We start from the raw sequence: 71,581 nt of genomic DNA on the forward strand, positions 1-71,581 counted from the left end.
TGTGGGCGCTGATTTTGTCAATTGCTTGCCGTTACTAGTCTTATCTTGATTTGGCACCATCGTGGGATGAAGCGGTTTGTACCAACTTTACATGTACTCTTACGTGAGACTGGTTCCACCGACAGACATGCACTAGGTGCATAAGGTGGCTACCGGGTGTGTGTCTCTCCCACTTTAGTCGGATCGGATTCGATGAAGAGGGTCCTTATGAAGGGTAAATAGCATTGGCATATCAACGTTGTGGCTGTCACGTAGGTAAGAAACGTTCTTGCTAGAAACCCAAATCAGCCACGTAAAACTTGCAACAACAATTAGAGGACGTCTAACTTGTTTTTGCAGGGTATGCTAGGTGATGTGATATGTCCAAAAGGATGTGATGTTGCATATGTGATGTATGAGATTGATCATGTTCTTGTAATAGGATTCATGACTTGCATGTCAATGAGTATGACAACTGGCAGGAGCCATAAGAGTTGTCTTAATTTATTGTATGAGATGCAACGCCACGTTGATTACTTTACTTTATCGCTAATGGTTAGCTATAGTAGTAGAAGTAGTAGTTGGCGTGACGACTCCACAGAGACACAATTATGGAGATCATGATGATGGAGATCATGGTGTCATGCCGGTGATGATGATGATCATGGTGCCCGGAAGATGGAGATCCAAGGAGCAAGATGATAATGGCCATATCATGTCACTATATGATTGCATGTGATGTTTATCATGTTATACATCTTATTACTTAGAACGACGGTAGCAAAGATAAGATGACCCCTCATTAAAATTTCGAGATATGTATCCCCCTAAGTGTGCACTGTTGCGAAGGATCATTGTCTCGAAGCACCACGTGATGATCGGGTGTGATAGATTCGAACGTTCGCATACAATGGGTGTAAGCCAGTTTACACACGCAAAACACTTAGGTTGACTCGACGAGCCTAGCATGTACATACATGGCCTCGAATACGAGAGACCGAAAGGTCGAACATGAGTCGTATGGTTGATACGATCAGCATGGAGATGCTCACCAATGATGACTAGTCCGTCTCACGTGATGATCGGACACGGGCTAGTCGACGTGGATCATGTTTCACTTGGATGACTAGAGGGATGTCGATTTGAGTGGGAGTTCATTGAATAATTTGATTAGATGAACTTAATTGTCATGAACATAGTCAAAAGGTCTTTGCAAATTATGCTTGCGCTATAGCTCTACGGTTTTTGACATGTTCCTAGAGAAAAACTTAATTGAAAGATAGAAGTAGCAATTATGCAGACTGGGTCCGTTAACTGAGGATTGTCCTCATTGCTAAGAAGAAGGCTTATGTCCTTAATGCACCGCTCGGTGTGCTGAACCCCAAGCGTGGTGTGTAGATGTTGCGAACATCTGACATACACGTCTTTGATAGCTACATGATAGTTCAATGCATATTGTTTAAACGGCTTAGAATTGAGGCGCTAAAGACTTTTCGAACATCGAGGGACATACGAGATGTTCCAAGAGATGGAATTGGGATTTCATACCCGTGTCCTTTCTCAGAGGTGTGAGACCTCCGACAAGATTCTTTGTCTACAAAGTAAAGGAGAAAAGCTCAATCGTTGAGCTTGTGCTCAGATTGTCTGAGTACTACAATCACTTGAATCAAGTGGGAGTTGATCTTCTAGATGAGACAGTGATAGTTCTCCAAAGTCACTGACACCAAGCTACTAGAGCTTCCTGATGAACTATAACTTATCAAGGATGGATATGATGATCCTTGAGCTATTCGCGATGTTTGACACCGCGAGTAGAAATCGGAAAGGAGCATCAATTGTTGATGGTTTGTAAAACCGCTAGTTTCAAGAAGGGAAAGGGCATGAAGGGATACTTCATTGAACGGCAAACCAGTTGCTGCTCTAGTGAAGAGACCCAAGGTTGAACCCAAACCCGAGACTAAGTGCTTCTGTAATGAGGGGAACAACCACTGAAGAGGAACTACCCTAGATACTTGGTATATAAGAAGGATGGCAAAGTCAACACAAGAATATTGGATATACATGATATTGGGTGTACTTTACTAGTACTCCTAGTAGCACCAGGGTATTAGATACCGGTTCAATTGCTAAGTGTCAGTAACTCGAAATGAAAGCTATGGAATAAACGGAGACTCGCTAAAGGAGAGGTTACGATGTGTGTTGGAAATGTTTCCAAGGTTGATATGATCAAACATCGCACGCTCCCTCTACCATCGAAAATTAGTGTTAAACCTAAATATTTGTTATTTGGTGTTTGCGTTGAGCATAGACATGATTCGATTATGTTAATGGCAATACGATTATTCATCTAAAGAGAATAATGGTTATTTTGTTTACTTGAATAATACCTTCAATGGTCGTGCACCTAGAATGAATGGTTTATTGAATCTCGATCGTAGTGATACACATGTTCATAATATTGTTGCCAAACGATACAAAGTAGTAATGATAGTACCACTTACTTGTGGCACTACTGCTTGAGTCATATTGGTATAAAATGCATGAAGAAGCTCCATGCTGATGGATCTTTGTACTCACTCATTTTTTGAAACGTTTGAGACATGCAAACCATGTCTGTTGGTATAAAGCATGAAGAAACTCCATGCGAATGGATCGTTTGGACTCACTTGATTTTTGAATCAATTGAGACATGCAAATCATACCACATGGGCAAGATGACTGAAGACCTCGTTCTCCTGTGAGATGGAACACAAAGGTAACTTGTTGGAAGTAATACATTTTGATGTGTGCGGTCCAACGAGTACCGAGGCACGCAGTGGATATCATTATGTTCTTACTTCACAAATGATTTGAGTAGATACTAGTGTATTTACTTGATGAAACCTAAGTCTGAATTATTGAAACGTTCAAGTAATTTAAGAGTGAAGTTGAAGATCATCATGACAAGAGGATAATATGTCTACGATGTGATCGTGGAGGTAAACATATATATCTGAGTTATGAGTTTGGTAAACATTTAAGACAATGTGAAAATTGTTTCACAACTCATGCCACCTGGAACGCCATAGTCTCAGGGTGTACCTGTATGTCATAGTCGTGCCATATTAGATATGTTGCATACTATGATGTCTCTTATCAAATTACCACTATCATTTACGGGTCAGGCATTAGAGACAACTGCATTCACTTTAAATATGGCACCACGTAATTCCGTTGAGATGACACCGTATGAACTATGGTTTAGAGAAACCTAAGTTGTCATTTCTTAAAAATTTGGGTCTACGATGCTTATGTGAAAAAGTTTCAGGTTGATAAGCTCGAACCCAAAGCGGATAAATGCATCTTCATAGGACACCCAAAATAGTTGGGTATAGCTCCTATCTCAGATCCGGAAACAAAAGTGTTTGTTTCTAGAAACGGGTCCTTTCTCGAGGAAAAGTTTCTCTCGAAAGAATTGAGTGGGAGTATGGTGGAGACTTGATGAGGTTATTGAACCATCACTTCAACCAGTGTATGTAGCAGGGCGCAGGAAGTTGTTCCTCTAGCGCCTACATCAATTGAAGTGGAAGCTAATGACAGTGATCATGAAACTTTGGATCAAGTCACTACAAACCTCGTAGGCCGACAAGGTCACGTGCTTCTGCTACAGAGTGGTACGGCAACCCTGTCTTAGAGGTCATGTTGTTGGACAACAATGAACCTACGAGCAATGGAGAAGCGATGGTGGGCCCGGATTCCGACAAATGGCTGGAGGCCATGAAATCTGAGAGAAGGATCCATGTATAAAAACAAAGTGTAGACTTTGGAAGAACTACTTGATGGTCGTAAGACTATTAACTATGGATGGGTCTTTAAAAGGAAGACAGACGGTGATGGTGAAAAGTCACCATTAAGAAAGCATGACTTGTCACAAAGATGTTTTCGACAAAGTTCAAAGAGTTCACTACGATGAGACTTTCTCACTCGTAGCGATGCTGAAAGTCTGTTGGAATTATGCTAGCAGTTGCTGCATCATTTATGAAATCTTGCAGATAGGATGTCAAAATATTGTTTCCTCAACGGTTTCCTCGATGAAAGGTTGTATGTGATACAACTAGAAGATTTTGTCGATCCTAAAGGGTGCTAACAAGTATGGAAAGCTCCAGCGATCCTTCTATGGACTGGAGCAAGCATCTCGGAGTTGGAATATATACCTTTATGAGATGATCAAAGTTTTTGGTTTTATACAAAGTTTATGAGAAACTTGTATTTCCAAAGAAGTGACTGTGAGCACTATAGAATTTCTGATGAATATATGTGGTTGACATATTGTTGATCGGAAATAATGTAGAAATTCTGGAAAGCATAAAGGGTTGTTTTAAAGGAGTTTTTCAAAGGAAAACCTGGATGAGATACTTGAACATTGAGCATCAAGATCTATGGAGATATATCAAAGTGCTTAATAGAACTTTCAACAAAATGCATGCCTTGACAAGTTTTTGAAAGTGTTCAAAATAGGTCGGCAAAAGGAGTTCTTGGCTGTGTTATAAGGTGTAAATTTTTGAGTAAGGCTCAAAAGCCCGATCATGGCAGAAGAAAGAGAAATGACGAATGTCGTCCCCTATGCATCAGTCGTAGGCTCTATAAGTATGCTACGTTGTGTATCACGCCTAAAGTGTGCCTTGCCATGAGTTAGTCAAGGGGTACAAGAGTAATCCAGGAATGGATCACTGGACAACGGTCAAAGATATCCTTAGTAACTAGTGGACTAAGGAATTTTTCACGATTATGGAGGTGATTAAAGAGTTCGTCTTAAAGGGGTTACGTTGATGCAAGCTTTGTCACTAATCCGGATGACTATGAGTAATAAACCGGATTCGTATAGTGGAGCAGTCATTTGGAATAGTTCCAAATGGTGCATGGTAGGGTTGGAAATATGCCCTAGAGGCAATAATAAATTAGTTATTATTATATTTCTTTGTTCATGATAATCGTTTATTATCCATGCTATAATTCTATTGATTGGAAACGCAGTGCATGTGTGGATACATAGACAAAACACTGTCCCTAGTAAGCCTCTAGTTGACTAGCTCGTTGATCAAAGATGGTATAGGTTTCCTGACCATAGGAAAGTGTTGTCACTTGATAACGGGATCACATCATTAGGAGAATCAAGTGATGGACTAGACCCAAACTAATAGACGTAGCATGTTGATCGTGTCATTTTGTTGCTACTGTTTTCTGCATGTCAAGTATTTGTTCCTATGACCATGAGAGCATATAACTCACTGACACCGGAGGAATGATTTGTGTGTATCAAATGTCGCAACGTAACTGGGTGACTATAAAGATGCTCTACAGGTATCTCTGAAGGTGTTCGTTGAGTTAGTATGGATCGAGACTGGGATTTGTCACTCCGTGTGACGAAGAGGTATCTCGGGGCCCACTCGGTAATACAACATCACACACAAGCCTTGCAAGCAATGTGACTTAGTGTAAGTTGCGGGATCTTATATTACGGAACAAGTAAAGAGACTTGCCGGTAAATGAGATTGAAATAGGTATGCGGATACTGACGATCGAATCTCGGGCAAGTAACATACTGAAGGACAAAGCGAATGACATACGGGATTATATGAATCCTTGGCACTGAGGTTCAAACGATAAGATCTTCGTAGAATATGTAGGATCCAATATGGGCATCCAGGTCCCGCTATTGGATATTGACCAAGGAATCACTCGGGTCATGTCTACATAGTTCTCGAACCCGCAGGGTCTGCACACTTAAAGTTCGACGTTGTTTTATGCATATTTGAGTTATATGGTTGGTTACCGAATGTTGTTCGGAGTCCCGGATGAGATCACAGACGTCACGAGGGTTTCCGGAATGGTCCGGAAACGAAGATTGATATATAGGATGACCTCATTTGATTACCGGAAGGTTTTCGGAGTTACCGGGAATGTACCGGGAATGACGAATGGGTTCCGGGTGTTCACCGGGGGGGGCAGCCCACCCCGGGGAAGCCCATAGGCCTTGGGGTGGCGCACCAGCCCTTGGTGGGCTGGTGGGACAGCCCAAGAAGGCCCTATGCGCCATAGATAGAAAATCAAAGAGAAAAGAAAAAAAAAGAGGTGGGAAAGGAGAGAAGGACTCCACCTTCCAATCCTAGTTGGACTAGGATTGGAGGAGGACTCCTCCTCCCTTGGTGGCGCAGCCCTTGGGACCCCTTGAGCCTCAAGGCAAGCCTCCCCTCCCCTCCTCCTATATATATGGAGCTATTAGGGCTGATTTGAGACAACTTTTGCCACGGCAGCCCGACCACATACCTCCACGGTTTTTCCTCTAGATCGCGTTTCTGCGGAGCTCGGGCGGAGCCCTGCTGAGATTAGATCACCACCAACCTCCGGAGCACCGTCACGCTGCTGGAGAACTCATCTACCTCTCCGTCTCTCTTGCTGGATCAAGAAGGCCGAGATCATCGTCGAGTTGTACGTGTGCTGAACGCGGAGGTGCCGTCCGCTCGGCACTAGATCGGAGCGGATCGTGGGACGGATCGCGGGACGGTTCGTGGGACGGTTCGTGGGACGGTTCGCGGGGCGGATTGAGGGACGTGAGGATGTTCCACTACATCAACCGCGTTCACTAACGCTTCTGCTGTGCGATCTACAAGGGTGCGTAGATCAGAAATCCCCTCTCGTAGATGGACATCACCGTGATAGGTCTTCGTGCGCGTAGGAAATTTTTTGTTTCCCATGCGACGTTCCCCAACAGTGGCATCATGAGCTAGGTTCATGCGTAGATGTAATCTCGAGTAGAACACAAAAGTTTTTGTGGGCGGTGATGTGCGTTTTGCTGCCCTCCTTAGTCTTTTCTTGATTCCGCGATATTGTTGGATCGAAGCGGCTCGGACCGACATTACTCGTACGCTTACGAGAGACTGGTTTCATCGCTACGAGTAACTCTGTTGCTCAAAGATGACCGACGAGTGTCGGTTTCTCCAACTTTAGTTGAATCGGATTTGACCGAGGAGGTCCTTGGATGAGGTTAAATAGCAATTCATATATCTCTGTTGTTGTGTTTGCGTAAGTAAGATGCGATCCTACTAGATACCCATGGTCACCACGTAAAACATGCAACAACAATTAGAGGACGTCTAACTTGTTTTTGCAGGGTATGCTTGTGATGTGATATGGCCAACGATGTGATGTGATATATTGGATGTATGAGATGATCATGTTGTAATAGTTAATATCGACTTGCACGTCGATGGTACGGCAACCAGCACGAGCCATAGGGTTGTCTTTAAACTAACGTTTGTGCTTGCAGATGCGTTTACTATATTGCTAGGACGTAGCTTTAGTAGTAATAGCATGAGTAGCACGACAACCCCCGATGGCGACACGTTGATGGAGATCATGATGATGGATATCATGGTGTGACGCCGGTGACAAGAAGATCGTGCCGGTGCTTTGGTGATGGAAATCAAGAAGCACATGATGATGGCCATATCATGTCACTTATGAATTGTATGTGATGTTAATCCTTTATGCACCTTATCTTGCATAGAACGACGGTAGCATTATGAGGTGATCTCTCACTAAAATTTCAAGACGAAATTGTGTTCTCCCCGACTGTGCACCATTGCGACAGTTCTTCGTTTCGAGACACCACGTGATGATCGGGTGTGATAGACTCAACGTTCACATACAACGGGTGCAAAACAGTTGCACACGCGGAACACTCGGGTTAATCTTGACGAGCCTAGCATGTGCAGACATGGCCTCGGAACACATGAGACCGAAAGGTCGAGCATGAATCGTATAGTTGATATGATTAGCGTAGAGATGCTTACCACTGAAACTATTCTCGACTCACGTGATGATCGGACTTGAGATAGTGGATTTGGATCATGTACCACTCAAATGACTAGAGAGATGTACTTTTTGAGTGGGAGTTCTTAAGTAATATTTTTAATTGAACTAATTGTCATGAACATTGTCTAATGGTCTTTGCGAATTACGATGTAGCTTGCGCTATAGCTCTACTATTTTTATATGTTCCTAGAGAAAATTTAGTTGAAGTTGATAGTAGCAAACTTTGCAGAGTATTGTCCTCGTTGCTGCACAGAAGGCTTATGTCCTTAATGCACCACTCGGTGTGCTGCACCTCGAGCATCGTCTGTGGATGCTGTGAACATCCGACATACACGTTTCTGATGACTACACGATAGTTCAGTGCAAAATACTTAATGGCTTAGAAGCAAGGCGTCGAAGACGTTTTGAAACGTCACGGAACATAAGTGATGTTCTAAAGATATGAAATTTTGATTTCATGCTTGTGCCCTTGTTAAGAGTTACGAGACCTCTGACAAGATTCTTTGTCCACAAAGTAAAGGAGAAAAGCTCAATCATTGAGCGTGTGCTCAGATTGTCTGAGTACGATAATCGCTTGAATCAAGTGGGAGTTAATCTTCCATATGAGATAGTGATGGTTCTCCAAAGTCACTGCCACCAAGCTGTGAGAGCTTCGTGATGAACTATAACATATCAAGGATAGATACAACGATCCTTGAGCGATTCGCGATGTTTGACACTTCGAAAGTAGAAATCAAGAAGGAGCATCAATAGTTGATGGTTAGTAAAACCACTAAGTTTCAAGAAAGGCAAGGGCTAGAAGGGATACTTCATGAAATGGCAAAACAATTGCTGCACTAATGAAGAGACCCAAGATTAAACCCAAACCCGAGACTAAGTGCTTCTATAATGAGGGTAACAGTCACTGAGGCGGAGCAACTCTAGATACTTGGTAGATAAGAAGGCTGGCAAAAGTCGAAAGAAGTATATTTGATATACATGATGTTGATGTGTACTTTACTAGTACTCCTAGTAGCATGAGGGTATTGGATACCGGTTCGGTTGCTAAGTGATTAGTAACACGAAATGATAGCTACGGCATAAATGGAGACTAGCTAAAGGCGAGGTGACGATACGTGTTGGAAGTGTTTCCAAGGTTGATATGATCAAAACGTCGCACGCTCCCTCTACCATCGGGATTGGTGTTAAACCGAAATAATTGTTATTTGGTGCTTGCGTTAAGCATGAACATGATTGGATCGTGTTTATTGCAATACGATTATTCATTTAAAAGAATAATGGTTACTCTATTTGCTTGAATAATCACCTTCAATGGTTTATTGAATCTCGATCGTAGTGTTACACATGTTCATGATATTGGTGCCAAAAGATACGAGGTAATGATGATAGTACCACTTACTTGTGGCACTGCCGCTTGAGTCATGTTGGTATAAATTGCATGAAGAGGCTCCATGATGATGGATCTTTATACTCACCTGATTTTGAATCACTAGTGACATGCAAATCATACCACATGAGCAAGGCCTTGTTTTCATTGAGATGAAACAAGATAGTAACTTGTTGGAAGTGATACATTTTGATGTATGCAGTCCAATGGGTGCTAAGGCACGCAGTGGATATCATTATGTTCTTACTTCAATGACGATTTGAGTGGATACAAGAGTATTTACTTAATGAATCACAAGTCTGAAATATTGAAAAGTTCAATTATGTTTCGGAGTGAAGTTCGTCGTAACAAGAGGATAAACTGTCTACGATATGATCATAGAAATGAATATCTGAGTTACGAGTTTTGGTACGCAGTTAAGACAATGTGGAAATTGTTTCGCAGTTCATGCCACCTAGAACATCATAGTGTGATGATGTGTCTGAATGTCATAGCCACGCACTATTTGGTATGGTGCATGCTATGATGTCTCTTATCGAATTACCACTATCGTTTATGGGTTATGCATTAGAGACAACCGCATTCACTTTAAATAGGGCACCGCGTATTTCCGTTGAGATGACACAGTATAGACTGAGGTTTAGAGAAATCTAAACTGTCGTTTCTTGAAAGTTTGGGGCTTCGACACTTATGTGAAAAAATTTCACTCTGATAAGCTCGAACCCAAAGCGGATAAATGCATCTTCATAGGATATCCAAAACAGTTGGGTACATCTCCCATCTCAGATCCGAAAGCAAAAGTGTTTGTTTCTAGAAACGGATCCTTTCTCGAGGAAAGGTTTCTCTCGAAAGAATTGAGTGGGAGGGTGGTAGAACTTGATAAGGTTATTGAACCATCACTTCAACCAGTGTGTAGCAGGGCGCAGGAAGTTGTTCCTGTGGCGCCTACACCAATTGAAGTGAAAGCTTATGATGGTGATCATCGAGCATCGAATCAAGTTACTACAAATCTCGTAGGTTGACAAGGTCGCGTACTACTGCAGAGTGGTACGGTAACCCTGTCTTGGAGGTCATGTTGTTGAGCAACAATGAACCTACGAGTTATGGAGAAAGCAATGGTGGGCCAGGATTCCGACAAATGGCTGGAGGCCATGAAATCCGAGAGAGGATCCATGTATGAAAACAAAGTGTAGACTTTGGAAGAACTACTTGATGGTCATAGGACTATTGAGTAAAGATGGATCTTTAAAAGGAAGACATACAATGATGGTGATAAGTCACTATTAAGAAAAGCTCGACTTGTCGCAAAGATGTTTCCGACAAGATCAAACAGTTGACTATGATGAGACTTTCTCACTCGTAGCGATGCTGAAAGTCTGTTAGAATTATGTTAGTAGTTGCTGCATTATTTATGAAATATTGCACATAGGATGTCAAAACATTGTTTCCTCGACGGTTTCCTTGAGCAAACATTGTATGTGATACAACCAGGAGGTTTTGTCGATCCTAAAGATACTAGCAAGTATGCAAGCTCCAGCGATCCTTAAATGGACTGGTGCAAGCATCTCGGAGTTGGATATACACTTTGATGAGATGATCAAAGATTTTGGGTTTGTACAAGGCTTATGAGAAACTTGTATTTCCAAAGAAGTGAGTGGGAGCACTATAGAATTTCTGATAAGTATATGTGGTTGACATATTGTGGATCAGAAGTAATGTAGAATTTCTGTAAAGCATACAAGGTTGTTTGAAAGGAGTTTTCAAAGGAGTACCTGGATTGCGCTACTTGAACGTTGAGCATCAAAGATCTATGGAGATAGATCGAAAGCGCTTAATAGAAGTTTCAACAAGATGCATGCCTTGACAAGTTTTTGAAGGAGTTCAAAATAGATCAGCAAAGAAGGAGTTCTTGGTTGCGTTGTAAGGTGTGAATTTGAGTAAGACTCAAAACCCGACCCTGGCAGAATAAAGAGAATAGACGAAGGTCGTCTTCTATGCCTTGGCCGTAGAATCTGAAGTATGCCATGCTGGGTACCGCACCTGATGTGTGCCTTGACTCAAAGTCTGTTGAGAGGTACAGAGAGTGATCCATGATTGAATCACTAGCAGCGGTCAAAATTTATCCTTAGTAACTGATGGACTAAGGAAATTTTTCTCGATTATGGAGGTGGTTAAAGAGTTTGTCGTAAAGGGTTATGTCGATGCAAGCTTTGACACTAATCCGAATAACTATGAGTAGTGAAACGGATTCGTATAGTAGAGTAGATATTTGGAGTATTTCCGAATAGCACATAGTAGTAGCATCTATAAGATGACATAAAGATTTGTAAAGAACACACGTATCTGAAAGTTTCAGAACCGTTGACTAAAACCTCTCTCCCGAGCAAGACGTGATCAGACCCCATAACTATATGGGTGTTGGATTCGTTGGAATCACATGGTGATGTGAACTAGCTTATTGACTCTAGTGAAAGTGGGAGACTGTTGGAAATATGCCCTAGAGGCAATAATAAATTAGTTATTATTATATTTCTTTGTTCATGATAATCGTTTATTATCCATGCTATAATTGCATTGATTGGAAACACAGTGCATGTGTGGATACATAGACAAAACACTGTCCCTAGTAAGCCTCTAGTTGACTAGCTCGTTGATCAAAGATGGTCAAGGTTTCCTCACCATAGGCAAGTGTTGTCACTTGATAACGGGATCACATCATTAGGAGAATCATGTGATGGACTAGACCCAAACTAATAGACGTAGCATGTTGATCGTGTCATTTTGTTGCTACTGTTTTCTGCATGTCAAGTATTTGTTCCTATGACCATGAGAGCATATAACTCACTGACACCGGAGGAATGCTTTGTGTGTATCAAATGTCGCAACGTAACTGGGTGACTATAAAGATGCTCTACAGGTATCTCCGAAGGTGTTCGTTGAGTTAGTATGGATCGAGACTGGGATTTGTCACTCCGTGTGACGGAGAGGTATCTCGGGGCCCACTCGGTAATACAACATCACACACAAGCCTTGCAAGCAATGTGACTTAGTGTAATTTGCGGGATCTTGTATTATGGAACGAGTAAAGAGATTTACCGGTAAACGAGATTGAAATAGGTATGCGGATACTGACGATCGAATCTCGGGCAAGTAACATACCGAAGGACAAAGGGAATGACATACGGGATTATATGAATCCTTGGCACTAAGGTTCAAACGATAAGATCTTCGTAGAATATGTAGGATCCAATATGGGCATCCAGGTCCTGCTATTGGATATTGACCAAGGAGTCACTCGGGTCATGTCTACATAGTTCTCGAACCCGCAGGGTCTGCACACTTAAGGTTCGACGTTGTTTTATGCATATTTGAGTTATATGGTTGGTTACCGAATGTTGTTCGGAGTCCCGGATGAGATCACGGATGTCACAAGGGTTTCCGGAATGGTCCGGAAACGAAGATTGATATATAGGATGACCTCATTTGATTACCGGAAGGTTTTCGGAGTTACCGGGAATGTACCGGGAATGACGAATGGGTTCCGGGTGTTCACCGGGGGGGGCAGCCCACCCCGGGGAAGCCCATAGGCCTTGGGGGTGGCGCACCAGCCCTTGGTGGGCTGGTGGGACAGCCCAAGAAGGCCCTATGCGCCATAGATAGAAAATCAAAGAAAAAAGAAAAAAAAGAGGTGGGAAAGGAGAGAAGGACTCCACCTTCCATTCCTGGTTGGACTAGGATTGGAGGAGGACTCCTCCTCCCTTGGTGGCGCAGCCCTTGGGGCTCCTTGAGCCTCAAGGCAAGCCTCCCCTCCCCTCGTCCTATATATATATGGAGCTATTAGGGCTGATTTGAGACAACTTTTGCCACGGCAGCCCGACCACATACCTCCACGGTTTTTCCTCTAGATCGCGTTTCTGCGGAGCTCGGGCGGAGCCCTGCTGAGATTAGATCACCACCAACCTCCGGAGCGCCGTCACGCTGTCGAAGAACTCATTTACCTCTCCGTCTCTCTTGCTGGATCAAGAAGGCCGAGATCATCGTCGAGCTATACGTGTGCTGAACGCGGAGGTGCCGTCCGTTCGGCACTAGATCGGAGCGGATCGTGGGACGGATCGCGGGACGGTTCATGGGACGGTTCGCGAGGCGGATCGAGGGACGTGAGGACGTTATACTACATCAACCGCGTTCACTAACGCTTCTGCTGTGCGATCTACAAGGGTACGTAGATTGGAAATCCCCTCTCGTAGATGGACATCACCATGATAGGTCTTCGTGCGCGTAGGAAAATTTATGTTTACCATGCGACGTTCCCCAACAGGTAGCAGTATCTATATGAAGACATAGAGATTTGTAAAGCAAACACGGATTTGAAAGGATCAGACCCGTTGACTAATAAACCTCTCTCAAAACTTATGGGTGTTGGATTCATTGCAATCACATAGTGATGTGAACTAGATTATTGACTCTAGTGCAAGTGGGAGACTGTTGTAAATATGCCCTAGAGGCAATAATAAATTGGTTATTATTATATTTCCTAGTTCATGATAATTTTCAATTATTCATGCTATAATTGTACTAACCAGAAACCGTAATACATGTGTGAATATATAGATCACAATGTGTCCCTAGTAAGCCTCTAGTTGGCTAGCTCGTTGATCAATAGATGATCATGGTTTCTTGATCATGGACATTGGATGTCATTGATAACGGGATCACATCATTGGGGAATGATGTGATGAACAAGACCCAATCCTAAGCACAACACTAGATCGTGTTGTTCGTCTGCTAAAGCTTTTCTAATGTCAAGTATCATTTCCTTAGACCGTGAGATTGTGAAACTCCCGGATACCATAGGAGTGCTTTGGGTGTACCAAATGTCACAATGTAATTGGGTGATTATAAAGGTGCACTACGGGTATCTACGAAAGTGTCTGTTGAGTTGTACGAATTGAGACCGGGATTTGTCACTCCATGTGACGGAGAGGTATCTCTGGGCCCACTCGATAATCCATCATCATATTGGGCTCAGTGTGACTAAGGGGTTAGCCACATGATGATGTGTTGCGTAATGAGTAAAGAGACTTGCCGGTAACGAGATTGAACAAGGTATAGGGATATCGACGATTGAATCTCGGGCAAGTATCATGCCGATAGACAAAGGGAATTGCATACGGGATTGGTTGAATCCTTGACATCGTGGTTCATCCGATGAGATCATCGTGGAACATGTGGGAACCAACATGGATATCCACACCCCGTTGTTGGTTATTGGTCGGAGAGTGTCTCGGTCATGTCTGCATGCTTCCCGAACCTGTAGGGTCTACACACTTAAGGTTCGATGACGCTAGGGTTATAGGGAAATAGTGTACGTCGTTACCGAAGGTTGTTCGAAGTCCTGGATGAGATCTCAGACGTCACGGGGAGTTTCGGAATTGTCCGGAGGTAAAGAATTATATATAGGAAGTGAGGATTTGGTCACCAAAATTGTTTCGGGCGACACCGGTAATGTACCGGGACCACCGGAAGGGTTCCGGGGGTACACCGGGAGGGGCCACCAGCCCCAAAGTGCTCCATGGGCCTAAAGGTGATGGGAACCAGCCCATATGTGGGCTGGTGCGCCACCACAAGAAGCCCAAGGCGCAGCCAAGGTGGAGAGGGGCAAAACCCTAGGCGTGGGGAGGCCAACTTGGGCCTCAAGGCCCACCCGAGGGCACTCCACCCTTGGCCGCCGCCCTCCTTGGCCTCTAGGGCTGCGGCACCCTTTGGAGTGGGAAACCCTTAAGTGTGGGCACCTCCTCCCTCTCCTCCTATATATAGTGGTGGCTTTTGGGCAGATTTACGCACAATAATCTCTCCATGACGCAGCCATATTTCTCCTCCTCCTCGTCCTCCATAGTGCTTGGCGAAGCTCTTTCAGAGTACCACGTTGATCCACCGTCACCACGTCGTCGTGCTGCCAGAGCTCTCCCTTAACCTCTCCCTCCTCCTTGCTGGACCAAGGCGTGGGAGACGTCACCGGGATTTACGTGTGTTGAACGTGGAGGTGCCGTGATTCGGCACATAGATCGGAATCACACCGCGGTCTGAATCGCTGCGAGTACGACTCTATCAACCGCGTTCTAGCAACGCTTCCACTTAGTGATCTTGAAATGTATGAAGATGCTCTACCCCATCACTCGTTGCTGGTTCCTCCATAGATAGATCCTTGTTTGGCGTAGGATTATTTTTGAAATTACTACGTTTCCCAACAGTTGGAGTGCCCCAACCGCGGCCGACCCCCCTACAGTCTCTGCCACGAACGTGGCCCCTCTTCTCCGGCGCTTCCCCGGTGGAGCTGGCATCCCAAAGGGGTGCAACCCTTTGCCCCGCGACCGTCGATGGTCGGTGGGGGACGATTCCGGCTCTGACTCCGGCTCGGCTTTGACAGGGGACAGCGGGGTCATCGGTGGCAGGACGCAGTCACCTACCGCGGAGAGGGCCATGGCACGCGCCATGGCTGCCTCGTACGCTGCCTCCTCTTGCTTCGTTGCCGCTGCCCTGTGTCGCTCGTCCTCCTTGCGCTCCCGGTAGACCACCGTAAGGGATGCCTGGTAGGCGGCCTCCGCTGCCTGGTCCTCCTCACGGACGATGAGCGAGGGCGGTGGCAAGGTGCGGTCGACTTCGCGAATGCCGCGTCGCCTCGCCTCCTCGTGCTCGAAGGCGAACCATCGAGCCCAGTTGGGCGAGTCGGTTGCATAGGCGAGGTCACGGCGCTGCTCCGACGTCAGGAGCGCCCGCCAGCGCTGCATCTCCTTTGCGTGCGCCCTAGCCGACCACGGCGCCGCCGGCACTGGGATCCTCTCTGGATCCAGGTGCCAGTCATGCGGGAGGGTGGCGTAGGGGTATGGGAGAGGCACACAATGCTGCCAGTGCCACACCACCTGGTGCACTGGCACGTTGACGCGCTGCCTCGGCCGACGAGCTGGCGCCGGCGGAGGCGGGAGAAACTCCGAGGAAAAAGGAATGGCGGGGGACTTGCCCTTGGCCTTGTTGTTGCTGGCGCCGGAGAAGAGCCCCATCTGACACGGCTGGGGTGGCTAGGGTTTGTCGGCGACGGGGGAGCGAGTGTGGTTAGATGGGGATGGGGCTGGCTGGAAGCGGATGAGGAAGGCCCCGCCGCACAGTCGGCTTAAAAAAGGACGACCGCCGTCGCTGACGCGTGGGCCCGAGGTCATAAATTAAGCTGACCAGGTAGGCTGTGGGCAGTTGGATGACCGCCAGATGGGGACGAGACGGACACCGAGAAGGCACGCGTGGCGTCCGTTCCGCGTTCACACCAGCGCACTTGGGGCGCAAATTTGGGCCGCAAATGCGTCGGCGTGGATGCGAAGCGGACTCGATTTGGGTTTGGGTCGGCGCGTTGGGCCTCCTCTTTTGTTCGCGCCGACCCAAACGGACGGCGTCGGACGAAATGTGTCGCCCGTTGGAGTTGCTCTTAAAGCCTCAGTTAGTATATCAAGTGTAGTAAAATATACTGTATGGGACTAAGAGAGTATATTTTTATGTATATAGGGATAATAACAGCGGAAACTCTTCCCTTTCATTGGTTGATCCACGCGATCTATCCGCCACCCGCTCGTCCGTTGATCTTGCCTCGATCTGACGGACGAGATCATGCCCGCGCCTAGCGACCTAGTTGCGACAGTTTTCTCAAACTGGAGCATTGTTTCAGGTAAACGGTCCTCAAGCTGAGGCTCCTCACATCCGTCCTGCTCTCCTCCGCCCGTTCCCGACGAGCCACCGTTGCCACGAGCCGTGAAGGATATCGGCCGCCGTCGGCCGGTGCCCCGCGCCACCACGCGCCGTCGAATCCGCTCTGTTCCCTCCCTCTTCCGCCCGTTCCCGCGAGTCCCCGACGCCACGATCCGTGAAGGAGCTCCGTCGCCGCCTGATCCGCTCTGTCCCGCTCTCCTTCGCCCGTTCTCGGCGAGTCCCCGGCGCCACGAGCCATGAAGGAGCTCAACCGCCGCCGGATCTGCTCTGTTCCCGCTCTCCTTCGCCCGTTCCCGGCGAGTCCCTGGCGCCACGAGCCGTGAAGGAGCTCAGCCGCGCCGGATCTGCTCCGTCCCACTCTCCTCCGCCCGTTCTCGGCGAGTCCCCGGCGCCACGAGCCGTGAAGGAGCTCAGCCGCCGCCGGATCTACTCCGTCCCGCTCTCCTCCGCCCGTTCCCCGCGAGTCCCCGACGCCACGAGCCCTGAAGGAGCTCAACCGCCGCCGGATCTGCTCCGTCCGTGCGTTGTATCCTACCTCGAGGAGAATCCGCAACTGAGTTTCTGCAACATGACTTTTGTTGCAAAAATTTCTTCCACAGCAGTATCTATGTTGCGGAAAGGCGAAGAAAAAAATTCTGCAACAAAACGGTTGTTTCTACAACTCGACCGTTGTTTCATGAATTAATAGGTCCAAAGTTTTTATGCAACAAAGCGATTGTTTCTACAACTCGACCATCGTTTCAGAAGTTATTGGGTGTGTGTGTGTGTAGGGGGAGGGGGCGACCAAGCCGTGTAGATCGGACGGCTGCGCGTACATCGGACGGTTGTCGAGGTGACGGATGTTTAATAAATATTCACCGGTGGACGCATAGCAGCTCCCTAATAATAACAGTGGTGTTCTTGAGTTAAGGTAAAGTGTTATGCGCGAGAGAATCGGAGGAGTGTAATTTTCTCCCCGTCACGCCTTCTTCTGGCTGGCTCCTTCCTCGCCTTCTCCCTGCGCCGCAACTTACAGTCGCATCACCTTCTCTGTTTCTCCCCAGCCGCCAGCCACCGTAGACGCGTAGTGCGTTTAAATCTGAGATTGGTTTTAAAAAGACTGGTTAAAATGGTTTGGTTTTTACACTGGGCCTTGACTGGTTTATGTTTAATTAGGTTGAGGCTTTTTAAGTTTGGTTTGGTTTGGGTTTACAGAGAAAGCAATTTGGATATGACTGGTTATGGGCCTAAATCGTTTTATATATTTTGGGCTTGAAGCTGTGGGTAGAACCGGATTATTGCATTGGTTTGGCCTCAACTGCGAGCAAGCCCGCACGGCCGCACCACCTTCTCCTCCCTCCCGAGTCCCGACTCTGCCACCGCACGCACCACGCCCCTCCCCGCCGGCCGCCGCACGCAGGCCTCCTCCCCGTCGTCCGCCGCAGATCCGGCACCGTCCTGCTCCTCCTCGCCGCCATACTCGCGGCGGCCGCCGTCGCCTCCTCCATCGGCGACAAGTGCACCGCCTGCAAGGTCGTCGCGGTGAGCTCCTCCCCTGATCTCCTCTTCCTTCCGTTCTTCTCCATCTCCAGTTTTTCTCGCTCTCCGGAAAGCGATTTTCCCGCCTGGATCTTCATGGATTCCGTGTAGTTTGTGGGGGGGGGGGTTGCTAATCTTGCACAATAATCTATCACGATTTATCTGCACCATCCAGCTGCATCGTTTTGCAGTGTGTACATGTTGAACACACTATTATCAAAGGTTGTTGTCTGATGAGACCCATTCTAACTGGCTTTCCAAGTTCATCTATTATCAAAGATTTGTAGTTTTTTGTGGTGTCCGACAGAATCTGAATATGTAACGTAAACCAAAGTTATCATTAAATATTAGACAAATCGTTCTTGGTAGCCTATCTCTTCGGTTCAGGAAATTGACAAGCACCCAGTTTCATTTTGGCTGAACATATATCTTCACGAAAACAATATTGGGAAACATACATTAAGTTTCGGTTCAGGAAATGTCTGGTATCTTAACTTATCAGATACGTTTCAGCTGTCAACCATTAATTTTTGCAGTATCTAGTGAAAGGATTGTACATAAAGATGTCAGTGCAGTTTTGTACATATCTTTGTTGGTAAAAACAATTTGTACTTCCATATCTATTTTATATTATTTTTCTAACTAAGAACCTCCATGTTGGAACGTTAGTGGATGGAACTATATTATAAGACTTGCATTCATACATCATGGTCCATGTCAGTGCAGTTTTTTTAGTTGCTTATAGGTGGGAGGTCAACAACAACCATTTCTCTATCAAGTACCCCCTTTGCCATCCTGATATGCACATGGAGCATGGTGCTCTTGACTTGCCAAATTTTCTATTATGAATGATTTGATCTGCTGTTTCTTTGTGTAATATACTCTGCTGGTTTAAATCTGATTATATATGTTTAAATGGTTTGGTTTTTTCCAATGCAGTGTGCTCTAAGAATTTGAGGAATGTCTACCTCAGAGTGTTCTGAGACCGCCGATTCCATGGATGAGGATATGAGTCAAGTACCACATGGTAGAAGGTCCAAAGTATGGGACCACTATGAACAAGAACTGGTTGTCGTAGAAGGAGACCCAAGGCCGTGTGCAAATACTGTCGAGGGCAATTTCACACCAAGTTTGGAACTAGCAGTTTGAGAACCCATATTGCAAAGGCTTGCCGATCAATTGAGGATGCTTGCAGGAAGAGGTTTCTATTGACCATGAAAAAAGCCATCCGAAGGCCTGTTCGTGTTTGATGAAAAAGTTAGTCGTGAACTAATGGTCAAGTTTTGCATCCATGCTGAGATCCCCTTTCTTAAGTTTGAAGATCCACACCTTCAGCCATGGATTGACTCATTGCAGCCAGCATTTCAAATAAGGGTCGTCACACGATTCGTGATGATGCACTGAAGATGTATAAGGGAATGAAGAAAGATATCGAAGTTGAGCTCCAAAATTTGGACTCCCGCATTTGCTTAACATCTGACATGCGGACATCATCACAGAATTTGGGCTACATGTCCATCATCGCCCATTATATCGATGCAGAATTCAACTACAAGAAGAAGATCATAAGTTTCACAAACGTGAAGTATCCCCACACAGGCTATGCAATAGAAGACGTTGGTTGCTTAACAGAATGGGGCATAAGGGGCAAGCTATTCACTTTGACACTAGATAACGCGAGTAATAACGCTAATGCATGTAATGAGTTAATAAAATATCACAAGCATGAGCTGCTCCTTGAAGGTCAACATTTGCATGTCAAGTGTTGTGCACACATTCTTAATATCTTGGTTGAGGATGGAATGAAAATAATCCATGGAGCCATTGACAAGATACGTGAGCTGCTGAAATATATTGACTCTTCTTCTTCAAGGCTTCAAGAAAGTCACAAATAGCTTCTCCCCTCAGCCATTCTTCCTCAATTGGAGATTCTATCATCTTTCGATTGGCGTAACTAGTTATGTATTGGGTTCAAACTGGTTTGGGTCAGGAAAATATTGGGTTTAGTTTTGATTGGGCTAAAAATGATATTAATTAGTTATAGTTCAGGTTTGGTTTTGATACATAGGTGTATGAGTATGGTTTAGTTATGGTTTTATTATGAACCCGTTCTCAGATTTAAGTGCGCTGCCTACGTAGCTGCGCGCATGCATACGGCGGCAGGGGCGGAGCTCTGTAGGGGCAAACCTGGGCCATGGCCCGCCCAGGAATTTAAGAAGAAAAAAATTACTACTACTAAGCCCAGCCCACCGAACACTAAGCCCAGCCAGCAGCCTCCCCTCGGCCTCGTCGCCGCACGCTGCTGTACAGCGGCGGCGCTCCCGGCTTCCCCCATCTTGTAGGCGCCGCCGACGCCGACCGCCGTCTCGCGCCGCCCACCGTCCCTCGTATCGTGCCGCAACCGCCGCGGCGACGCCCGCCGGTATCTCGCCTCGCCCTGAGCTGCTCTCTCCCGCCGCTCGTCATCCGCCGCCGCCGGGATCCAGTGCGTCGTCCGTGCTGCCTGCGTGACCTACTGCCAATCTTCAAGGCTACAGGCAAGCTCTCGGTTTTCTGATTTTGTTCGTCATTTTTGGGTTCTGCGTATATAAATTACTTAACCGAGCAAACACGGAGCTGTACTAACCAAATCTTCGGTTTCTACCTACCGAACGCCCAGGCCTCTCGCCGCTCCACGCCGGACTCGCCACCGGAGGAGGACCAAGATAAACAACCAAAACCGAATCCGAATAAAGCCGCCAAGTCAATGCAGGCCGCGATCACCGCCACCGTCTCCGCGAACCCGCATCTGAAGCCTCTGGTCTCCTTGCTGCGGCCGTCGCCTGCGCACCGGGTCCGAACCCACCTTCCTCGCCACCGCCCCAACACGAGGGCGAGCGCCATGGCCACCTCCACGCCGCAGGAGCTTACCATCACGCGCCCCGACGACTGGCACCTCCACCTCCGCGACGGCGACGTGCTGGCCGCGGTGCTCCCCCACAGGTTTTGCTCCTTCTGATAATGCACTCTTACTGTTCGATGAAATGCCTCAGAGAGCTTAACAGGCAGGGTGTCCGTGTATTGTTGTGTGCTCTGTGGCAGCGCGAGGCATTTTGAGAGAGCCATCGTGATGCCCAACCTGAAGCCACCGGTTACAACAACGGCACGTGCGATCGCGTACAGAGATGAGATCCTGAAGGCGCTGCCTCCGGGGAGCAGCTTTGTGCCGCTCATGACGCTATACCTTACGGACAGCACTAGCCCGGAAGAAATTAAGATCGCAAGTACGGACTTCTACCGCAATTGGTTCTTTAGCTGTTTTTTTTTTTCTATTTGTACTTCATGGTTGCATCTCATGATCTGTCTCCCAACTAGCGAAAAAAAAATCAAATTTATAGTCAGCCCTATTATTTGTTAGTGTTGATGTGCATTTGCGTGACGAGTTTGTTACCACATAGTTAGTGTATGTTAGAAGTTAGAATAAGCTTTATTAACATGATTACAGTTATTCCCTTAACGATTCTCGGCCATCTTGTAAGTAAATGTTATGCTCCTCCTTTAGCCATGAATTATGAAATCATAATGTTTATGTTGCATGTCATATTTGTTTTGTTGATTTGTAGGAAAGAGTGGTGTGGTTTTTGCTGTCAAGTTGTATCCTGCTGGAGCAACTACTAACTCCCAAGACGGCGTAACTGATATTTTGGGAAAATGCTTGCCTGTCCTTGAAGAGATGGTCAAGCAGGAGATGCCTTTACTTGTAAGTAATTATTGCTCTTCTCCCTACACAGAATCCTAAAGTTTTGCTTCATCTGCCAAGTTGGTCTCTAGTTTTACTTCAGATGTTAAATGGGCTTGTCATCTGTTGTTTTGACAATACCGAACTAATCAAAAAGTTGTTTGTCAGAGTTAGTAATATTGATTCATGTACAGTCAATGCCAACATGGTCACCTTTATGGCTATTTTTCATTTCCTTCAGGTTCATGGAGAAGTCACAGATCCTCATGTTGACACCTTTGACCGCGAGAAGGTCTTCATTGAGAGAATATTAGCACCACTTGTACAAAAACTTCCACAGCTGAAAATCGTTATGGAACATATCACTACTATGGATGCAGTGAACTTCGTAGAGTCATGCAAAGAAGGTATATACTGTTACAATGACCCTTAGTGCTTTTGTTTGCCCTTATACATGGTTCTTACATTTTTTGTGTGTTTTCAGGTCATGTTGCTGCAACAGTGACTCCACAGCATCTCCTTCTAAACAGGAATGCGTTGTTTCAGGGTGGTTTACAGCCTCACAATTATTGCTTGCCAGTTCTCAAGAGAGAAACTCACAGTATGTTCTGGACACTCTGGTGTGCCTAACTCACACAAGTTTCCAGTCTCGTATCTGTAATTCTGCACAACTTCTTACCATTAATTATTGTTCTTGGCGAGATACTTGGTACACTAAAACCACGACAAGTATTTTGGAACGGAGGGAGTAGAAAACATTGACTTGGACATTGCTATTCTTGCATTACATTATCATGTTCCTTTTGATGATTATATTCAGCTTCTTGCCCTGCATTACTTTTGAATACATGAACATGGCTGTGGACCATGTTGCATTCTTTTATTGTCACCTTCATTTGTAGGATAGCACTACCGATTTCCTTGGCAGAAAATATGCTCAATTGCCCTTTTCTTCTTTCTACAGCATCCCATGTGTTTAACTGTCTCTGAATCTTCTACCTCAGGGCAAGCTATTGTTTCTGCTGTAACGAGTGGGAGCAGACAATACTTTCTCGGTACCGACAGTGCTCCCCATGATAAACGGATGAAGGAGTGCTCCTGTGGATGTGCTGGAATATATAGTGCTCCTGTCGCTCTTTCTCTTTACGCGAAGGTATTTGAACAGGTAATATATTTGTTTTTCTCTGTTTCTCTCTCATTATCATGGGAGTTCAAGTATTTCATTTGGCCTGGATTGTTACCATCTTAGTAGAAACTACAGTCATGATTATTTCAGCTACAAAAAGCTATCACAATCTTACAGCCAAAGAACTACTCTATCGGACATGAAAATGTTACAATTTCCTATTAAACTGTTTCCTGGACATATTTTTTTCCTGTTTCAGGCTGGTGCACTTGATAAGCTGGAGGCATTTACAAGCTTCAACGGGCCTGACTTTTATGGTCTCCCAAGGAACACATCAAAGATTGTTCTCAGAAGGAGCCCCTGGAAAGTGCCTGCGACTTATGCGTACGGTTCAGGGGTGATTGTGCCCATGTCCACCGGCAACACTCTCGAATGGCTTCCGTCCGATCAGCCTGAAGAATAAGGAAAATAAAGACTATCCATTTGGGGGAGAAACAATAAGTGGAGCCGTTCCATCTTTTCCCCTTTCTGTAGAATGAGCCTGACAAACATGGTTTTGGTCTTAAAACTCCTTGTGTGGGACTCTTAGACCCTGTTCGGTAATCCTCCAGCTCCCGGAATCCGCGGAGCTGGAAAACTGCAGCTCCACCAGCTCCGGGAGCAGAGTTGGGGAGCGGCAGGATACCGAATAGGGTCTTAATAGCAACTTTGTAAGATAAACTTATTTGAAGCAATGGCAAATAAGAGGTTATGTTTCTCTGAATGAAAGTGTCGTGGGTATAAGTCTGACAGTAGATGTGTAGGGTATGAAAGGATGAGCAGAGCCTTAGCTACGGCGAGGTTGTATGAGTTCAGGCCCCTCTGCGGTGGAGGTAAAAGCCCTACGTCTCAGTGCTCTTGGGAGCTTAGTGTCGAGTGGAATATAGGATTACAGTAAATGTCAACCCCTGCACCAGTGGGGAAGGGCGGCTTATATAGAGTGCACTGCCCTTCACAACGGTCCGGTGGACAAGGGTGGAGTAGTGGCGAATAAATGCCTACGTTACAGGTAACGTATGTCTTAAATGCTAATAATGATGTATGAAAACGTATGACCGTTGCCCTCCCGGGAGGTTACGATGTACAGAGTGGAATTCAGTCGGTACGATAAATACGCTTCGAATGCTCGTCACCGACTGGATGATGGGGGTCCTTAGTTCAGTCGGAACTGTCTAAGGGCCTTGCCCTCTGTGAAGGGTAGTCCTTGAGTAGGACCTATAGGGCAGACCTATGACCCTACCCTGGGACTATAGCCCCATCATTAGTCCCCGAATGGATCGGGGTTGGAACGACGAAGTGGTACCTGGAGTACGGATCCGACTGGTATGGATGTGACTTTGGCGTTGTTAGCCTCGATCCATTTTATCCTTTCGACCACTGACCCGAGTGAATATACCAGTGAAACGAACCGGGACCGAGTGCTTCCGCGGAATCTTTCGATGTGACCGGTCAAACTGACAGCGGCGGATTTTCTGAAATCTTCAAATTTCGGTTGCCGCGCGCTCAGCGGGGATGTCGACATCGTCATCGAGTAGTTTTTGCCGCCTCGATTATCGCGCCTTTATCTTCTCCACTAATATTGCAGCAGTCGGTCGGGGATAAGATTTCGGGGCCACCTGTTAGTGACCCAGTCGGAACCTTATTTAAGCTTCTCCGGCGGGGGTTTCTTGTTGAGCTGCCCTTGTTACTCGCACTCGCCCCGCTTCTCCTGTAGCTCACTGCGCGTTCCAAGCCTCCTCCTTTGCAAGCTCAAGTCGCAGAAGAAGAAGAAGAAGGCGACGGCTCCTGCTCAGCGGCGACAGCGAGCACTACCGGCGGGTTGGATCCAGGGGGATTTCCTCCCCTCCACGGTGACGGCGAACGACTTGCTGGAGCTGGTGGAGCAAGGCATGATTGCCAACAAGTCGTGGAGGCTGCTGGCGGAGGGCGAGACGGAGCCGACGCCGCAGGAGGGAGAGCGCGTCTTGCTGCTCAGCCACGTGTACAGGGGCTTCTCCTTGCCTCCCCATCCCTTCTTTAGAGGTATTATGAATCACTTCGGGGCGCAACTCCATCATTTTCCTCCCAACGCGATAGCCCATCTCGCCTCATTCGCCACTCTGTGCGAGTGCTTTATTGGATGCCCCCCATTGGGGCTCTTTAAGTACATCTTCTCCGCTAGGTCTCAGACTGTCAAAAAACTCAGCCAGTCGGACGATAAAACCCATCTCCTCCAGCTCTGCGGGGGCTTAGGCTTCCAAAAGAAAACGAAGAGTACCCCCCTCTCCAGTTGTCCGAGTTAGTTAGGAACTGGCAGTCGACCTGGTTCTACTGCCAGGACATAGCTTGTCCGAATGCTGCGACTGGGTTGCCTCCCTTTAGCCTAGACCGTCCGGCTCCTCCTAGGCAACTTGCGCTCTCCAAGTTGGAAAAGATCCAGATCCAGCCTCTGGTCGACGCCCTGATAGCCGTCGTCCGCAAGGGAGTCCCCGTCACGGACTTGCTGGAAACCTTTCTGGGTCGGCGCATCCAGCCGGTGCAAGCCCGACACCACGCCATGTGGTACTATGTGGGGCCTGAAGATTCCACTCGGACTCACGCAGAGTGCGTGACTGGGGTGACGGTGACAACGTGGGTCCGCGGCATCACAAGCGCATGCGATAACCCCCAAGGAGCCCGTCGAGTGAGGCCCTTCCGTGCTGACAACCCTCCTCCGAATGAGGTGAGCGCATCTTGTCGAGTGCTTTCCATCTTCTTAGATTTATCGCTTTTCTTGTGTCTCCGCTTGGTGTCTGACGTTGTCGACTGTATTTTGTGCAGGAGTGGACCAACTGGTATTCTCCCGTCTCGAACGGGAATCCCGCTGAGGAAGAGGAGGGCAGCGTGGATAGCGCCGAGTACGTCTCCGACAGTGGGGGGACGGAGGAGGAGTCTGAAGAGGAGGAGGGGGAGGCTGGGGAGCAGAGCTTGTTGGGGAACGTCGCATGGGAAACAAAAATTTTCCTACGCGCACGAAGACCTATCATGGTGATGTCCATCTACGAGAGGGGATATTCGATCTACGTACCCTTGTAGATCGCACGGCAGAAGCGTTAAGAAACGCGGTTGATGTAGTGGAACGTCCTCACGTCCCTCGATCCGCCCCGCGAATCGTCCCGCGATCAGTCCCACGATCTAGTGCCGAACGGACGGCACCTCCGCGTTCAGCACACGTACAGCTCGACGATGATCTCGGCCTTCTTGATCCAGCAAGAGAGACGGAGAGGTAGATGAGTTCTCCGACAGCGTGACGGCGCTCCGGAGGTTGGTGGTGATCTAATCTCAGCACGGCTTCGCCCGAGCTCCGCAGAAACGCGATCTAGAGGAAAAACCGTGGAGATATGTGGTCGGGCTGCCATGGCAAAGTTGTCTCAAATCAGCCCTAAAACCTCCGTATATATAGGGGGAAGAGGGGGAGCCTTGCCTTGTGGCTCAAGAGGCCCCAAGGGGGTCGGCCGAGCCAAGGGGGGGAGTCCTCCCCTTCCAAACCGAAACCAACTAGGTTTGGAAGGAGGAGTCCTTCCCCTTTTTCCCACCTTCTCTTTTTTTTCTTTTCTCTTTGATTTTCTTCCTATGGCGCTTAGGGCCTTCTTGGGCTGTCCCACCAGCGCACTAAGGGCTGGTGCGCCACCCCCAAGGCCTATGGGCTTCCCCGGGGTGGGTCCCCCCCTCCCCCCCCCCCCCCCCCCCCCCGTGAACACCCGGAACCCATTCGTCATTCCCGGTACATTCCCGGTAACTCCGAAAACCTTCCGGTAATCAAATGAGGTCATCCTATATATCAATCTTCGTTTTCGGACCATTTCGGAAACCCTCGTGACGTCCGTGATCTCATCCGGGACTCCGAACAACATTCGGTAACCAACCATATAACTCAAATACGCATAAAACAACGCCGAACCTTAAGTGTGCAGACCCTGCGGGTTCGAGAACTATGTAGACATGACCCGAGTGACTCCTCGGTCAATATCCAATAGCGGGACCTGGATGCCCATATTGGATCCTACATATTCTACGAAGATCTTATCGTTTGAACCTCAGTGCCAAGGATTCATATAATCCCGTATGTCATTCCCTTTGTCCTTCGGTATGTTACTTGCCCGAGATTCGATCGTCAGTATCCGCATACCTATTTCAATCTCGTTTACCGGCAAGTCTCTTTACTCGTTCCGTAATACAAGATCCCGCAACTTACACTAAGTCACTTTGCTTGCAAGGCTTGCGTGTGATGTTGTATTACCGAGTGGGCCTCGAGATACCTCTCCGTCACACGGAGTGACAAATCCCAGTCTCGATTTATACTAACTCAACGAACACCTTCGAAGATACCTGTAGAGCATCTTTATAGTCACCCAGTTACGTTGCGACGTTTGATACGCACAAAGCATTCCTCCGGTGTCAGTGAGTTATATGATCTCATGGTCATAGGAACAAATACTTGACATGCAGAAAACAGTAGCAACAAAATGACACGATCAACATGCTACGTCTATTAGTTTGGGTCTAGTCCATCACGTGATTCTCCTAATGACGTGATCCAGTTATCAAGCAACAACACCTTGTTCATAATCAGAAGACCCTGACTATCTTTGATCAACTGGCTAGCCAACTAGAGGCATGCTAGGGACAGTGTTTTGTCTATGTATCCACACATGTATATAAGTCTTCATTCAATACAATTATAGCATGGATATTAAACGATTATCTTGATACAGGAATTATAATAATAACTATATTTATTATTGCCTCTAGGGCATAATTCCAACAGAGCACACCACCTCCACCATCAGAGCCTCGAACTAAGCGCCGTCACGAACCCGTGGCTCCGCCGGCTCCTCCAGCAGCTCTGAGTGCTCCGCTTGCTTCTCTCGTGGCTCCGAGTGCTCCGCCAGCTCCTCCCGTGGCTCCGAGTGCTCGGAGCGTGAAGAGGACTAGGGACGCTGCTGCCGAGCCTACGGACCAACCGTCCAAGGTGGCCAAACCGAGTGGGCCCAAGCCTCGGAAAGCTTTGCCTCGGATGAGGATCGCTGTTCCAGTTGCCTCAGCGTAAGCGTCTTGTTCTCCCATCTTCTTTCAATATTTGACTGAACTCATGCTTATCAGACGAGTGGATTTTACTCGACAGAGCTGCCACCTCCGCCACCTCTCTGCCGCGCCAAGACGATGATCCCATGGATACGGATAACGCTGCCACATCTCAGCAAGGTACGTTGTGACGACTCCGAGAGTTTGCACTATTGTTTCGCAAGTGTTGTCTTTAATCTTGCCCTTTTTCTGCAACCTCATGTTGTTCAGTCGAGCTTCCTTCAGAGGTGATTCATCTGGAGGAGGACGACCAAAGGGGATCAGGGCCAACTTTGGCGCCTGTCCTTGAGGTTGTTCCATCTGCTGCTGCTCCCACCGTGGACGCGCCGCCGACCGAGCCTATGCCGTCGACTGAGGCGGTGTCCCTCGCGGCGGAACTGACTGGAGCGGGACTTGGGATGCCCAAGGAGTCTTCTGTCGTGCCAGGCCCGTCGATAGTCCAGTACGACGCCCGACACCTCCCGGAAGACCAAGTGGGAGCCGCCAAGGAGGCCATGGTGCAGGTGGAGTTGATGGTGGGTGATGCCAAGGGAGCGTACGACTCCATCGCGTCTTTGTACAAGAGAAGCTTGGAGCTCCGAGACGATAGCCGAGTAAGTGCGCTAGTAAGTTTTTACTTCCCTCTTGTAACCCACTGGGTGTCCAAGTGATATACTCGGATACAATAGGATTATTTTGCAGTGGGTTCACTCAGAGTGAACCCAGTGGGTGTAGTCCCCGAGACTGCTGTCGAGTGCTTGCACCGACAGTTGTCTTTATATGTATTTCCCGTTATCTGAGCAGATCCGAGCTGGTCTGCCCGAGTATTACCAGTGGGGGCACTCGGGGTGCATCCACTGGATGTAGTCCCCGAGAGTAGTGTTACTCAGGTCGGGTTATAGCATTCTCGTAGATTTGTCTGTTTGTCATGGCCCTCAATAGGGCCGGCCTGTTCGAGCTTCATGCCAGTGGGGTCACTCTTAGTGAACCCACTGGGTGTAGTCCCCGAGACCGCTGTCGAGTGCTTGCATCGGCAGGGGTCTAAAGAACTTTGAGCTTTGTTTGTTTTCCTTGTTGAATGTGTCTGAGCTTCCCCTTGCGCTGATTTGGCAGAAGACTTGCGAAATGGGATCCGCGTACAATACTCTGAAGGCTGAAAAGGTTCAGCTTGCTGCGGAATTGGAGGCGACTGTGAATGACTTGGCTGGTGTGAAGGGGGCTCTTGCTGACCGAGAGAAGTCATTGGAGGAGTCCCGGGAGACCAACAAGGCATTGGTGGCCGAAATTGAGAAAATGGGCAAGCAAAGAAGTGAACTGATGGTTTAGATGAAGGTGATGAACCGTCGATGCATTTCGCAGGAGAAGTATGTCAACGACTGGGCAAGGAAGATGATTGCACTGCTCGGTGGTAAGCTTTGTGTCGAGTGCTTCTTGACTTTGTAATTCATTCTGCGCTTACTTTCTGCTCTTCTTTTCTTTGCAGATTTCTGTCTGGACGCTGAGGCTGAAGCAGCCGACATTGAACGGTCGGTTGTTCCGAACGTTCCACTCGGCGACGAGGCCAATCGGGACATGCTCCGGGCACATATTCGCCTTGGCAGAGTGGGACCTTTCATCGGCCGTCTGAGAGAAGTCATCGGCCGGATCGACAAGGAGCTGTGGCCCGAAGACGATTCCCGGCAGGAAATAAAAGGGTTGATGACTCGGCTGGAGGACGTCCCGAACAGAGTGCAGGCATGGAAGAAGTCTGCCGCTCGTTGTGGTGCGGACGTGGCGCTATCGTTGGTCCGAGTGCATTGCAAGGAAGCTCGCGAAGAAAAGCTGAAGGCGTTGCAGGTCGCCAACACCAAGAAGCTTCGATTCGAAGATTTCATGGAGACCTTCCTCGAGACAGCCACTCGTATCGCGGACGGGATCGATCTTGAGACCTTTGTGGAGCATGCCAATCCCGGTGCCAGTCCTGATGACGCTTGAAAAACTTTACCTCGGTATGCCGAGTGGTATCTGTATCAAACTTGGGCCACTGCTGTTGGCCGTCACATTCGTGGTTCGTTGTGGATAAGCTTGATCCACACCGAGCCGACTATCGTAGATGCAACTTTGAATTCGAATCGAATATTTTGCTCTTCTTTCGCCAAGTTTATTTTCTGACACGATTTTGGCTCGTGGTTTTTGTTTGGCGTTTCTTGGTGAAGCCAATGGCAAACATGCGGAGCATGTAATTGTCAGTTGTCTTCACATCCACATGAGCCTCAATGAGGGTCTGCTAAGCCTCCGAGTGGATCTGAAGGATACACTCGAAGGGAGCTTTTCACTTAGGCGATTCTGGATCGCAGCTAAGTCCCCGAGTGCGGCATCTCGTGCGCACTCGGAGCGAGTTGATACTCATGTAGTTGTCAGTTGTCTTCACATCCACATGAGCTTCAATGAGGGTCTGCTAAGCCTGCGAGTGGATTTCGAGGATACACTCGAAGGAAGCTTTTCACTTAGGCGATTCTGGATCGCAGCTAAGTCCCCGAGTGCGGCATCTCGTGCACACTCGGAGCGAGTTGATACTCATCTAGTTGTCAGTTGTCTTCACATCCACATGAGCTTCAATGAGGGTCTGCTAAGCCTCCGAGTCGATTTCGAGGATACACTCGAAGGAAGCTTTTCACTTAGGCGATTCTGGATCGCAGCTAAGTCCCCGAGTGCGGCATCTCGTGCGCACTCGGAGCGAGTTGATACTCATGTAGTTGCCAGTTGTCTTCACATCCACATGAGCCTCAATGAGGGTCTGCTAAGCCTCCGAGTGGATCTCGAGGATACACTCGAAGGAAGCTTTTTTACTTAGGCGATTCTGGATCGCAGCTAAGTCCCCGAGTGCGGCTTTTAGGGCGCACTCGGAGAGAGTTTTTTACTTAGGCGACTCTGGGTAGCAGCTAAGTCCCCGAGTGCGGCTGTTAACGCACAGTCGGAGGGAATTTTTACTTAGGCGATTTTGGATCGCAACTATGTCCCCGAGTGCGGCTGTTAGCGCACACTCGGAGAGAATTTTTGACTTAGGCGATTCTGGATCGCAACTAAGTCCCCGAGTGCGGCTGTTAGCGCACACTCAGAGAGAATTTTTTACTTAGGCGATTCTGGATCGCAGCTAAGTCCCCGAGTGCGGCTGTTAACGCACACTAAGAGAGAATTTTTGACTTAGGCGATTCTGGATCGCAGCTAAGTCCCCGAGTGCGGCTGCTAGCGCACACTCAGAGAGAATTTTTTACTTAGGCGATTCTGGATCGCAGCTAAGTCCCCGAGTGCGGCTGTTAGCGCATACTCAGAGAGAATTTTTTACTTAGGCGATTCTAGATCGCAGCTAAGTCCTCGAGTGCGGCTGTTAGCGCACACACAGAGAGAATTTTTGACTTAGGCGATTCTGGATCGCAGCTAAGTCCCCGAGCGCGGCTGTTAGCGCACACTCAGAGAGAATTTTTGACTTAGGCGATTCTGGATCGCAGCTAAGTCCCCGAGTGCGGCTGTTAGCGCACACTAAGAGAGAACTTTTTTACTTAGGCGATTCTGGATCGCAGCTAAGTCCCCGAGTGCGGCTGTTAGCGCACACTCAGAGAGAATTTTTTACTTAGGCGATTCTGGATCGCAGCTAAGTCCCCGAGTGCGGCTGTTAGCGCATACTCAGAGAGAATTTTTGACTTCGGCGATTCTGGATCGCAGCTAAGTCCCCGAGTGCGGCTGTTAGCGCACACTCAGAGAGAATTTTTGACTTAGGCGATTCTGGATCGCAGCTAAGTCCCTGAGTGCGGCTGTTAGAGCACACTCAGAGAGAATTTTGGACTTAGGCGATTCTGGATTGCAGCTAAGTCCCCGAGTGCGGCTGTTAGCGCACATTCGGAGAGAATTTTTTTTTGTTTAGACCGGAGTCTGCAAACGCGGAAGAATTTTGGACCTACAAAAAATCGGTCTGCTTTGTATTACTTCAATGATACTTGTTCTTTACATTGCCTCCGTCGGCGGTCACTTGTAGAAGCGCTTCAGGAGATCTCCGTTCCATGCTCGCGGCTCGTCCGTTTCCCTGTCGAGGTTGTAGAGTCGATATGCTCCGTTGTTCAGCACCTTAGAGATGATAAAGGATCCTTCCCAGACGGGAGCCAACTTGTGAGGCCTCTGCTGGTCCACTCGGAGCACCACGTCACCTGCTTGGAATGTGCGACTCCAGACGTGCCGCGCGTGAAAACGCCGCAGATCTTGTTGATAAATTGTTGAGCGAGTCAGTGCCATCTCACGCTCTTCTTCTAGTAGATCCACTCCGTCTTGCCTGGCCTGCTCCGCTTCGGCTTCAGAGAAGAGTTCGACTCGTGGAGAGTTGTGAAGCAAGTCACTCGGAAGGACTGCCTCTGCTCCATAAACGAGGAAGAACGGGGATCACCCTGTAGATCTATTCGAAGTTGTGCGGAGGCCCCACAACACCGAAGGCAGCTCGGTGACCCATGCGCCGGCGGCATGTCCAACTTCTCGCAGGAGTCGAGGCTTCAACCCTTGAAGAATAAGTCCGTTCGCCCGCTCTGCTTGCCCGTTGGTTTGAGGGTGCGCCGCAGATGCAAAATCCACTTGGATACCTTGGCCTGTGCAAAAACCCTTGAATCTGTCCGAGTCAAAGTTTGTGCCATTGTTAGTGATTATGTTGTGCGGGACTCCGAATCTGGAGATGATGTCTCTGACAAATTTGATGGTCGTAAGGGCGCCGAGCTTCTTGATGGGCTTGGCTTCAATCCACTTGGTGAACTTGTCGACTGCCACCAACAGATGAGTGAATCCCCCTTGGCCTGTTCTGAATGAACCGACTATATCTAATCCCCACACTGCGAACGGCCAAACAAGAGGGATTGTCTTCAGCGCAGATGTTGGCTTGTGGGACTTGTTCGAATAGAAGTGACAGCCTTCGCATTGGTCGACCATATCCTTTGCCATTTCATTCGCGTGCAACCAGAAGAAGCCAGCTCTGAATGCTTTGGCAATGATTGCTCTTGAGGAGGCATGATGGCCGCAAGTTCCCGAGTGAATTTCTTCCAGGATTAACTGTCCCTCCTCAGGGGAGATGCATCGCTGAAGGACTCCTGAAACACTTTCCTTGTACAACTGGCCATCAATGACGGTGAAGGACTTCGACCTGCGGACGATCTGCCTCGCTTGGACTTCGTCCTCCGGTAATTCTTGCCTCAGGATGTATGCAATGAACGGCACAGTCCAATCGGGGATGATAGCAAGAATCTCCATGATCAAATCAACCACAGCAGGGACCTCGACTTCAGTCGGATCTGTTGAGCTCTTCGGTTGTACCGGTTCCTCTGTAAAGGGGTCTTCTTTCACTGAAGGGAGATGTAGGTGCTCGAGGCAGACATCACTCGGGACTGGTCTCCGAGTGGATCCAAGTTTTGCCAACTCATCAGCTGCTTGGTTCTTTAGTCGCGGAACATGGTGAAGTTCCAGACCTTCAAACTTCTTCTCGAGCTTCCTTACTGCGTTGCAGTATGCAGTCATGGTGGGGTTCCTGACATCCCACTCCTTCATCACTTGATTAACCACCAAATCTGAATCGCCATAGACCATCAGGCGACGGACGCCGAGTGTGATGGCCATGCGCAATTCGTAAAGGAGAGCTTCATACTCTGCCTCATTGTTGGAAGAATCGAAATGTATCTGCAACACATACTTAAGCTTATCACCTTTCGGCGATATGATCACTACGCCAGCGCCGGAGCCATTCAGCATCTTGGACCCATCGAAGAACATAGTCCAATGAGCCGAGTAGATGTGGGTCGGTTGCTGTTGTTCTACCCATTCTGCTATGAAGTCAGCCAGAGCTTGAGACTTTATAGCCTTCTTGGCTTCAAACTTGATGTCGCAGTATAACATCTCCATAGTCACTTCGCCACTCGGCCTGATGCATCTCGATTGTGGAGGATTTCCGACAACGGAGCATCAGAAACGACAGACACGAAGTGGTCTTGGAAATAGTGAGCCACCTTCTTTGCAGTCATGTAGATCCCATAAATAAGCTTTTGATAATGGGGATACCTCTGCTTGGAAGGAGTCAGGACTTCGGAGACATAATACACTGGCCGCTGAACCTTGTACGCTTTGCCTTCTTCTTCACGTTCGACTGTGAGAACAGTGCTGACGACTTGATTTGTAACCGCGATGTACAGAAGAAGGGGTTCTTTACTTAGCGGGGCAGTAAGAACCGGCTGGGTGGAAAGCATGGCTTTGAGGTCGTCGAATGCAATTTGGGCTTCGTCTGTCCACTCGAAAGTATCTGATTTCTTCATGAGTCGGTACAGAGGTAACGCCTTCTCGCCGAGTCGAGCGATAAACCTGCTCAAAGCCGCTAGGCAACCTGTGATCCTTTGAACATCATGTATTCTGACCGGCCGCTCCATTCGGACGATGCTCCCGATCTTTTCGGGGTTGAAATCGATTCCTCGTTCGGAAACGAAGAAACCGAGTAACTTTCCGCTGGGAACACCGAATGAACACTTGGCAGGGTTGAGCTTGATATCGTACCTACGAAGGTTGGCGAATGTTTCTGCCAAGTCAGTCAGCAGGTCAGAACCTTTGCGTGACTTGACTACGATATCGTCCATATATGCCTCCACGTTTCGATCGATCTGGTCAAGGAGGCATTTCTGGATCATGCGCATAAAAGTTGCTCCTGCATTCTTCAAACCGTATGGCATAGTGATGTAGTAGAAACACCCGAATGGGGTGATGAAGGCTGTTTTTAATTCATCCGGACCATACAGACGGATCTGATGATAGCCCGAATAGGCATCAAGGAATGATAAACACTCGCAACCCACAGTCGAATCGACAATTTGATCAATGCGGGGGAGCGGGAAATGATCTTTCGGGCATACCTTATTGAGATGCTTGAAGTCGATGCACATACGGAGGGACTTGTCCTTCTTGGGCACCATGACAACATTGGCGAGCCACTCGGAGTGGTGCACCTCGTGGATGAAGTTGGCTGCCAAAAGTTTAGCCACCTCCTCTCCGATTGCCTTCCTTTTGTGCGCGGCGGACCGACGCAGGCATTTTCGGACGGGCCGAGCGGTAGGATCCACATGTAGTCGGTGCTCAGCCAACTCCCTGGGTACACCCGACATGTCAGCGGGCTTCCATGCGAAAATGTCCCAGTTCTCACAGAGGAATTGGATGAGCTCGGCTTCCTATTTTGGATCAAGGGTGGTGGAGATGTTCGTCGGGGCGGCGGTGTCGTCCGTCGGGTGGATGCTGACTTTCTTCGTGTCGCCCGCCGACTGGAATGCGGACTCCGAAGCTGGCTTCTTCGAACGCATCAAGTCAGCGGGGTCGGCCGTCTTCTTGTACTCATCCAGCTCGAGGATAGCCATCTGCTGATCGGCAATCCGCGACCCCTGCTGCAGACACTCTTCGGCCCGCTGCCGATTGCCTTTGATGGTGATCACACCTTTGGGACCTGCATCTTCAGCTTCAAATACACGTAACATGGACGGGCCATGAAATGTGCATACGCCGGACGGCCCAGAATTGCATGGTATGCACTCTGGAAGTCCACCACCTCGAATGTCATCTTTTCCTTGCGGAAGTTCTTGTCGGAGCCGAAAACGACGTCCAACGCGATCTGACCGAGTGACTTGGCCTTTCGTCATGGGACGACTCCGTGGAACTGCATGCTGCTCTCGCTAAGTTTGGACATCGGAATGCCCATCCCCTTGAGAGTGTCAGCGTACATGATGTTCAAGCCGCTGCCGCCATCCATGAGGACTTTGCGCAGTCGGACTCCTTCCACCACCGGGTCGACTACCAGAGCCTGCCTCCCCGGGGTGGGCACGTGTGTTGGGTGATCCGACTGATCAAAGGTGATCGCAGTCTGAGACCATTTGAGGAACGTGGGGTTGGTCGGGGTGGCCATGTTCACCTCCCTGTTCACCAGCTTCAGTCGACTCTTGCTTTTCACGTCAACAAAAATCATTAATGTTGCGTGGACTTGGGGGAACGGATCCTCCTTGTCCTCATCATCCTGCTCGTTGTCCTTTTCACTCGGCTGCCCTTCGCCGAACCCTTGGATCAGGAGGCGACATTGCCGAGTGGTGTGCTTCGGAAATATGGCGTTGCCTTCTTCATCCATCTTCGTGTGGATCGGACATGGCTGATCCAGGATGGAGTTCCCGAACCGCTTCTTCTTGGGGGTATACTGAGTTTTCCCCTTGCCCTTGAACTTGGCATTTGTAACGGCAGCTGCCTCTGCCTGCGGAGTGGACGGAGCTTTCTGCTTTTGCTTCCGATTGCTGTTCCCATCTCCGTCGGCGACTGCCTTGTGCTTGCCGCTACGTATGCGGTCCTCTTCTTCGCCATTTGCATAGCGTGTAGCTATCTCCATCATCTTGCTCATGGAGATGTCGCCTGTCCGACCAAACTTCAGGTACAGATCTCTGTACCGCACGCCTGCCTTGAATGCGCAGACTGCTTGATGCTCAGTGACGTTCTCCACCGTGTGGTAGAGGGTCATCCAGCGCTGGATGGAATCGCGCAGGGGCTCATTCTGCTTCTGGACGCAGTGCTGGAGCTCCACGAGACCAACAGGGCATTTGCACGTGCCCTCGAAGGTCCTGATGAACACTCAAGACAGATCTGCCCAGCTGTAGATGCTTGATGGAGCCAACTGATTCAGCCATGCTCGTGCCGAGCCGTCGAGCATCAGGGGGAGATGTTTCATGGCGACCTGGTCATCTCCGCCACTGATCTGGACCGCCACTCGGTAGTCGTCCAGCCACGTTTCTGGCTTGGATTCTCCTGTGAACTTGCTGATCCCCGTCGCCAATCGGAAGTTGGGAGGGATGTCAGCTGAACGGATGGCTCGACTGAAGCACTCGGGGCCAGAGACAATGGTCCTGCTTCCATTTGGACGGTCTCTATAGTGACCATCACGGTGGGCTCGACTCCTGTCGACCTTCCTCTGGGCGATGTGCCCTCTTGCGTCGGGCCTTGGATCATACGTGTCACCGACTGAACGCCGATCATCATGATGTCGGGGCCCATAAGGCCCACCCCGCGGAGGGCTGCGTGAACGGCGACGATCTTCGGGATTCGTGGAATGACTGCCCCCTCCGCGTCGCTGATGAGAGTGGGGGTTGTAAACCGACCGATGCATGTTCGCGTGAACAGAACTGTTGTGGATCCTGTTGTGCGACTGGGAGACCGCCGAATTCTGCTGCTGCGCCGTGTGCAACACGACACGGATCTGCTCGATTCCTCTACCAGCCTCCGAATCAGTCGGTTGGAGGGAATCGGCTATCTTGGCAGCGGCAGCGAGGTTGAGGACGGGTGTACGGAACACCTCGACGTTGCTCTGACGAGTGCATCGACTGGCAGAACGGTGGTGTTGACGGCGAGCGCCGGACGATTCGCCGACCTCGTGCTCGTTCCGGCCAGTCCGGTGGGGACTTTCATGGGAATTTTCCATGAGAACTTCGGCTGTAGGCCCGCGACCCAAGTACTCGGAAGGTAACTCAGTCGGAACTGAGTCCAAGCACTCAGACGGCGGCGTGACCACAACCGACTCGAGGACCGCCACTTGAGAGGACGCGTTCTGGCGCGCCTGGGCGTGCCCCACCCAACGCTGGAGCCGCGGACAGCGGGACCGCTTGTTGCGGCGCGTGACGGGGGTGAAGGTCGACACCGGGGCCGACTGCTGGAGAATAAGGACGCCGCGGGCACTGGCACGGAAGTGCGTAGCCCCGCGACTGGGGAGCGCCTTGACGTCGAGAGACGCATCCCGAAGCCATGTCGAATCGTCGACGATGAAGGAGAGTGCGCCGAAGAGGATCTCTCGACCCATGCATAAATCTCCGGTGGACGACATGATGAAAAGATGAAGCTGCAAACTCGCCGGAAGTCGCTTAGACGCCTGCCCCACGGTGGGCGCCAACTGTCGTGGGTATAAGTCTGACAGTAGATGTGTAGGGTACGAAAGGATGGGCAGAGCCTTAGCTACGGCGAGGTTGTATGAGTTCAGGCCCCTCTGCGGTGGAGGTAAAAGCCCTACGTCTTAGTGCTCTTGGGAGCTTAGTGTCGAGTGGAATATAGGATTACAGTAAATGCCAACCCCTGCACCAGTGGGGAAGGGCGGCTTATATAGAGTGCGCTGCCCTTCACAACGGTCCGGTGGACAGGGGTCGAGTAGTGGCGAATAAATGCCTACGTTACAGGTAACGTATGTCTTAAATGCTAATAATGGTGTATGAAAACGTACGACCGTTGCCCTCCCGGGAGGTTACGATGTACAGAGTGGAATTCAGTTGGTACGATAAATACGCTCCGAATGCTCGTCACCGACTGGATGATGGGGGTCCTTAGTTCAGTTGAAACTGTCTAAGGGCCTTGCCCTCTGTGAAGGGTAGTCCTTGGGTAGGACCTATAGGGCAGACCTATGACCCTACCCTGGTGAAAAGGATCGAGATGGACCTAGAGGGGGGGGGTGAATAGGTACAAATCCAAATTTTAATAATTACTTAGCAACTTTAGGCTAAAGTGCGGAATATAAGTGTAAGCCTAATAATTGCTATGACAAAGAGTAAGTTATTTGGAGTGAAGTAAGACAAGCGGTAAACAATAATCAAATACAAGTATGTAATAAGGATTAACACAAGTAGAGAGTTAGGGTTAGGAATAACCGAAACTCCGAGAGAGACAAGGATGTATCCCGATGTTCACTTCCTTGGAGGGAAGCTGCGTCACCGTTAGAGGGGCGGATGTTACCACGAAGGCACACCAACGCCACGAAGGCTCACCCTATTCTCCCTTTGAGATAACTCCACGAAGGCGTTTCTCAACCACTAGTGGTAAGCCTTGAGGTGGCTTCCAAACCTTCACAAACTTTCCGGGGGATATCACAATGGTTTGATTCCTCTCCGAAGACTCCTACCGCCTAGGAGTCTCCAACCTCCAAGAGTAACAAGACCACGGGGATTGCTCAAAACTTGCTCAAATCACAAATCACTTTGGTGGGAAGGAGGAGAGGGAGACGATCTATCTTTTGATTGGAACAACACTCAAAAGGACTCACAAATGCTCTTGGGATCTAGGATTTGGTGTAGACAAGAGTGAGTGAGAGGAAAGGTGTTCTTGGGTGTATTCTAGCTGTGTTGAACAACCTTTGACGAGGTGGGAGAAGAGTATATATAGTGGAGAGTGAAATCCAGCCGTTGGAGGTGCTTTAAGTCACACAGGGTCCGGACGTCCGACGGTTGCCGGAAGTCCGGGCGTCCGCGAGGGGTCGGACGTCCGAGGCCTGAAGATACGACTGAACCTATTTTGAATTTATCAGCGACCGGATGTCCGACACGGGTCGGTCGTCCGAGGCCTGTAGATACGACTGAACCTATGTTGAATTTAACAGCAACCGGACGTCCGGAGAGGACCGGAAATCCGAGTTATACAACTCAACTTCTACTGGTGGTAGGTTCCAGATTTCTGACGGGGGTCGGACGTCCGGCGCTCGGACGTCTGGAGGGAGCCGGATTTCTGAGTTATAGAACTCAACATCTACTGGTGGAGGCTTCCGGATTTCCGGGGCTTGGCCGGACGTCCGGCCCTCGGATGTCCGGAGGGAGCCGGATTTCCGAGTTATATGACTTACAAACTTCTGGTGAAGGGCTGCGGATTTCCGAAGCCAGCCGGTCGTCCGGCCCTCGGACGTCCGGAGGGAGCCGGATGTCCGAGGCAATAGACCTGTTTTGAATTGAGAACAGAGTGGAGAGTATGTGGTATTGGGTATGAAAGTAAAGATGTGGTATGAGCAAGTTCATCGCAAAAACCTGTGATCCCCTCTTAATAGTGGGGGATCCCTATACTCAAGATCAGTAAACTCAAAAGACTAGTCTACATCATCTTTTCTTAATCCCGAGCCTTCTCGAAATATAAATCCCCAATCTTTTCAGACAGCCTTTGGCACATAATTCTCAATCTACTAAAGTACTTGCCATCCTGAGATACACTCAACAAATAGGATTAGTTTCCTATGTATGTGTTGTCATTAACACCAAAAGACGATTAGGGGCATAGCATGCACTTTCAATCTCCCCCTTTTTGGTAGTTGATGACAACATATACATAGGTCTCAAAAAGATTTAACATACATTATAGTCTAGGAGATATTTAGTACGGAGCTCCCCCTTAGTATATGCAAGATAATAAAAAATCGAAGCTCCAATGGATCAACATGTAAAGATAATAGATCATCATAGAATTAGTGAAGCAAGACATAATAGTCTATGATGATATCATAGCAATCCATAGCAAATCACAACCATTCATAAGTAGCCATACATGAGTTTATCCATTACATTAAATCTTGAAAGACTAAAAACTACGATACATTACTCCCCCTTTGGCACCAAGTACCAAAAAGGGAGCCATCAACAGTACCAATCACGCTCAGGGCTCATCACCATCATCATCAACATCATCAGCCAAGCCACTGCCACCAGCCTCGTTAAGGAAATCAGACCACTCTGGACCAGAAGGGAAGCCAAAATCAGTAGGAGGAGCAGCAGGAGGGGCCTCATCATCACTCACATCAAGAGCGCCCGAGGCTCTCAGACGAGCCTTGAGGGCATTCTTGGAGGAGACTAAGCGAGAAACCACATCATGGGTTTGACCACACTGGAAAGAGACGACCTTCATCAAAGCAGAATGTGCCTTGCCAAGGAATTTGGCAATGCGATCGAGAGGAGCGGAGCTAGATGAGGGGGTGGCGGCCCGTGCAGCAGTGCAACGAGTGGATGTGGAGGACGAGGGGGCTTTCTTGGGAGCAAAGTCATCCGCCATGTGAGCGGGAATGACCCACTTGCGATGAGTGTGAGTGACAGCCACAGAGAAATCAACAACATGGTTAATAAGAGCCTGGATGAAAGGAGCGTGAGGAAAGGCTCGCTTGTACTGAAAGCTAGCAAGCCGAATCTCATGCCATAGAAAATGGGGCACATTGATTTTGCCCTTCGGGTGCTCAAATAAGTGAAACATGATGTCCATACAATAGCCACTGCAAGAACCCTTATCACCCATCTTGGGATAGATGGTGCGGATGAGACACTGAAAAATGATGAAGTAAGGTGAGCGCCAGATGGATACCTGGTTAAGGTCCTTCATGCGTTCATCCGCATCAAGCTCATGGAGTGGCTTGAGAAGATGCCCACACACGTCAATAGACTTAGGCGCATGGTTAGGATCATCCCTATGTATTTTGAAACCGGAATTGGGGAAACCCAGTGCGGCAACAAATGTATCATAAGAAGCTTTGAAGCGAACGTCACACGTGATCCAGCTGACAGTGTTGTCTGAGCCAAAATGGCATGTGGCATAGAACTGGTGAATGGCAGCAGCACTAAAGTCGCAATGAAAGGCAAACGGGGCGGCAAGCCCCGATGCCTCAATAAGCTCAATGGCACCCGGATATTTCGCCGGGTGCATGCGAATATGCTCAACATCAATAGAGCGATGAATAGATAACCCCTTAGGAACTATGACTGTGGTAAAAATGTCCGCCTGGACGTTTGTGCGGAAACGTGAGTCCGTAGAGTCACGTGCGACAGCGTATTGATCAATGTCGCGGCGGAAAGTGAGATATGAAGCTGCGCCAAGTGTGGTGAAATTTGTGATAGCACGACCTAACGTGGCAGGAGGTTCTAGTGAGATGTGGCGAGCTTCACCTGCGGGCTGGGCAGGAGGAGGTTGTGGCATGTAGGACGGCTTGCGAGTCCCGGGCTTTGGCTTGGACCTTCGATTGACGTGCTGGACAGGAAGGTCCTCGGCGGCAAGCTCCTCCTCGAAGTCGGGGTCATCACCATCAGACGACGAGGGAGACGGAGAACGCCGGGCCGGAGAACACCGGGCAGTCCGTTTGAAGGGACGAAGTGGCTCATCCGAGTCCGACCCCGTGTTCATAGGGGCGCGAGAGGATGAGCCGGCCACGGTCTTCCGAGCGGTGTGCTTGGTCTTGCCCATGGAGCACAAACACCTACGCGGATGAAAAACCCCAAATGAGGAACGAACATGGAGATACATGGGAGAGAGAGAGAATCAAAACGAACGCGAAAGGAGGCGGAGGAGCGACCTGAGGACGGATCCCGCGAAGAATACGGAGGATGGAGTGGAGGATCCGCGGAGGAGATCGGCCCGATCTCAAGTTTGGCGGCGCAGGCAGGAGCTCCTCGAGCTGGCGGCGGCGGCTGTGGGAAAAGGGGCGCTGAGGGTTAGGGCAAGAGCCCAGCCCCGCACCCAGCTATATAAATAGGCCCGAGGCGTCGGACGTCCGGAGGTTATTTTGGCGTCCGATGCCTGTCGGACGTCCGGAGGTTATTTTGGCGTTGGACGACCGACACTGGTCGGACGACCGGAGGGGGTTTTGTCGCCGGACGTCCGAGATCAGTCGGACGTCCGAGAAGGAGGAGGCAGAGACTGATTCTGTTTTTTTTTGTTTTGATGATGAGATGATGACTTGCATGGTTTTGCACAAAAAAAATACAAACATGGTTTCCTACAAGCATTACATGCATGAATTGATCTATGCGTACTTTGTAAGCTTAAAAACAGAGAATTAAGACTCACTCCCCCTAAATACATGCCCACATCAAGACACAAACATAATGTGAGTGTGTGTATGTGTGCAAGATTTCAGGATATGTTGTCAAGCTCCAAGATACCAAGTTCACGCCTAAGTTGACAGAACCTAGCTACGCTAAGTGGCTTGGTGAAAATGTCGGCTAACTGCATGTCGGTACCCACATGGGTAATATCAATGTCACCCTTTTGCACATGGTCTCTCAAGAAATGATACCTAATATCAATATGTTTTGTGCGAGGGTGATCAATGGGGTTCTCGGAGATCTTTATGGCACTTCCATTATCACAGAGAAGAGGAACATGTCGATACGTGATACCATAATCCTTTAGTGTTTGCCTCATCCATAGCAGTTGGGTTGCACAGCTTGCGGCTGCAATATATTCGGCCTCGGCCGTGGAGAGAGAAACACAGTTCTGCTTCTTCGAGGACCAACTTACCAAGGAGCGTCCAAGAAACTGACATCCACCGAAAGTGGATTTCCGTCCCACTTTATCACCGGCCCAATCCGCATCGGAATACCCAATAAGATCAAACTTTGCATCCTTAGGGTACCATAAGCCTAACTTTGGGGTGTGAACAAGGTATCTAAGAATATGCTTAACCGTCGTGTGGTGGCTTTCCCTAGGGGAAGCTTGAAATCTAGCACATATTCCTACACTTAACATGATGTCCGGTCTAGATGCGCAAAGATAAAGCAGTGAGCCAATCATGGAGCGGTAAGTAGATGGGTCAAAAGGAATACCATTTGTGTCTTCATTTAGAACTACATCGGTGGCCATAGGTGTCTTCATTGGTTTAGCATTTGTCATATCAAATTTTTCAAGAATGTCCTTGAGGTACTTAGTTTGAGACAAGAAAATCCCTTCTTGAAATTGTTGTATTTGAAAACCAAGAAAGAACTTCAAGTCCGTGTTGAGTGACATCTCAAAGGTCTTGGTCATGGAGGCCGCAAACTTCTTGCACAAATGGATGTTAGGAGAACCAAAAATGATGTCATCTACATAGATTTGGCATAAGATCAAATCACCATTTTCCCTCTTAGTAAAAAGAGTGGGATCGATCACCCCCACCACAAAGCCATCATCGAGTAGGAACTTCTTAAGATGATCGTACCAAGCACGGGGTGCTTGTATAAGACCAAACAGAGCCTTGTGAAGTTTATATACATGGTCTTTGTGATGAGGGTCAACAAACCCAGGTGGTTGTGATACATATACCTCTTCTTGTAGAGGACCGTTAAGAAAAGCACTTTTCACATCCATTTGATGCAAAGTAAAACCATTGAAAACAGCATAGGCCAATAAAATGCGAATGGACTCAAGACGAGCAACAGGGGTGAAAGTTTCACCAAAGTCCAAACCTTCAACTTGGGAGTACCCCTGTGCTACTAACCTTGCCTTGTTGCGTAGGACAGTCCCGTTCTCATCTTCCTTGTTCTTGAAAATCCATTTAGTTCCAATGACATTATGTTCCTCAGTTGGTCGTTCTACCAATGACCATACTTCGTTGCGTGTAAAACTGTTTAGCTCCTCTTGCATAGCAAGTATCCAGTCATTGTCACACAATGCATCCTGAACCCTGTGTGGCACGGTACTAGAGACGAACGAAAAGTGAGCACAAAAGTTTGTTAATTGTTTACGAGTCACTCTACCTTCCGACACGCCTGTGAGGATTTGATCAATATCAACACGACCGGCCACACGTGGCATGATGGAGGTCAAGGTTTCACGAGGTTCGACTTCGTTTCCATCATCAACGTCCTCAACATATGGATCATTTATGTGCGGAGGAAGATATTCCTCTTCGCGTTGCACCTGTTGAGGTTCATCATCAAACATACCCATACTTTGGTCTACCTCTTGAAGATCAACTTGTTCTTGAGTGTCATCAGGGTGAGAGACATGTTCTCCCACTTGATCCTCAACAACTGTCATGATGTGTGTGCTAATATCTTGTGGAGGTACGGGCAGTGAACTGTCTTGAGGATGAGAGATACTCTCATCATCTTCATCATCATCATGGGGTCTTTGTTCCATGGGAATAAGTGCACCTACACCCATGTTTAAGATATCTTGTGGGGAGTCTTCTTCACCTGCATCATCTAGATCAACTTGCTCCCCATGGGAGCGGTTAAATTCATCAAACGTCACGTCACAGGTTTCTATAACACATCCACTGGATTTGTTGTAGACTCTGTAGGCGTGAGAGTTTGACCCATAGCCAACAAAAATCCCTTCAGTTGTTTTGGATTGAAATTTTCCTAACCGTTCCCGTTTGTTGAGGATGAAACATTTGCATCCAAACACACGAAAGTACTTAACATTGGGCTTGTTCCCAGTTAGTAGCTCATATGGAGTCTTCTCCAATATTGATCGGAGGAAGAGCCGGTTTGATGCATGACATGCTGTGTTGACGGCCTCAGCCCAAAAACTATGTGGTGACTTGTATTCGTCTAACATGGACCTTGCCATTTCCACAAGTGTCTGGTTCTTCCTCTCTGCCACACCATTTTGTTGAGGGGTGTAAGGTGCGGAGTACTGATGTTCAATTGCCTCATCACTAAGAAATTCTTCTAGGGTGTAGTTCTTGAACTCAGAGCCATTATCACTTCTTACTGCCTTGATGTCCTTGTCAAACTTCCGCTGGGCTTGTTTGGCAAAGTCAATGAAAGTGATCTTCGTCTCGTCCTTGGACTTGAGAAAGAACACCCATGTATATCTTGAGTAATCATCAACAATGACTAGGCCATACTTTTTCCCTCCAAGACTTGCCCATGAAGGAGGCCCAAACAGATCCACATGAAGGATCTCTAACGGCCTCGAAGTGGATACAATGTTCTTGGGTGGATGTCTTGATTGATGTTGTTTCCCAGCTATGCATGCACTGCACACACGATCTTTCTTAAAAGATACATTTGTTAGTCCAAGGATGTGATTGCCGTTTAAGAGATTTTGAAGATTTTTCATGCCAACATGGGCGAGCCGGCGATGCCACAGCCATCCCATGTCGGCCTTGGCCATTAGACAAGTTGTATGGAAGGTGCTCTCTTTCGAGAAATCAACCGTGTAAAGGTTGCCATCCAACTCTCCAACAAAGGCCACTTCAAGAGTATCTCTCTTAAAGACTTTCACATCCGTTAGTCCAAATAATGTGTCATAACCGACGGAAGCCAATTGACGAACTGAAAGTAAATGATATTGAAGAGATTGGACAAGCATGACATTTGCAATAGACATGTTATTAGTGATTGCCACCATGCCCAACCCAATTACCTGCCCTTTCGACCCTCCACCAAATACAATGATCATGTATGGTCGAATGGCTTGCATGAAGTCATAGAGCAAGTTACTATCTCCGGTCATATGATTGGTGCATCCACTGTCGATCACCCATTTGGCTCCTCTCGAGAAAACAGCCTGTAACGAATTAAGACTTGGTTTGAGGTACCCATTTTGTCATGGGGCCTTTCACATTAGTTACAAGAGTCTTAGGGACCCAAATAGCATAGAATCGAAATGCATTACGGGGACCAACGAATTTAGCATAGACCTCTCCTTCCTTTGATTTGCGTAGTACATAGGATGGAGGCATGAATTCGGTTGTCTTGTTGTGAGTAGACGAACCCCTAGTGGCCGATCCACTCACAACCTTACCTTTCTCCGTGTGTCCCTCTCGTACAAATATTTCCTTAAGCGGAGTGGTACACTTGAGAGGAGATGCACTTTTCTTGGCAGTGCTTGGGTCGAACCCAAGCCCTTCCTTGGCAAAACCTCCATTGTGTCGACTTAAGATCTCATTGAGAGTCTTTTGTCCTTGTGCACATGTCATGAGACCTCTGTCTAGCTGTGCCTTTAATGAACGGTTTTCCTCAAGGATAGATGTCAGTTCACTACTAGAGTTAGTAGTGCAGGTATCAACATTGATAATAGGTGAGGAGTAAGCCTTAGCTAGAGTGTCAAGATAAGTGACCTTAAGTGCCTCAAAGCTCTTTGTAAGAACAGTGAGTTTCTCCTCCTTGTCTTTGAGAGACAAGGATAGACGCTCACAGTCCTTAGAAAGGGAAGCATGAGAGTTCACAAGTCGGTCTTTATCATTTAGTAATTCTTTGCACACAGATTCAGCCTTTTTCAAGGAGGCAAGATCATTAGCATGTTTATCAAGGTTTTCACCTACTTTTGAACATAGTGCATCATTTTGTGCTTCCTCATACAAGACTTTCTGCTCAAGGAGTTCATTTCTCTCCTTCTCCTCAGTGACGAGGGTTTCGAGTTCCTTGATGGTATTGGTGTGCTTACTCACCATTTCCATAAGTATGCGAAACATAGTGAGCTTCTTTCCTTTAAGAGAGCACATAAATTTGTTTATTTTAGCAAAATGGGATGATCTAAGTCATTATTCTCATAGTGATCTTCCGCATCAAGATACTCATCAGAAGGAGTAGAAGCTAGACTGAAAGAGTTTAACCGTGGAGTTACCTTAACCTTATCATGGGAGCTTTGGTCTTCCTCATCTCCCATGGCAGTCTTTGCCATCAAACACTTGTGAGCGTTGCCCTTGTAGTCCTTCATATAGTTGTAGTGAACAACATCACCACTTTTGTTGACTAGCCTCAAGGTGCTTTGTGTATCTTGAGCTACTCCGGCAACTCCACCAACATCTTCTGGATCTGATTCTTCTTGTGCAACCATTGCTCTTCCATCTGTCCTCTTGAACTTGGAGTTCATAGGGTTTGGCAACTTCTTCTTTACAAAGGTCTTTGGAAACCTTGGTTTGTCTTCTCTCTTCTCATAAGGGCAGTCATTGGAGAAGTGGTTGGTTTCCTCACAGTTATAGCATTTCCTTACCTTCTTCTTTGGGAATCTTCCCTTGAACTTTCATGCACTGAACTTCTTTACAAAGAGAGCAATGTCCTCATAAGATGGGCTTTCATCAGAGTCAACATCATCACCATCTTCGCAGTCATCATCACCCTCTTCTTCTTCACTTTCTTCTTCGTCACATTCATGCTTGCTTTCAAAGCAAGATTGATCTTTGATGTTGAAGTGCCATGCATGGCTAGGTTCTTTGTTGCATTTGCCTTTGACTCTTCAAATAATTAGAAGGTGGATATGATGTCATCCGGAGTCATTTGTTTGAACCCATGATGCTGCCTCATGTCCCATACCATTTGATGGTGATACGGAGCAAGAGCGTGAAGTAACTTGTCCACAAGAAATCTCTTGGTCAGATTGAAGCCATCTTGCGTCTTGTCACAGTCACATGACTCAATGTCTGCGGCGAGAGTCATGAGCCGTTCTAGTAGTTGCTTGGGAGATTCACCCTTCTCCATATGGAAATTCTGTAATTACCCCTTGGCAATTTCATATTGAGCAAGCCGAAGAGTGGAGGTACCGGTCTTGGTCCTTATGATGCTGTCCCACAGTTCCTTGGCACTTGTGATGTGAATGTATGGTCTTCGTTGCTTGTCATTCATTCCTTTTCTTATGCACATGATCGCAGTGTCATTGAGATGCTTGTCATAAGTTTATCTGGGCGTGAGGCACCTTGGATCTACAGGATTGTACCCATGCTCGAGGATGTCCATCATCTCATCATTGGCGTACCTAAGATGATCCTGCATACCAACTCTCCACAAAGCAAAATCGGAATTGTCATCAAGCAAGGGAGGTTTTCCTCCAGGATTGTACTTAGGTTTCTCAATTTGAGATCTAGCATAAAGCCATGGAACACTGGTTTGGTTCCTCTCCGGAGGTGGTTGGCCAAATGAAGTACCGTGCACATGGGGCCCTGAGGCCCTCGGGGACGTGGTTGTCCCCGTGGTTAGTGATGCTATTCTCATTTGGACCATGGCCTCAAGAGAAGCATCATGCTCCTCTTTTTGCTTGGCAAGGGCCCGTTCCAGGTCCTCAGAGGTGAAAGACTTGACTTCCGAGGAAGTCCCGTCCCTCTGCACTGGAGCTACCGTAGCTGGATCCACGTCCATCTCGCTCTAGGGCGGTTAAGCCACACAAATAGAGTACGAGGCTCTGATACCAATTGAAAAGGATCGAGATGGACCTAGAGGGAGGGTGAATAGGTACAAATCCAAATTTTAATAATTACTTAGCAATTTTAGGCTAAAGTGCGGAATATAAGTGTAAGCCTAATAATTGCTATGACAAAGAGTAAGCTATTTGGAGTGAAGTAAGACAAGCGGTAAACAATAATCAAATACAAGTATGTAATAATGATTAACACAAGTAGAGAGTTAGGGTTAGGAATAATCGAAACTCCGAGAGAGACAAGGATGTATCCCGATGTTCACTTCCTTGGAGGGAAGCTACGTCACCGTTAGTGGGGCGGATGTTACCACGAAGGCACACCAACGCCACGAAGGCTCACCCTATTCTCCCTTTGAGATAACTCCACGAAGGCGTTTCTCAACCACTAGTGGTAAGCCTTGAGGTGGCTTCCAAACCTTCACAAACTTTTCGGGGGATATCACAATGGTTTGATTCCTCTCCGAAGACTCCTACCGCCTAGGAGTCTCCAACCTCCAAGAGTAACAAGACCACGGGGATTGCTCAAAACTTGCTCAAATCACAAATCACTTTGGTGGGAAGGAGGAGAGGGAGACGATCTATCTTTTGATTGGAACAACACTCAAAAGGACTCACAAATGCTCTTGGGATCTAGGATTTGGTGTAGACAAGAGTGAGTGAGAGGAAAGGTGTTCTTGGGTGTATTCTAGCTGTGTTGAACAACCTTTGACGAGGTGGGAGAAGAGTATATATAGTGGAGAGTGAAATCCAGCCGTTGGAGGTGCTTTAAGTCACACAGGGTCCGGACGTCCGACAGTTGCCGGAAGTCCGGGCGTCCGCGAGGGGTCGGACGTCCGACAGGGGTCGGTCGTCCGAGGCCTGAAGATACGACTGAACCTATTTTGAATTTATCAGCGACCAGACGTCCGACAGGGGTCGGTCGTCCGAGGCCTGTAGATACGACTGAACCTATGTTGAATTTAACAGCGACCGGACGTCCGGAGAGGACCGGAAATCCGAGTTATACAACTCAACTTCTACTGGTGGTAGGTTCCGGATTTCCGACGGGGGTCGGACGTCCGGCGCTCGGGCGTCCGGAGGGAGCCGGATTTCCGAGTTATAGAACTCAACATCTACTGGTGCAGGCTTCCGGATTTCCGGGGCTTGGCCGGACGTCCGGCCCTCGGATGTCCGGAGGGAGCCGGATTTCTGAGTTATATGACTTACAAACTTCTGGTGAAGGGCTGCGGATTTCCGAAGCCAGCCGGTCGTCCGGCCCTCGGACGTCCGGAGGGAGCCGGATGTCCGAGGTAATAGACCTGTTTTGAATTGAGAACAGAGTGGAGAGTATGTGGTATTGGGTATGAAAGTAAAGATGTGGTATGAGCAAGTTCATCGCAAAAACCTGTGATCCCCTCTTAATAGTGCGGGATCCCTATACTCAAGATCAGTAAACTCAAAAGACTAGTCTACATCATGTTTTCTTAATCCCGAGCCTTCTCGAAATATAAATCCCTAATCTTTCCAGACAGCCTTTGGCACATAATTCTCAATCTACTAAAGTACTTGCCATCCTGAGATACACTCAACAAATAGGATTAGTTTTCTATGTATGTGTTGTCATTAACACCAAAAGACGATTAGGGGCATAGCATGCACTTTCACCTGGGACTATAACCCCATCAGAAAGCAAAGAGGTTCTTGCCGAGTTATCTGCATTTCAGTGGATTGCACTAAGACCTCATCGGAAGATGAAAAGTGTACAAGCTATATGCAGGTAAGCGATACTAACAAATCCCAACCTTAGGCCATGTTTGGTTTTAATAAGTCACCTGACTTATAAGTCAGGTGACTTAAGTCCCTGTTTGGTTCCAAATAAGTCATCAACTTATAAGTTGAAAAGTGCAAAAGGTGACTTATTTTGGCAAACAGACCCAACTTATAAGTCACCCCAACTTATAAGTCATAAGTTGCTCCACCCCAACTTAAAACTTATAAGTCACCCACTTTTACATGGAAAGGTGACTTATAAGTCAGATGACAACCAAACAGGCGTGACTTATAAGTCACTGGTTTTAAGTCACCTGACATTGAAACCAAACAGGGCCTAAAATCAGTGACTTATAAGTCACGCCTGTTTGGTTGTCATCTGACTTATAAGTCACCTTTTCATGCAAAAGTGGGTGACTTATAAGTTTTAAGTTGGGGTGGAGCAACTTATGACTTATAAGTTGGGGTGACTTATAAGTTGGGTCTGTTTGGTAAAATAAGTCACTTTTTGCACTTTTTAACTTATAAGTTGGTGACTTATTTGGAACCAAACAGGGCCTTAGCAGTTCTTTGTTGCGGTGGAGCATCAATCTGTCAAATGGTTATGTTCTCGCAACAACAAAGATAGTCCTGCCACGACTTATGATTATATTTAGCACGACGATTGCCCTCTTCTTGGTAGGGCGAGGGGTAAGCAGCAATACATGATTTGAGGCCAGGTATTGAAAATCATTTGGTTTTAACTTTTGATGGGATGAAAAAAAGTACTTCTCCTTTTCTAAATATAAGTCTTTTTAAGAGTTCTCAATAGAAAAACTACATATTGATGTACATACATTAGAGCGTAGATTCACTCATTTTACTCCGTGTGTAATCCCCTAATGAAATCTCCAAAAGACTTATATTTAGGAATGAAGGGAGTAGACAAGAGAAACTTTTGGTGAAGAGAACTAGAGAAGGCCCTCTGCAAAAAACTGGAAACTACTCCCTCCGTTCCTAAATATAAGTCTTTCTAGAGGTTTCATTAATGGACTACATACGGATGTATATAGACATATTTTAGAATAGATTCACTCATTTTGTTCCGTATGTAGACCCATAATGAAATGTCTTAAGAGCAACTCCAATGGAGCGATCCATTTTGTCCGCCGTCGTCCGTTTGGGTTGACGCGGACAAAAAAGATGGCCCAACGCGCCGACCCATTGCCAAAACGCGTCCGCGCCGACCCATTTCTGGCCCAAATTTGGGACTGAAATGCGTCGACGCGGACGCGCGTGCGCCCCCTTGGTGTCCGCCACAAACACCGCGGTCAACATAATATATGACGGCCGCCACCCTCGGGCCCACATGTCGGCAACCGCGGCCGACCTTTTTTAATCCAAGCGTGCGGTGGGTTCCGCCATCTGCTTCCAGAAGCCCGCCCGTCCACATCCAACCACCTCCTCGACGACCAAGCGACCGAAACCCTAGCACACCATGGCCGGTGGCTTCCCAAATAAGGGCAAGGCCCCGCTCTTCCCCCGCGCCATCTCCCCGCCCTCGTCTTCCCACCAACCTCGCTAGCGCGTGAGCGTCCCGGTGCACCAAGCGCGGTGGCATTGGGAGCACCGCGTGCCACTCCCTTACCCCGATGTCACATTGCCGCACGGCTGGCATCTGGATCCGTAGAGGATTCTGGTGCCGGCCGTGTCGCGGTCGGCGCGGGTGCATGCGTAGGAGGTGAGCCGCTGTCAGCGTTCGCTGATGTCGGAGCAGCGACGAGACCCCACGTACGCGGACGACTCCCTAACTGGGAGGTGTGGTTCGCGGTGGAGCACGAGGAGCAGCGCCATCGTGGCGTGCGCGAAGTGCAGCCAGGAGGCCCTCTGCCGCTCCCGCCTGTCGTCAGCGACGAGGACCAGGAGGCTGAGGCCGCCTACCAGGCGGGGCTCGCTGGTGTTCTTCGCAGCGGCCGTCGGTGCGCAGGGGCGACGAGGAGGCGGCATATCAGCAGCAGCTCGCGGAGGCCATCGCACTGTCGGCCGTCGGTGACTGCGTCGTGCCACCTCCGCCGAAGCCTGAGCCCGCGGAGCCGCAGGAGATCTACCAGTGGACCGGCGTCGTCCAGGAGTTCGTGACGGCGCTGCCCATCCAGCTGGGCGTGACACCGCAGCAGGAGCAAGCCTACCTCGAGCACTGGAGGTCGGAGCACCTGCGGGCGGAGCGTGCCGAAGGCATGCGGCCCATGAAGGTGGAGAAGGAGGAGGAGGAGCGACGGGAGGCGGAGGAGGAGGAGCGTGACCGTGCTGCTACGCTGCCACCGCCACCAGCACAGCCCGCGTCGGCGGGGCAGACGACGGAGGCGCAGGCAGCTGCGCTTTGGAACTCGGCGTTCCCCTGGGCCGGCCCTACGCCTACGCTGGTCGACCTCACCAGCCCCGCCGCCTCCTAGGCTGCGTGGGCGTAGTTTTAGGTTTTTTTATGTTTATTTAATGTAATGCGGACACGTGGACTAGGCTTTCGTGGTCGACTTTTAATGTTTAATTATGCATTATCTGTTTTTTTACCCCCGTAAAAAATGGATCCGAACAACGTTGGACGCACGAGCCGGCCCATTTGCGAAAGCGTACGTTCATGTACGCCTAACCGATCCAAACGGACAAAAAAACAAACAAAATCGTCGTCCATTTGGGTTGGTCCGTTGGAATTGCTCTAAAAAACGTCCGGTGGAATTGCTCTAAAAGACTTATACTCCCTCCGTTCCAAAATAACTGTCTTAACTTTGTACTGGCTCTAATACAAAGTTATACTAAGCTTAAGACACTTATTTTGGAACGGAGGGAGTATTTATGAACGGAGGGAGTAAGTAGCAGCCTAGCAGGCATAACCTCTCGCAGGTCCACGCGACAGTGCAGCAAAGACATGGACGAGCGACGATTGATCGCCCGGCCGTCAGCTCGGTCGCTTGCGAGTCTTGAGTCGATCGGCACTGGCACTGGCAGGTGAAGTGGCAGCCACAACCATGGCGTAAGCCCGTAGGTAGAGTTGTGTCGTCGTAGCTCTACCCAACAGGTTCAAATGTTGGCGCTCATATTACACACACCAATACGAGGAGTAGGAATTTAGCCAGTACTAACTTGGTTTATTCCTCGTCTCTTTCATTCTAGCATGTGTTTACAAGACGTCTTGTTCGCGCGTGGTGGTAATCAGCACCGCCAGCGGAACACTCTGACTCTGTTAACCACTTTGTCGTCGCCGCCGATCACCACCTCTCGTGCTCTCGTCAGCATCCATGCCATCGTCGCCGTACTCGTCGTCCTGGATCGAGGCCAGGAGCTCTCGCCGCTCGGCGACTCTGAGCATGCCCATCTCCTCCATCTCCCCGACCACTCTTTCAGCGTCCTCCCTCTTCCCGGCCCTCCCGAGCTCCTCCACCACGGCCCTCCTCGTGATATGGTCCACCACCGCCCCCGCCCTGGCCATGTCCCACATCACCCGCTCGGCCTCCGCGGCCTCCCCGGCCACCGCGAGCGCGCTGACGAACGCGTTGCAGGCCGGCTCCGTCGGCATCATCCCTTTGCCTCGCATTTCGTCGAACAGCTCCTCGGCGTTCCTCGTGCGGCCCTGCGCGCTTAGCCCGCGCACGAGGTAGCTGTATGTGAGGCCGTCGGGCTCGCAGCCGTAGACGGGCGCCATCTGGTGGAACACGCGCAGCGCGTCGTTGAGGTGCAGCGACTGCGCGTAGCCCCTGACGAGCACGTTGAGCGCCCGGGTGTCCGGCGGGAGGCCCTCCTCCAGCATCTGCCGGAACAGCGCCGAGACGGTGTCCATGTACATGTAGTGGACCATGGAGTCGTTGCCCCCGCACGACAACAGCGCGGTGAAGAGCGCGTGGTAGGTGTCGGCGGCGGGGCGCGCGGCCGGGTCGGCGGAGGAGCGCATCAGGGTGTAGACGTGGAACGCCTTGCCGAGCCTGCGGAACTCGCAGTAGAAGTAGAGGGCGGCCCTGAGGAGGGGCCCCGGGGACGGCAGCGAGGGGAGGAGGGAGAAGAAGAGGCCGCAGGTGCGGTCGAACTCGTGGTAGAGGCCGGCGGCGCCGAGGCGCTTGATGGCGACGAGGAAGGGCCCGGGGTCGGGCCGGAAGGTGGGCCGGCCGAGGGAGTGGGTGAGGAGCGGGAAGAGGAGGCGGAGGTCGGAGGTGGAGGCGAGGGAGGTTGCGAGGACGGCCGGGGTGAGGCGGGAGGGGAGGGAGGCCACGGCCGCGGAGACGGCGTCGGGTGACGGCGCCTGGCTGGGCGCGCGATGGCTGCGGCGGAAGCGGTGCGGGGTGCGGCGGGAGGAGGTGCCGAAGGGGAGGCGGTGGGAGAGGGAGGCGCCGGCGGGCGTGCTGCAGAGGATGCGACGGAGGAGCGTGCTCATCGCGGCGGCGGCGCGGCGGCGGGGATACTGCGATACCAGTACAGTCCACAGAGCCCACAAAGGGCCACAGACGGCATAACAGAACGGCACAACCCCCCCACCCGGTCAGGCAACCGCACGGTCACATCACATCACATCACAGAGCGCTCCTCAAAGCACAGGCGGCCTCGTCGGCTTGCAGAGAGGATGGCCGCCGCGGTCGCCTTGGCAAGCCCTCTCCGGCGACTCCTCCACCCCCCTTGCCTGCGCCGTGCTAACCCCACACCACTCCACTTCTTCGCGCGAGGTAAAGCCGTAAGCCATTGCCCGGTCGGCCTCATACTCTGATTGATTGAGCTGTTGTCTGAGGCTTGGCCGCCCATGCACAGGGCGGTGTGACGTGGCCCTTGCCGTCTCGGCGGCCGCAGTCGGAGATTCGTCTGCGAAGGGGAGCGTGCACAGGCATGTAACCGAGGAAGTCATGGGCATTCTGGATATGGTTATCTCCTTTTCTTTAATTCTACCACATTTGTATCTTTCCATTGAACTTCCGTCAGAGTCCAGATCGACGTGAATGAAACAGTTCTATTGAGTGTCCGAGGTTAGGTGGTTGATGATAGTGCGGATACTTGGCCTGTCGACGAACTGTGCCTCCATGGAATTTGAGACTTCTTCCCGCTATTCATGAGCTTCAGGTTGTGTTCTAATAGACTGATGCTTCATCTGTAAGACAGTACATGAAAATTAGGGGAGGTGAGATGTGCTTCGTGTTAACTGTTTCGCTATTGAAACGTGAAGAAAAAGTCAGTTAATTGTTCAATTGGTCTGTGAAAACATAACCTCTGAATCATTTTGACTGGTGCCTTTGTAAGAGGGGAATAAAATTGCTTCTTCCAAGGTACACCAAGTGGCAGGAGTTCTAGAATTGGTGAATGGATGTACATGCATGTAACAGAGGAAGTTATGCGCATTCTGGATATGGTTATCTCCTTTTCTTAATCCTAGCCACATTTATATTTTCCATTGGACTTCCGTCACAGTCCAGATCGATGTTAAAGTGAAACGGTTCTATTGAGTGTCCTGTTTGCTGAGATTAGATGGTTGATGATAGTGCGGATACTTGTCCCGTGGACGAATTTGAGATTTCTTCCCACTATTCATGAGCTTCAGCTTGTGTTCTAATAGGCTGATGCTTCCTCTCTAAGAGAGTATTTTTAGTACATGGAAATTATGGGAAATCAGATGTGCTTTGTGTTAGCTGTTCCGCTATTGAAGCATGAAGAAAAGGCTAATTAAATGACCATTTGGGGTGTGAAAACATACCCTTTGAATCATATATTCATATTGACTGGTGCCTTTGTAAGAAGAGAATAAAATTGCTCAAAATTGCTTCTTCCAAGGTATACCAAGTGGCAGGAGTTCTAGAACTAGTGAATAGATGTATACGGATAAGCTGCAGGGAGGAAATACAAATTTGATCCTGATATACTATAGTGTCGCATGATGCTTGAAATAGAACATAACATAACTGCCTTTTGCATATTAACAATGTACCATGAGGTTGCTACATGGCTTTTCAGTAAATTTGTTCTAGTACTAGCCCATTTCCAAGAGAAGGAATATCACCCTGTTTTATATTGAACAAGTTACTGGGGTTACCAGTTACATGAACATTAGTCCTTCAATTCATGAATTTGTACTGACATCAAGCGTGTGCAGGCACAAAGGGCTTCCCAACGAAGAGACGTCTTCCACACCAGTTTCCTTACGCCGCCTATCATAACGGAGGCTATGCTGGCAATTGAAAAGTTAGCCGATATCAAAGCAATAGCTCAGGGAGGCTATCCACAGGTGAAATTCAATACAATCAAAGGACTTGTTAATAGCTTATATTGACCTTTTTTTGCGAATAGTAGCTTATATTAACCTATATACCTTTTTTCTCTCATCTTCATATCCATCTATAGGCTGAGCGGTGCCGAATTTCAGTTGGACATCCAGATTCTATGAGAAATGACCCAGATGTAGTTGCTGCTTTGAGGTTTTGTCGAATTTATATTGTAGCCACTGCTATCTGTTATGTAAACTGACTTTTAGCCTTTCCCAGCATCTCCGGGAATTTTCGACTGGAACCCTGTTCTCATGGTGACTTTCTAGGTGCTATTCTTGGCGCAGGAATTACAAGGGATAAAGTTGGAGACATACTTTTACAGGTCCACACTTTCCACAAATACTCTTTTCCCTGATGCGGTGTCCGCTTTTTCTTTTTTCCATCTTATCATCATTTAGGATGTCTCTTTGCTTTTCTATTAGGGGGAAAGAGGTGCTCAGGTCCTTGTTGATCCGGAGCTTGTTGACTATCTGACTTCCACATTAGAAAAGGTAGATATGTCACAAATTGTTGCCAATTTTTCGTATACCCAAGCTGGATGTGCATGCTCCCACTTATGTGCGTATGTTTATATAACGGATAAGATCTTTTTTGAGAAAACGCAAAGGACCTTTGCGTTTCATTTTATTGGAAAGATAGAGTTTGTTTTACAGTCCTCCTAGGAGGCAGAATACAAGCATTCTAATAACGGATAAGATCTGAGATATGGTTCAGTGACATGCATTCATTGTCATGCAAAGCACACAACCTGTACATTGCATGCTGATGCATTTATTTTTACTCGACATAATAATAAATTAGAGCACATTGCGATCTTAATTTTTATGTCCGCTTAGATCGCTGGAAATCTTTGTTCTTTTTATGTTAGTCTTTTGTAGTTGCGAGTTTTGACACAAATCTGTCCGTGAAGAGTCTCCCCTTGAACTTTGACTGTTGTTCATGATTTTTTTTTTTCAGTTTTATTTTTGTTGTTGAAAGTGCAGATTCTTCTAATTATGGTTTACTCTGAATGACATTTTATTGAACAGGTGGGGAAAGTCGGTGTTTCATGCACCCAGATTCCCTTGCTTGCTATAGAGTATGAGCCACCAAGGTTTGTTTCACATGTCATCGTGGATCTTAGTGTATATACTGCATTCTTAAGATCACAACAATTTATTGTAATACCCTGGAATAAGCTACCCAGCACTGCCATTGAACTGCAGGACCAAATCTTTTAAAACTGTAGAATCATCACTTCGGGTTGATGCTGTGGCCAGTGCGGGATTTAAAATATCACGCACAAAGCTTGGTAGCATGATCAGGTATGAACTTTGAGCTGCTAATTTGTTACTTTATGTTCAGTAAGGCTTTTCTTTACCTTAACATGAATAGCTGGACTTTCTTATCTTATGTTGGACAGTGCTATTAGCCTGTTAATTTTTTTCTATCACCGAGCACAATGCAATTTCTTGTAAGTTTCTTTTTCTGTTTGTTAAGTTCTGGAGATGTTCGTGTGAACTGGTCACTGGTTTCTAAAAGTGGAGCTACCCTCAAGGCTGGAGATGTTGTATCTGTCAGTGGGATGGGGAGATTAAAGGTAAAATCAATCACCAGTTATTGTCTTTTTAAATAAATGCTTGGCGAGTCTTGAATTCTCTCGAGCAAGTTAGGATAAAATTATGATGTTACTGTTGCACCTAGTTCACACTGATGGAACAATGTTTTTGGTGTTTGAGAGGGCATTCCACCAGTGCAGGTTTTTGAGAATATGTTGGGCCTTGCATTGTATTGTGTATGCAGTTAAGTTGGACTTATGTTTAGTGTTTGTTGTTGTTTTACTCCTTTCCTCTTTTTTATTCTGTGAGCTATAACTCCAAAATGTTAAATGGAAAAGTTACAACATTTGCTGTCCACTTATATTCATAATATATTTGTTGGTATATGCTGACAATTGGATTTTTGCATTAGATGCAGAAATACCCATTATAGCATGCTATGGATGATGAATGCATGCTACCAGAGATGTATAACACCTTTTCAAACCTCTGTTATATGCTTTGAGTTACTTCAGCTTGTTATTTCCTGTAGATTGGGGAAATCGTGACTACGAAGAAAGGCAAATATGTCGTTCAGTTGATTCAATATCTGTAGGCCCGTTACTGATCAATTGTTCTCTGAAGAAGACCTGACTCGTGGTATGCATTTTGATACCTACTATGTGAATTTTTCTCTTATTCACGGTTCAGATAGCAAAGCTGAACATTTCGCTCTGCTTAGTATATTCTGAAGAAAAATGCTTTATTTTGCTTAAATTTGCTGGTTTCAACAGTTCTAAAGGAACTCGTGAGTATATAGTTAGGGTGTAATTGTATTACTCAGTCATCACTGAGGAAGTATAAAAGATCATACTGTGATGGAAAGAACAATTTATTTATGTTATGTGTGCTTAACATTTATTTTGGATTCACACTCTTCTACTCTTTACTGTGCATGTGCACTTTGCTTTCAGAGTTTGCAAAGTGCTCAGTTGCTTATGCAAGCATAAGGGCTGCAGATGCCTACGTGCAAATATTTACGAAGAAATTGATTCCATAGTATTTAGAATGGAAAAGGACAAGTGGACAATACATGTAAAGTGTATGTGACTGCTTACCTTTAAAGTCCAGATGAAACTGAGAATGAAATTTGGAAGGTATGCAATTCGCTTACAGTTGCAAGTCCATATGTTTTCATTGTGTTTATGAAATATGCAAAGTTGGGTAGCTGCACATAGGCTTCAAAAATCTGCTTTCATCAGGGCTCTTCATGTGGCAGCTATCACTGATGTAGTATTTTTGGTATTATTTTTGTAGGATCGAAATCCCTCCGAACCCCAACTCATGCAAGGACTTGTTCTGCTTTGGGGCAAAAAAGAAAAGAAAAGAAAGTTTTGGAAACCATGCGAAATGTGTTTCTTCTATTCATACTAAAGAGCAATTCGCAAACAACATCCTCAGCAATTTCTATCAGGAAACATGTGACATGACTACGATATGGTGTAGGAAACTTTGCAATTGGGTAAATCGATAGCTATGCATATTAACTCCAACCTTTTTTATTTGAAGAAGACTCCGCAAAGGGCTATATTCGTTGCACTGGATCTCCTGTTCCAATTTCCAAGTTGCAAAAATACCTTGATTTTTTTTCAAAAACACCAAGTTGCAATATTTTCTCAAGAAGACCCAGTGTTGAAAGTCGCAATCGACTCTTAGGTTGCATATAAGTTTTGTTATCACAAGGTTCCTTCTCGAAAACACCAGCTCACTTTCTTGGGTACAAACATATGAAGTTGTTCAATCATCCCTGTCATCTTGTCTGATGAACAATAAACCACAAAATATCTTGGGAAGACTTGTACTTTTGAAACGTTGTGGCAGTAGACCTGAACCTGACCACTAAAGCTTGTGTTGATACCATCTGAAGTGCTTATATGTCTTCGCAATCACTCTGAAACTTTGGATCTACAATGCGATAATGATGGAATATGTAGATCCTGGATGATGCCAGGCAGCACTGTAGCCAAGTCTCCGGCCCCAGTTCCATTAGAAATTCAGAATGCCCCTCCTGCGCGTCCTATTCGTATCACAGAGACATCCATTTTTTTAAGCGGAGGTAAATTTTTGTCTCATTCATTAAATCAAAAAATAGAGTTTGTTACATGTCATCAAAATATACGACATGTGGATAACTCGCGCTCAATAAAATACCCTAATTTCTTTGCTCCAGCAATTACCCAAAGGTTTGCTTCGGTGAAGATGAAAGCAAGCTAGATTGACGGTGGGGTACTGGCTTGTCGATCTTGCGTTCCGTCAACGCAAGTGCTTGCCAACTAATCCTCAATCGTGTCGAACAGGGGCCAAGTGGAAGTGTCTAGCCCGAGCATGAAGAATTTCGCAACGACCAAAGTCCAAAGGCATCGGGTGTAGCGATACTTGAAGAAGAGATGGGCCCTGCACTCCTGCATCCTCGTGCAGAGAGGGCAAACATCACAATTTGGTTACCCCCACTTTGCCAACCTATCCGCCATCCAGATTCTATCCTGAAGAGCGAGCCAAACAATTTTTTTTTTACTTTTAAGGGTGTCTAAACCTTTCAGACCATCATGTTCATTGACGAAAGGACCATCCCTAGAAATTGCGCCTTGGATGTTGAAGTCGTCAAGTACTGCCCGCTGCTCATATGCTTTCAGATGATTTCATCCTCGATGAGCTTGTCAAGGTGAACCTCATTGAGAAGCATCCAAAAAACGAAGAACTGTGTGACGTGCAGTTGGTGCGAGTTTTGATCTTGAGGATCCATGAGACATCCGATCTATCCACTTCGGATGCTACTCTACTAGGCTATCCAAAAGGAGATCATCCAATCTATCCACTCGGGATGCTACTCTACTAGGCTATCCAAAAGGCAGCTCAGTATCACATGCATGCTCTTCAAACGAGTGCTGTAGCCGTGTCCAAACTTTGTGGACCTTAAAACAGCCTGTGACGAGGAGTTGTTTGATTTAAGCCCACCAATTAATTGGCCGGGGAACTACAGCTACAGCTACGTACCTCCTTCGATGAAGGTGATGCCAGAAGCTTGCTCACTCACACGGTCACACCGCATGCCCCTCCTGTCGCCATGGACCTGGTCACCTCGCCCTGGGAGCAAAAACTGAACAAACGTCTCGGCGTTTCACACCAGATGCATGGGTTTATTTATCGTCGCCGTTGCTTGATTGATTTGGTGTTATTATTAGAGCATGGTTAATCGTATAGCCAACTGCTGGCTATAAGCAGTCTTATAGTCTATCTTATAGCTAGCTTTTACAATAGTTAGCTATAAAAGAGTACCACTTTTATCATATATGACCCACCTTTCATTCTCACAAAGCATCTAGGAGCACGTGCTAGAGCCGGCTCTTCACGAAGAGCCCGCTTCCCTTCTCTCTCCTTTTCTCTTTCATCCAACTCAGTAAAAATATAGTATTTTAATTCTTACAGCCTGCTGACTGTACTTATTGTACTTGCTCTTAAAGAGCAGGGAGGGAGGGAGGGAGCATTTGGTGTGGTGACTTTAAGTTTTTTATTTAGGAGAGTATGGTGACTTTAAAGTGGAGCGCGGTGAAACGCTGGTGGGCCGAATGGGTGGGACAGGTAAGGGCGAGCTACCCTTTCCACTTTAAAGTGGACTTGGGTGAAATCATCCGAATTTGGACCCTTGCACGACAAGTTTATTACTATCACTCCTACTGCCACTGCCTTTTTAGCCGGCGTGGTCTTGTTCTTTTCGGCAGGTAGATAACGTATTCATCTCGCTCTAAAGAGTCAAGTCCAAGTACTACTAGTAGTATCTATCTTAGCTTTTTCTCTTGTTTTCTGCAACCCAACAACTTGCTGAAAATCGGGCGCTCCTTCAGGAAGGACGCTCATTTTGGACGTGCCATTTGTAGGACAAGACTGGTCGCGACAGAATCGACCACGGCGCCAAAATATGTGCCTAAAGCTCCCTTGGATTCTACGCTCACCATACTTTAAACACTTTTGTTTCGGTACACCTCTACACAAGGACGGCCGAGATGAACCGATACCTCTTCATAACAAAGGGCATGCTGGTCCAGCGAAATGTCGGCGGCGTACACGCGCCGGGGTGACGTGTCGTCAGCGCGTCCACCGTCGTGACGTGGCACGTCCACATCGTCGCGCGACGGTTCCAGTTCGTTCGTCGGTTCCCGATGCCTAATCACGCAGCCGCGTCGTCAGTTTTCGTCGGTTCCCGAGGCCGCCGCCTTTAATCGCCCAGCCGCGTCGTCAGTTTCCGTCGGTTTTCGAGGCCGCCGCCTTTAATCGCGCAGCCGCGTCGTCTGTTTCCGTCGGTTTCCGAGGCCGCCGCCAGTTCGTCCCGTCGTTTCGGGGCGCAGTTAATACGGACCGCGTCGTCAGTGCCCCGTCGTTTCGCCATCTACCGAGGGGCGCCATTAATGGCGGCAGCGTCGTCAGTGCCTCGGGCGCGTCGTTCCCTGACGCCGCCATCAACGGACCGTCAGTCTCTGCCGTCTCCCGAGGCGACGCGGCCTATTGACCGCGGGTCCGCCGCGCTCCCGAGGCACCGCGTTTACTCCACCGAAGTAACGCCGGCCAACCACGCCCCGTCGCCTCCCCTCCCCCGCTGCGCTATAAAAAACGGCGTGCCCAGCACGTCGGCCCCCATCTCTGCCCCGACGTTCTCCTTCCTCCCCCTCAGCTCGTCGCTCCTCTGCCCCGACGTTCTCCTCCCTCCTCCGACGACGATGGCCCACGCCGGTGGGAGCAGCTCCGGCGACGGTAGTGCCCCGGAGAGCAACTGGCCGCTGAGCCTGGACCAGCCGGCGACGGAGGAGCTCTACCGGTACGGGCTCGTCGTCCCGCCGGGCTGCCGCCTTGCGAAGCCGTGGCGGATCAACAAAGACGGCTACGCGACGCAGGGCGACCCCGCGACGGCGGAGGAGCTTCGCACCCACTGCGGCGGCCAGTACAATATCCGCGGCCGGCATGCCTTCTAGGACGGCAAAAATTACAACATCGTCATCGCACAACTCCGCCCGAGGAGACGGGCGGCCATCCCCCAGCCACGGCCAGTGGCCCCGCCAGTTCCACCGGAGTTCGATCTACCGCCGGAGCAGGTCGTCCTGCGCGAGGACGGCGACCCCGACGACACACCGGGGCTGCTCGTCGCCCTGAGAGCCTCTCAGGCGCCGGTGGCGGCCGCGACGGCAGCGGAGGCGGCGAGGGAGGAAGCGGGGATCACGGCGGCGATCCAGGCGGCGGAGGCACTGGCGGCGGCAGACCCGTAGCCCGCCGTCGTCGGCGACGACGACGACATCGACTGGGACGGCCTCGCCGTCAGTTCCGACGACGAGGGCGGCGCGGTGGATGGGCAGGACGTCGTCTACGTCGACGAGTCCGATTAGTTTTTATTTTCTTTTATTAATGTTTAATTAAAGTCGAGTTATATTCGAATGTAATCGTGAACTATGCTTTATTAAGATATGTACCGAAGTTATGTATCAAATTTTATTATATTATCTAAGTTATGTATCGAAGTTATATAATTTATGTATCGAAGTTTTATTAAATTATTAAATATTATTTGTTCATAATATTTTAAATTTTTTTAAATTTTTTAAAAAATTAGGCCTTCCATAAATTATAAAAAATAAATGAAAAATTCAAAAAACCATAAAAAGAAATAAACAGATTAGAAAAAAAAAACAGTTGCTACCCCATGTGACGATGTTTTAGAGAAGTCGATTTTACGACCAACTCCGAACGATCTCAAAATTTGATACGCCGTTGGTGTTGATATTTTAGGAGTGCATGCCAAATTTGAACGAGTTTCAACAAAGGTTGCAAGATTTGTCACGTTCGGGTGTTTTTCGGGCATTTTAGATGATTTTTTTGCAGAAAATGGATAATCAATGCAAACCCATTGAAATTTTGCATTCTTGGTTTGCACGATGTAGGTAGACACTACAAAAAATTACACATCATTCTGAGTCTGTGAAGATCTAGTTGCTTCACAAAGTAAAGGGTGCGGGAGAAAGGTTCCGGTGTATACTACAGATTGATCGGAGTGAATGCACGGTAATGCACACATTGATCATCAGGGTAGCATGATAGTCTAGGATGTTTGTAAGACTTGTCCTAACATGTTGTAGGTGTAATGAAGCAGTTGCTACCCCTAGGTGTCAACGTCTAGGGGGGTAGACGGTCGGGGGCCATTTCTGGGATTTTTATAAAATAATATGTAACTAGTGTAAAAATTGTATAGAATTGTGCATGTGATGCTATTTTCATCATGTGAGTTTGTAAAAAAAACATGGAATGCTGTCCTGACTGTCGAAAAATGGAGGTGCTCCGAGACGGAGCCTACAAGGTAGTGTGGGAGACCCATTTTAGAGAAGTCAATTTTACGACCAACTCCGAACGATCTCAAATTTTGGTAGGTCCTTGGTGTTGATATTTGAGGTGTGCATGCCAAGTTTGAATGAGTTCCAACAAAGTTGGCAAGATTTCTAACTTAGGGCGTTTTTCGGTCATTTTAGACGAAAACATGCAGAAAATGGATAATCAATGCAAACCCATTGAAATTTTGCATGCTTGGTTTGCACGATGTAGGTAGACACTACAAAAAATTACACATCATTCTGAGTCTCTGAAGATCTAGTTGCTTCACAAATTGAAGGCTGCGGGAGAAAGGTTCCGGTGTATACTACGGATTGAGCGGAGTGAATGCACGGTAATGCACACATTGATCATCAGGGTAGCATGATGGTCTAGGATGTTTGTAAGGCTTGTCCTAACATGTTGGAGGTGTAATGAAGCAGTTGCTACCCCTAGGTGTCGACGTCTAGGGGGGTAGACGGCCGCGGGCCATTTCTGGGATTTTTGTACAAAATAAAATAAAATAATATGTAACTAGTGTAAAAATTATATAAAATTATGCATGTGATGTTGTTTTTATCATGTGAGTTTGTAAAAAAAACATGGGGTGCCGTCTTGACTGTCGAAAAATGGAGGTGCTCCGAGACGGAGCCTACAAGGCTAGTCTGGGAGACCCGTTTTAGAGAAGTCGATTTTACACAACTCGGAACGATCTCAAAATTTGGTAGGCCCTTGGCGTTGATATTTGAGGTGTGCATGCCAAGTTTGAACGAGTTTCAACAAAGTTGGTAAGATTTCTCACGTTCGGACGTTTTTCGGGCATTTTAGAGAAGAAAAAAGAGTACGTGCCTTTTTTTTCAATCGTCGGGCTAACGACGTGGTCACGTCGGTTATCGTCGGGTCTACCGACGTGCCCGCGACACGCCGCTGCCTCAACCCCGCACCCACCCATCCCCTCCCGCGACGTCGCAAAACCTATCTGACCTGTGATAACGCCGCCGCCACCGCCGTCACAGGTTCGCACCGCGTCGGACCGGATCAGGTAAACCTAACGCCGACGTCTGTCCGTTTAAACCTAACGTCGACTTCCGTCCCGCCGCGTTAACGTTGACTTCCGTCGCGCAGCCGGGGTTCTCTCGCGCCAACCGTCGTGGTTCTTGTCGCGCAGTCAGGGGGCCTCGCCGCGCGTCAACGCTGCTGACGTCGGGGTCTCGTCACCGCGCTACGTCACGTGCGACGTCGAGTCGCGAGGCGGGATCGACGCGTCCGTCAGGGTTTCTGTCACAGTGACGTGGGACGTCGATTGGCAAGGCCGGATCGACGCGCCGTGATCAACACACCGACGACAGAAGGTACTAATTTAGATGTTTTAATTTTCAATTTTCTGTATTTTTTGGAAATATTATAAATTAGTAATATGTAGTATAATTTTGTTTGTGTAGCACGGAGGAGCACAATGCAATATATTGTTCAGTTGAAAAATGGTGCACATTAGTGAAAAAGTTAAATCCGAAGCAACGTTTGCGGCTACATGGTACTAGCTTACAAAATATGTTGCATATTCCTAGTGTGCTCATGAGAACGAATCTACTTCAAACGTTGATTAAATCATATGATGTGACTAAAAGAAAGTTTGTTTTGCAACCTAAAAAGGTTGAGATGACAGTACGGTCCGCTGATGTGTTCCACATTTACGGATTAAAAAATAAAAGCAAAGATGTGATGAAACATTTAGCAACACTAGAAGAGGGATCAAAAGATTATGTACCATGTAGATTATTGAATGAAAAAACTGATACAATGGTCATAGACGAGTTGATCGATCACATTGTTAAGTCTGGATCATTTGATGATGATTTTGTGAGGAGGGTCGTACTTGTTCTTATTGGCACCGTCATAACACGACACTCCACGAAGATTGTTCCTCGTCACTTGTATTCATTGGTGGAGGATGTAGACACCATCAAGTTATATAACTGGAATGCGTTTATGTTACACGTGTGCATTGATGGAATAGCAAAGACAGTTAAAGATCAGCACAAATTCAAATGTCCGGTCAGCAACTTATCGCTAATTCATGTATTTTATTAATGCATTTTAAATATTGTTTATAAACTTGTAATAGTGCTAATATTTTATGTACCATGCAATACTCATACTGGGAAAAAGTGCAGCCGACAGGTATAGACGAACCTTTGTCATATGATTACCCACTAATGCTTAATTGGTCTGAACTTAAGACCAAGAAGCGCGACGAGTACGACTCAGAAAACGGGCGTGGCCATGGCAAGGTAATAAGTTATGCCTTATTGTCAAGTTATTTCTTTTTTCACTGCTTATGTCATTCAATTGAGTGTCTTTCGGCATTACACAGTTCGATGATATAATTGGGGAAGATCACAGACAAGCGAAGGTAGCCAAAGAAGGAACAGTTCCGGAGGTGGAGGCACAGACAGAGACATCAAAACGCAATGGAGGTGCAAGTGAAGTCATTAATATCATGAAACAAATTCATAAGAATGTTCTTACCCTTCCCACAAAATGTGCCGAGGTAAGTGGAGTCATCAATATCATCACTTATTAATTCTAAGATGTCATGTACTGAAGGTGTTCAATTTGTTCTTGCAGATCGTCATTGAAAGGCTAAAGAAGGAAGGTTTGATATACAAACCTTCCTTCAAGGACATCAATCCCGAAGAAAACGGTGTGGATGAAAGTGAGGTTTACGTGAAGAGGAAGTACGCTTCCAAATATTTTCCAGAAGTTAACTCATCTCTTTTGGGTGAACGTCAGAAAGAGAAAAATAATGCATCTTTCACAAACATGCCTATTGATGAGGAGCTGAATGATGACACCGGCGCACGCATCAATGGATCGGGGATATGTACCCCAAATGATCCTTTCATTGTTAATGGTAACAATTCACCTGTGAGATCGTCATCTTCGATACCAACAAATGAATTCCCTACGGTTACACGAACCCTAGAGAATGGTGGCATTTTAATACTGGATAATATGCAAAATGATGTATCTCCAATGGGGTCCGAGGCTAGCATTGACAAGTTGAATAAGGATGTACATGATGTCAAGCGGGTGCGCAAAGCTTCGAGATGGCTAAAGTATCCTTACGAATAAATGGATGGCCGAAACGTGTGAAGAAATGTAAGTATTACTTAAATTACAATTGTTATTTTTTGATATTTATACGTGTCTGTAATTAAATTGTTATGCAGTTTTGTTTGGAACTTATGCGGTTATGCTTAGTATGGACTACCTAGATCCAGAGCACGTAGATGCTGCAAATGGTTATATTAACACTCTTATAGAAAATGGTACACATAGGAAAGATATTGTCGTTAAGATACCCGCAGCAGATGTTGACATTTGTACCGCGGATATGGTTGGAGACATCATAAAAAAGAAGTGGTTGTGTGGCGCTGTAAGTACTACTACTTATAATTATTTTTTGGTTCGCGTATGACCATGAACTTATAAGTTAATATTGCATTGTTTTTACAGGTTATAAATGCTTATTGTAAACAAATTCAGAAGCGTTCTAAAGTAGCAGATCGTCATATATTATCGACATGGGTGTCGAAATGGCTTCTAGACCGAGCAGGTGGCCGCGTGACAGGCAGGAAGACCAAGATGGAACTTTTGGTAAAGAGAACAACAACTATCTCTAGAGTCATGGACGAGTATTCCATCACAGACAAGGTATTGTTTTCTCAATAAAGTTAACATTTTATTTAGAAAGTTAATAAGATTTTTTTTCGTAGACTTATTTTCCTATGAACGTGAATGGTTCTCATGTACAACACTAAGAAAGAGTTCCAAGTTTTTGATTCACTTGGTCCAATTGAGAGAAATATTCGTAAAACCATTCGCACTCTGGTATGTTTACTTTTCTTCGTTACATACTTTTTACCGTCTTGGAACATGTATCATGATAGAGTTAAATTTATTTTTCTCAGAAAGCAGAAATTGCTAGAGATATTGCCGATGCCAATAAACAAGTTGAAACTAAATTTCCTGATGTCTCTTCATGGCCCATTGTCGAGTACGAAATGCCAAAACAAACTGATGGGTAAGTCATGAATTCTATGACACTTTTATTGTAATAAGCATAATTCAATCATTACCTAACATAACACTTTTTTAGAGTTTCCTTTCGGCTGTTCGTTGTGAGATGTATCGAATATTGGGATGGAGAAAAGTGGATATCTACATTTGACCAGGAGGAAATTAATGCATCAAGGAGTAGAATTCTTGCAGAACTTATATTTTCAAAGGCCAACACTCTTGAGAAAGTGAAGCACAAAGTATTGAGACTTATTTCGCAAGCTTAAGCTGTAGAACACGGAGGGGTTTTTGTCCCGTAGAAAGTTTCCCTAATGTGTTCGATGCTTATTTTGCAATGTAATGATACAATATAGTTTGAAAGATAGTTTGTTTAGTCTTTCATGAAATAAGTTCGTATTGATTTTATGGCCATGATTGTACGTTATGTGTTTTTATGAATAAAATATTGAATATGTGCTGCAACTGCGTCGCTGTGTCGTTCTGGTTATCGCGCTGCGTCGATGTGTCGTTCTGGCGACGCGCTGCCCGTGTCGCTGTCGCTGTAGCGACGCGCCGCCCCAGCCCGTGTAGCGACGCGCTGCGCCAGCCCTGTCGCTGTGTCGCTGTAGCGACGCGCTGCGCCAGCCCCTGTCGTTGCGTTGCTGTAGCGACGCGCTGCCCTTGCCCGTCGCCCCTCGCGCGCCTGATGACATATTAAAAAAAATAAAAAGACCGTCGCGCGCGACGGCTGGAGTCGATCCGGCGACCTTGCAGTTAGAATAAAAGGCCAATGCCGCTGCGCCAGCGAGCATGTTTAGATTAATACTGCCTCACGTCGTACGTAACGTCGGTCCAACGGACTACAGCGGCTGTAGCGTCGCGAAGCGCCGGAACAGCGGCCATAGCGACGCACAACATTAGTCCAGCGGCTACAGCGACGCTCAGCGACGGTACAGTAAATATAAATTAGAACATCATACTCAACATAATATCAGTAACAAAATACCACAAAAATGTCTCATAAATAAATATAAAATAGATTTTCAGTACAACGACGACGCACAGCGACGGTACATTTCTCACATCACACAAACAAAATATTTGAAGTACAACGTAATTTTATTGAAATAACAAATGTCTCATATTGTCTTCTTTTAACAAATGAAGCATCATGTCTACCGTTCGTACCTACATAATAAATATAAAATATTTGTTAGACAATAAAATCAATAAAATACATCATTTGAAAAACTTAATTTGTGTAAAACGCACCTCTTACTGCATGTTGCCTTGTTATGACCTGAATTGTGACATAGGCTGCACAAAGGACCATAATATTTTTCGTTAAAAGATTTCGGTCTACCATTTTTCGTAACTTCTGGACCCCCTTTCTTGGTTTTCTTAGGTGCACCCTTCGACCTTATATTCGCAGGATCACCAATAGTACCTCCACTTTCTTCAGGTGCATTTGCAATCATCCTCTTATACCTTCTCTGGCCTACCATTTCTTCAAGTGGGATCTTTCTCTGTAATATTATATTATCCAGACACTTGATCAACTCATCGAACAAGAAGGTATCATTTGATGCAACATGGCAAGCTTGTGCTCCTTTTATGTTTAGCCTACTATACCGAGAACGCTGTTCTTCCCCTGACCAACCCGAGCCAAACAGATCACTCTTGCGCTGCGCAGGCAATCCATGGCTCGCATGTTTCTTCAATTGACGTAGCACACAACAATTTGGTATTTCAGATAATTTAAGAACATTCACCAGCACAAATAAAATATGTTTGCAAGGCAGCCCTTTTCGAACCATCCTTCCACAACTACATGATATCGTTTCATCTGAGTTACTTGGTTCATATATAACATCATACCTGAACTTGTGATTATTCTTCCATGTGAAAATATAAGAAGTGACTGATTAGCAGTGCAATCATCTTCCGCCTCGTTCTCACGTAGGCGATCTATACAGTTCTCATAATGTACTACCAGATCAACAATAGTCATACCATAGTCCAAATGAAGATGAAGGGAGGAGTTCAGACTTTCACTTCTCTGATTGCTACGCATACCAAGAAAGAATCCATCTGAAAGATATGATGCTGCCCATAGTGTCTTCTTTCTGTACATCCTGTTAAGCCACTGTTCGGTTTTAGCTGTCTGCCACCTAACAATGAAAGCGTTCCATCTCTTCTCAAAGTTGGCTGGCGAGGTCGCATAATAAATCTGTGATTTGAACTCCATAAATGATTTGTGATAAAGGTGCCTCTGCATATTTTTCTCCACATGCCATGAACAAAGACGATGGAAAATATCCGGAAGAACAGTACGAATAGCTCGAATCAATGAAGTGTCTCCATCTACGATTACTGATTTCGGTTTTACCTGACAATTTGCTTTCAGAAAGGTCTTGAGCAGCCACACATAGG

At 47.6% G+C, this 71,581-nt stretch overlaps 3 protein-coding genes across 3 annotated transcripts; 2 read left to right on the forward strand and 1 right to left on the reverse strand.

Annotated features, from left to right (window-relative positions):
* The first annotated feature begins 20,759 nt into the window (after window positions 1-20,759).
* On the forward strand, window positions 20,760-24,097 carry LOC123440245 (dihydroorotase, mitochondrial). The gene is made up of 8 exons (XM_045116825.1): window positions 20,760-21,027; window positions 21,150-21,472; window positions 21,572-21,753; window positions 22,093-22,229; window positions 22,450-22,615; window positions 22,693-22,809; window positions 23,213-23,373; window positions 23,594-24,097. The coding sequence occupies exons 2-8, from the start codon at window positions 21,237-21,239 to the stop codon at window positions 23,795-23,797; spliced, it is 1,203 nt and encodes a 400-aa protein (XP_044972760.1). The 5' UTR covers window positions 20,760-21,027; window positions 21,150-21,236; the 3' UTR covers window positions 23,798-24,097.
* A 29,781-nt stretch (window positions 24,098-53,878) lies between these two features.
* LOC123444396 (pentatricopeptide repeat-containing protein At2g27800, mitochondrial-like) lies at window positions 53,879-55,338 on the reverse strand. Its single transcript, XM_045121095.1, has one exon. It carries the CDS (start codon window positions 55,292-55,294, stop codon window positions 54,113-54,115), a length of 1,182 nt encoding a protein of 393 aa, XP_044977030.1. The 5' UTR covers window positions 55,295-55,338; the 3' UTR covers window positions 53,879-54,112.
* Window positions 55,339-55,778: 440 nt separating this feature from the next.
* Window positions 55,779-60,280, forward strand: LOC123444397 (putative RNA-binding protein YlmH). The gene is made up of 11 exons (XM_045121096.1): window positions 55,779-56,254; window positions 56,993-57,124; window positions 57,241-57,314; window positions 57,381-57,486; window positions 57,587-57,655; window positions 58,193-58,257; window positions 58,370-58,468; window positions 58,644-58,743; window positions 59,235-59,341; window positions 59,656-59,838; window positions 59,999-60,280. Exons 1-9 carry the CDS (start codon window positions 56,210-56,212, stop codon window positions 59,295-59,297), a joined length of 753 nt encoding a protein of 250 aa, XP_044977031.1. The 5' UTR covers window positions 55,779-56,209; the 3' UTR covers window positions 59,298-59,341; window positions 59,656-59,838; window positions 59,999-60,280.
* Window positions 60,281-71,581: the final 11,301 nt, after the last annotated feature.

The sequence above is a fragment of the Hordeum vulgare genome, chromosome 3H, assembly GCF_904849725.1.
Source record: "Hordeum vulgare subsp. vulgare chromosome 3H, MorexV3_pseudomolecules_assembly, whole genome shotgun sequence".
NCBI classification, from domain to species: Eukaryota; Viridiplantae; Streptophyta; class Magnoliopsida; order Poales; family Poaceae; genus Hordeum; species Hordeum vulgare.

Excerpts from the sequence above, each read along its gene's own strand:
- LOC123440245 (XM_045116825.1), top strand. The coding sequence starts at position 21,237 with ATGCAGGCCGCGATCACCGCCACCGTCTCCGCGAACCCGCATCTGAAG. Across the intron at positions 22,230-22,449 it reads AGCAGGAGATGCCTTTACTT|GTTCATGGAGAAGTCACAGA; the intron begins GTAAGTAATTAT and ends CATTTCCTTCAG. Across the intron at positions 22,616-22,692 it reads CGTAGAGTCATGCAAAGAAG|GTCATGTTGCTGCAACAGTG; the intron begins GTATATACTGTT and ends GTGTGTTTTCAG.
- LOC123444396 (XM_045121095.1), bottom strand. The coding sequence starts at position 55,294 with ATGAGCACGCTCCTCCGTCGCATCCTCTGCAGCACGCCCGCCGGCGCC.
- LOC123444397 (XM_045121096.1), top strand. The coding sequence starts at position 56,210 with ATGTACATGCATGTAACAGAGGAAGTTATGCGCATTCTGGATATG. Across the intron at positions 57,125-57,240 it reads CTCAGGGAGGCTATCCACAG|GCTGAGCGGTGCCGAATTTC; the intron begins GTGAAATTCAAT and ends ATCCATCTATAG. Across the intron at positions 57,487-57,586 it reads TTGGAGACATACTTTTACAG|GGGGAAAGAGGTGCTCAGGT; the intron begins GTCCACACTTTC and ends CTTTTCTATTAG.